We start from the raw sequence: 62,064 nt of genomic DNA, 5'->3' as shown, positions 1-62,064 counted from the left end.
AGAACTTCAAGCATATGCTAACCAAATCGGTGATAAAATGACACAAAACACCCATAACAAGAAAGAATAACGAATAATTACGAGCCGTCAGAAATACACGTCATAGGCCAGACACTCGAGAACGGAATTGAAGTTAGGCTACCGATAATGGAAAAAGCTGAAGAAATGAGGATGTGAAGGTTCATTCGTTTTTCAAACACATGGTCCAAGTTTCACAAAGTAAGGCAAGAAAAAACATGAAAATCTTAGGAATTTACTATTCCGGAGAACGATTTATTCTCATCAGCATATTACCGAAACTTAAATACAAAATAAAACACATTCAGAGACGTGAAGGGTATCTAAGGGCTATACGAACACTTGGGTTTGAACAGTTAGACGCACACGTTCGAAATGGATAGAAGTTGTAGAATGAAATGTGACTAATGTAAAGGAAGAATTGAAAATGCAAGAAACGCAAGCACACGCACATTCATTCTGAGGAAGAAGAACACTAGCTGAAATCCAGCATAACTCGTACGCCAAGCTTTCACATTCCTAAGTAATGGCTGAACAAAGCAACTACCTATAGAAATCGCAAAATTCCAAAACTCCTTACAGTCCCTATGTTGCGTCAACTGTACCAAGACCTAAAGCTGTAAAAGCACTGGATTAATGCTTTGGTCAGGCTATTATCTTACGCGAACTCTTTCACCGTACTAATACTACCAGTGACGAGTTCCCACAAGCTACCTCGCTCACGAAGATCGCAGGAACCAGATCAGTACGGTAGCAAAATTGGGGTCTACACAGGTAGCGGAAGTGACTAGAGAAAACCCTGTTCGTACCATGCCAACTTAAGCACAATAGTCCTTCGAACGACAAGACCAAACGTCTTTGTCTAAGTCTATCGATGAGTCGGATGAACTGCCACAGCTGCAATGGGAAGTACACTAACAACCAAACACTATAAAAATGTAATACAGAGCCACATTAAGGGGACATTGCACGTGAAATTCGTTGAAATTTGACATTTTTTTTTTGTTTTTTACTCCATAATATACTTTGGACGTTCCTGAACATTTTGATATACAATACATTATCATCAGACAATTGTGAGACCTTCAAATAATATTTTGAGTGTTGACGTGTGACTCTCAAATTTCGCATCTATGCATACACTGCCGCAGTTGAGCAGTCACATCTTGGGAAGTACACAGTCTAGAAGGCTGTGAATTGCTTTGTTTTGTGCCTACTGCTACGTCTCAGAAGTTGGCATTACGAATAAACAAATCAGTCATTTGTTTCTCATACTAGTTTTCTTTGAAAGTAGTGTGATTATCGGCTATTTTTATAGTTACCTGACTTCTATTGGTTTTTGAAGTTCTCAGTAAGTACTGCCAAGATTGTACATTGAACCAGAAGAACATATTACTTCATAAGCAGCAGTGTATAAAAAATTGTGATGGCAGAAGTGGAAGAAGGGAGGTAAAAGGAGCAGTTAACATTTTCCAGCGTTTGCAGAAGGAGAGAGGTGTCAAATATGTGAATTACTTAGATGATGGAGACAGCAAGGCTTTCATTGCAATACAAAACAGTAAGCCATATGATGTTCCCATACAAAAATTTGAGTGCGCAGGACATGTCACGAAAAGGCTGGGAACACGTCTGTGTAACCTAAAAACCAAGCTGGGTAACACAAAACTGTCTCATGGCAAGACAATAAAACGTGCTGGAAGACTAACAGACAAAGTAATTGATGAATTACAGGAATTTTATGGGAAGGCAATTAGTGATAACTGAAAATTTAGAGAAGATGAAAATAACTGTGTGGAGAACTTTCTTTTATTGAATTTTAACCAATCAAAAGCCCTGTCATGCTTTGTGTCCACCTCCACCAAACAATTGGGGTAAATATAGGCAAGCTGAATTTTCTGGCACCTTGCATGAATTTACACATAAACATTCTCTTCCTGTGGCAGTAATGGAGGCAATCAAACCTATTTACAGAGATCTGCTAAATCCTGAGCTGCTGAAGAAGTGTTTACATGGGAATATCCAGAATGTGAATGAGTCCTTCAATAATGTTGTGTGATGCTGTGTGCCTAAAAATGTACTTGTTGGCCTTATGACTCTAAAGTTAGCAGTGTCTGGTGCTGTAATAACTTTTAAAGATGGAAACTATGAAAGACTTAAGGTTCTGGAGAAGTTATGGATAAGATGTGGACAGAACGCAGCTACATGACTGCAGGAACTGTATGAGCTTCGTGTGCATGAAACAGAGTTAGCCGCTCAGCAAATGACAAAAGAAGCAAGAAAGAAAAGGAGGAGGCAAGCACAGGGCAGTTGTGACACTGAACAAGACAAGAGTATGGGCTAGGGTCATTCTAGTGCGTAAAAGACGCAGAAATGTAAGTCTGTATAAGAATTTGTAATTAAAAAGTTTTAAAGCTTAATATCCCTGAACTACATTTTTTCCAATAAATGAACTGTTTTCTAAAAAAGTACTGATGGTAGAGACATGAAATTTTCACAGTATGCCAAGTGTGGGATTCAATACGTATGGAATTAGAATTATTAAAATACCGTGAGTTGTTTTGTATTTATGTTCATTTATTTACAAAATTCTGTCAAAAATTAAGTGTTTGAAAAAAGAGATAACATATCCGACAATACAATTTTAGTAATAATTCTAGTTCAGTGTATCTAGAAAGGTCCGTTCAATAATTATGGAAAATTGTAAGTTGGTGTCTTAAAAACGTTCCAAGATAATGGGTGACAAAATTCGATAATTTAAGATTGGCGGCATGGGACATAAAATGTTTCCTGAACTCACTTTGTCGTTCAAAGAGGGCAGGAATGATAAAGAAACACGGGAATACAATATTAAGTCATCATTAAAAAGGTGTGTAAAGTAAGAGGAACACAGATTCTTAATGCTTGTACATATAAAGTAGATACGTTACAGACATGACTGAAAATAAATGTGTGAGACTGCGGCTGATAAGGACATACTCAGCTGCCCGTTACGATTTACCAGATGCACTCGAAAGCTTGAGGTGTTAAACGTACAGAATATGAATTTAACTTGAGTGAAACATTATGAAATGGCTTGTATAGAGACCTTTGAACTGTGCAGCCCAAAAGCACAAATGGTTCACCTGTTTCAGTTGTGTGTTCTTATTCTCGTGGTGGTGTTGAAGTGTTTATTTAGTTTTTCAATCATCAATCAGAATACACTGGTTGACAATAATAGTGAAGCACCCAGAATGGGAGCAGGAGACGAAGTCGAAACTTCACGGTTGGAGAGGCTATGCTGTGTTACTTCAGTGATTACACTATCGGGTCATGTGTACAAAGAACTTGGCAGTATAAGCACATTTGTCAGTATTATGTTGTTCCACCTTTGGCCTTGATGCAACACCGATTCGGTGCGGGAGGGTGTCGTAAGGCCGTCGTATCCAGCTGCTCCACGGCTGCTGTAACTGTTCCATGATGACACGGGTGCTGGTACTGGAGTGGCAGTCGACGTCCGGCCTGGCTCCGTATATGCACTATCCGGGACAGATCTAGGCACCTTATTAGCCACAGGCGTACTTCAACATCGTACAGACGGTACACCGATACACGTGCAAGTTTTAGATGAGCATTCTCCTATTTGAAGGTGGTACCACGACACTTCCACATTAGAGGTAACACGTGAGGTCGCAGAGTATCCGTGACGTGCCACCGCGCCGTCACAGTTGCCTCAGTCACTGCCACCGCCATCCGTGACCTGGAGTCACACCCGACGGGCCCTCACACCGTGACGCCGGGAGCAACACCGCTGTGGCTCTCTGAAACGTTTCAGGAAAGGGACCTCTTCGCAGCTCGCGCTCCGTACTCGTCGTCGATGTGTGTTCTGGGCAGTGCAGAACCGCGATGCGCCGCTGAATACAGTGGGACGTCCTTTATTAGCAGCCACGCTTCCCACACACTCGGTAGCACTCCAAACGCAGCCGATGCCGTTGTGGTGTTACTGGCAGCCTAAGGACGGGTCGGAAATTCCACAGTTCGGCTGTAGCTAGTCTCTGAAGAGTGGTGGAGTTTGATAAAGAATGTCGCAGGGAGTCCACTACTTGTTCTGGGATGGCAGGTGAAGATACGGAGGAGTTTCGATGTGGTTGGCGCACTGTACGGCTGTCCCCTGTTGCAGTGGGGAGACGCTGTGGACGACGAGCACGCCTGGCCCTCACGCCCCCAGCCAGTCCGACATCGCGTCACCACCGTCACACTCGAATGTCCACAAATCTGGATGTTGCGCTACACGACTAGCAGGTCAAATGGTCGCCCACAACGAGCCCCTTTAAGGTGAGTTAGAACGGAAATTTTTTTTCTTATTTTCGGATTTTTATCTCATAATAAAGTTTGCAGTTTTCTGAATAAAATGATATATATATATACCGGTGTAAACTATATTTAAAAGAATAAAATAAAATACTTCCCGTGTGTGTTTATAAGTGATATATATATATATATATATATATATATATATATATATATATATATATATATCACTTTTTTTACCGTCCACATCCCGTGTGTGTTTATAAATTATATATATTATAAACACACACGGGAAGTGGACGGTAAAAAAATAACGTGCGACGGCGCACGCCGTGTCCCGAAGTCCACTATAAAATGTAACTTCCCCAATTATTGAAAGGATAGATAACCATCTCCAGTAGGACCCACCCAGTAACGTACTGTGGTCTTCAAATCTTGTTGTATGTCTCTTCTTTCACTCCAGTAAGCTACACTCAAAGTATAAATAGTATGTTAGTAGACTGTTCTTTCTCTTCCTTAAGATGTTCTTAATTTTTTGGTCACCTTTAAGTATGGGATTTTTTTTCACTTTTAAGATATTAAAACGAAAATAAGATTTCAGATAAATGTCCTTGACGTATCTGAATGAGCAACAGGTTGGCAGAAGTGCTACGCAACCTTTAGACTACAAAGCGTTGTTGTTAACCAAACATGTAATGAATAAATTGCATATATAACAAGTATATGGTAGTTTATTTTGGGGGGCAATGTATGACTGCGTCACGCAGTCAACTCCATACATTTACCATACCTCGCTCCAATTAAGAACAAATATCTGTCTCCGAGATTTAAAGCGTCTATAATAAAGGCAGGCGCTTCGCACTTCGACAGTCATCTGTCTGAAAGTGCTAGGATTCAATTCGCCAGCTTATTAGGCGATGACAAATGTTGGAATCCCACAGCAGTTTTCACAATATGCGTGTTACTTATTACTCATTGCTAGGTCCTGGCTACAGCTGCGTACTTTCTCACAGTGATGTGCTGGAGTCCAATACAGAATACGACGAATTCCCTTCTGCGAATCAGAAAGTTGATACAGAAACATCTTCATCTTGAAAGTATTGGTTCCATAATTTAGTAATAAAAGAACATGTTCTGCACCCATTGCGTTATGAAAAACGGAGCTCCATAATATAGTGTAAATCTTAATATCAAGCCTTGGAGAAGTAATCCTTCGCCGGCCGGAGTGGCCGTGCGGGTCTAGGCGCTACAGTCTGGAGCCGAGCGACCGCTACGGTCGCAGGTTCGAATCCTGCCTCGGGCATGGATGTGTGTGATGTCCTTAGGTTAGTTAGGTTTAATTAGTTCTAAGTTCTAGGCGACTGATGACCTAAGAAGTTAAGTCGCATAGTGCTCAGAGCCATTTGAACCATTTGAGCCAGTAATCCTTCCAGAGCAAACATATTGTAGAACTGATACGAATAGTAAAGGGTTCTTCAAAAGATCCATGCTCAACATATTACAAAAACATTTTATTAAAAAATAGTGTATAACAAATAATTCATCAGTATATCTTTAAATCGTAGAAAAAAAGATGAATGTTCATAGGTTACAAAAGTTCCATTTAGAGGCAAATAGTGTTAATTATCCTCACTTACTGATGACTTTCAGGATGAGTCTGTTGAAATGTGTGTCAACAGCGATTTAACTCATTAGTATGTTCTGCTTTCAACAAAGCACTTAAAGCAAGTACATACATTCAAGAGATCTGAAATCACAATCGATGTATCGGAGATGATGTTCTGCAGTAAACAACCAGCAGAACAGCTGCGCAACAACATCCTCTTTGCCTCTTTGAGGCAGCAATAATGAACTGTTCTCGAAAACGTTTTAGTGAATGTAATTGAACTACTGGACAAGTTTATTTACATCTGAAAAAATTCCAATATAACGTGTTCTTAACTGTCTAAAGTAACATTGTTATTGCCATAAGCAAGGTAACGTTTCAAGCAGTTCTGGGGCCTTACATTACAGGAATTATATGAAGAGACGCAAATGTCACGTTGAAGGCAATGTGAAGAATTAGCAACATACAGTATAATCTGGTGTGAATGATTTACTTGTAGCGATAATTGAATGCAGACTTTATAATTATTGCGTTATTTTAACATGGTAATGAAATACACATGCTGTAAATTTTAATTCATTACCGAAGTTGAAAATAAAGAACCGACTACGTAATGCGACAGTGCACTATTTGCTTCTCCGTAAAAGAGCTTGCAAGTATGCTGCCCAAAGCCAACGTCCTGGTTTCTATTTTAGCCTTGCTGCGATGCCTTGTCCTGTGTTTTGTGTGTGGCATTTGTTTCCACTGTTAAAGTAAGACGCGATAACATAACGAAACAAATCGCTATTTACAGGGCGGGACACAGTGGCGAGGACTGGTTTCCGTAATTAAATGGCGCAGCGTATTTCTCCACGTAGCATGACACAGCAGTGTTTCTTTTTGTCGACCAGAAGCAAGAACTTCATCTTAATACTTTCTTTTGAACCATCACATGTTTTTGTCGCGGTGCCTACGTCAAGCGAGAAGTCTCCTTGACTACATCAGCTTTTGTTTTAGGTCAAAGCGGAAGCGCAGCTTTATAACCAGCGTCTAACACTATACTGTATCCCCTAACGGATCCTCAAGAAGAAAAATGTTAAAACTCCTAGAACACCTACTTGACGTGTATCATAGAAAAAGACGAGAAAGCCATTTCTGCGGCTATTACGCCAAAGATAATGAGCGGTAAAATGTAACTGGCTGCTTACAGTCACGGTTAACATACGGGTAAGCTATTAATCAAATACTTTACAGTATTTCACCTGAACCAACAAAATTGTACACAAGATAACAATCGTCTTAGAGAGAATACCACCATCCTCTTAGCTAATGTACCAAGATGTTGCAGGACATCAAGACTACAGCCTTTAAATTGCTCGATAGTTGTGCGTGAAGGAAAATAAGCTATAGTGACTTCGCTGTTAAATATGCGTAGTTCGGTATTCAGTATCATCCTACGAATCTCGTGCATCCCGTGCCTCTTACTGCTTTCTGTGTCTGCGAAAAACCTATCCATCCTCATGATATCCGTAAGTGCCACCACTAAACAGGTCACAAATTTCAAGCGCCCTCTTCTAAAGAAGTATTTGCTTCATTTCTCGGTGGATTACTGTTGGTAGAGGACGTGTAGAGTGCAGTTAACGTCAGTGGAGCAGCACGAACATTCTACAATTAGACACATCTAAACATTTTCGGAAACACTGTGTGGCGTTATTTAAGGCTGTAATACTCATTAATTCATACTCAAAGTACGAAGGAGCGGAAGCGCTTAATTTCATCTTCGCTGCAGTACATCATGATGCATTTTTGTTATTGACTTCCAGGACAAATTTGTCTTTCAGTTGCACCACAACTTCTCGAAGTTGGCACATCTCTTCTTGGTAGTTCCTCCAGCTCTGTAGAAACAGTTCAGGATCTGCGTCGAACTCCAAGCCAGGAACCGCCCTTGATAGCGAGGAAGATACTGTCAGGTTTGATCTCGAGGGGCACCGGTGTCTTGGAGACCAACTGGAAACTGAAGCGGGAGAGGAAGTACACCAGCAGCACCTTCATCTCCATCATCGCGAACCTCTGGCCTGGAACAACAGAACTTCCATAAGAAATGCCGTCATCAGTTTACTCTTTTCTCTGCAGTTCTTTTTCTCTTTGTCGCATTTGAAGGTCCACCGACAGAAAAAGAATGGTTCCTGAACTAATTTCGAATTTGCTTGACGAAATGATGTAACTGGTAAAGTAAAATGGGCTTGAATGTGAGATGAAAAATCTTCTTAAAGAACCACCGGTGGGAAGTTTTATTTTACTGGAAGACACAAAATTGTATGTTACTGCATCGATGGATTTGCTTTATGGTCCTCATCATCGAAGCTGTTAGCATCCATGTGTGGTTGTAACTGTGAATACTGAACAGCAACACAACAGGGTTGTTTCAACAGCATAGTGATCCCATTCCTTAGGAGAGTGCCGAAATATACATCAAAAGGTTGAAATAGAAATGAAGACGTTAGACAAGTACTAAAAATATTCGGTCTGATTGAGGAGATAATGAAATACTGGAACAAAAAACAGTAACGTCTAACACGATTTTGCGAAAATAAAATTCCAAAGACGCTGTTGAACTACAAGGATAGCTGGGGAGAGATGGTTGAACCAAGACTTTCAAATGCGGAACAAACGGGAAAAGGTTTCTCGATTCATGCTGGTGATGTGCCTATTTCTTATAGGTGCTCTTTTTTCAAGAAGTTCCTGGGTGCAGTACGCGTTGCCTCTCTCGTCACTTGAGGATATCAGCGTACGCCATTCATTGCCGGCCATGATCTTTTCGGTCGTACAAGGGTTGTAGTGTGGGAAAGTACAAAGTTACATGGGCGCTCCGACCTCCAGATCTTTGAAATGTTACACTCACAGGTCAGCGTCATTCACACTGTCCTAATTTCTATTATTTCCGTTGTGAGAGGGGTTCATTTTATGGATGACAGTGTGCGACAACAGCGCATGTGGAGGAGTTCTTGCAATGAGAGGGTATCCAGCGAATGGACTGGTCTGCCTACTCCACCGGCCTGAATCCCATCGAGCACGTGTTTGATGAATTGGCGAGACGTATTTCAGCACGTCCACGTGCACCAGCGACCATCCAGAGCATGCCAACCCCGCTGGTGGAGGAGTTCAGCGCCCCACCACGAGAACTCTCCATCAAGCTTGTGGTCAGCGTGGGAGGGTGTTGTAGAGCATGCACTCCCGCCCGTGGTGGTCACACACCCACGTCCCGCCCTTTGTAATATCCAGAGGCCCATCACGAGTCGCGGTGAGTACGGCGCGATTGCTATGTTAATTGGAACTGACACATCAAGCGGAAGTTACTTTTGTCTTTAAATTATGCGCACCACTGTAGTTGTGAATATAATGAACAACGGAGTTCTTTCTTGTCAAAATAACAGAACAGAAAAGCAACATAACACGAGAAAATGAGGATAAATACTTACCAATGCAGATGCGAGGTCCAGATCCAAATGGGCAGTACGTGAAAGGTTTGATGAGGTGTTTGTTCTCTGGGTTGAAGCGTTCCGGGTCGAAACGCTCCGGTTCCGTATAGTATTTCGGGTCGAAATGGATGGCGCGGATGGGTAGCCATATGACGTCACCAGGTCGGAGGTCGATCCCCGGGCAGGTGTCAGTCGCCGGCAGTCGGTAGGGCCGCACACACTGCCGGTCCAGAGCAGAGAGCGGCGGGTACATGCGCAGGGTCTCTGTGAACAGCGTAGCGGCGAAGGGTGAGTGGTCACACTGGCAGTTAGTCATCTGAAACGAAACAATACTGATAGGACACTAGCTGAGATATTTGTGTTTGTTCACTATGGGTCTCTTACTGTAGCGGCTAGTATTCAGATCTTCGGATATATATGAATGCTTAATACTGTGGCTAGCGCAGGACTTGGATGTAGACACACACTCTGTAGGAGCATAGCGCGGCTGATTTAGCCAGGTACCCTCCAGAAGTCGACTCACAGTACCAACCTGTCACTGACGTCGGTCGTGGAGGACAGACGTCTGGGATTGGGTGTCAGTGAGATAAACATTTTCAAATAGAGACAAATATATACACTTTGTGATCAAAAGTATCCGGACACCTGGATGGAAATGACTTACAAGTTCGTGGCGTCCTTCATCGGTAATGGAATTCAGTATGGTGTAGGCCCACTCTTAACCTTGATGACAGCTTCCACTCTCGCAGGCATACGTTGAGTCAGGTGCTGGAAGGTTTCTCGGGGAATGGCTGCCCATTCTTCACGGAGTGCTGCACTCAGGGGAGGTATCGATGCCGGTCGGTGACACCTGGCACGAAGTCGGCTTTGCAGAACATCCCAAAGGTGTTACAACATTCAGGTGAGAACTCTGTGCAGACCAGCCCATCACAGGCATGTTATTGTCGTGTAAGCACTCCGCCACAGGTCGTGCATTATGAACAGGTGCTCGATCGGCTTGAGAGATGCAATCGCCATCCCCGAATTTCTCTTCAACAGTGGGAAGCTAGAAGGTGCTTAATACACCAATGTAGACCTCTGGTGTGATAGTTCCACGCAAAACAACAAGGGGTGCAAGCCCCCTCCATTAAAAACACGACAACACCGTAAAACCACCGCCTCCGAATTTTACTGTTGGCACAACACACGCTGGCAGATGACGTTCACCTGACATTTGTCATACCCACACCTTGCCATCGGATCGCCACATTGTGTACCGTGATTCGTCACTCCACACAACATTTTTCCACAATTCAGTCGTCCAATGTTTACGCTCCTTACACCAAGCGAGGCGTCGTTTGGCATTTACCGGCGTGATGCGTAGCTTACGAGCAGCCGCTCGACCATGAAATCCTAGTTTTCTCACATTCCCCCTAACTGTCGTAGCACTTGCAGTGGATGCTGATGCAGGTTGGTGTAATGGTCTGGATGGATGTCTGCCTATAAAACATTACGTCCCTCTTCAAATGTCTGCGGTCTTAGTCAGTCAACAGACGAGGTCGGCCTGTACGCTTTTGTGCTGTACGTGTCCCTTCATGTTTCCACTTCCCTGTCACATCGGAAACAGTGTACCTAGGGATGTTTAGGAGTGTGGAAATAACTGGTACAAGGCTATGACACAAGTGACTGCGAATCACCTGACCACGTTCGAAGTCCGTGAGTTCCACGGAGCGCCCCATTCTGCTCTCTCACGATATCTAACGACCACTGAGGTTGCTGATACGGAGTACCTGGCAGTGGGTGGCGGCACAATGCACCTAGTATGAAAAACGTATGTTTATGGTTGTGTCCGGGTACTTTTGATCACAAAGTGTATGTATCTTGTAAACTTTATGAATTTATTCAAATGGTTCTGAGCACTATGGGACTTAACATCTATGGTCATCAGTCCCCTCGAACTTAGAACTACTTAAACCTAACTAACCTAAGGACAGCACACAACACCCAGTCATGACGAGTCAGAGAAAATCCCTGACCCCGCCGGGAATCGAACCCGGGAACCCGGGCGTGGGAAGCGAGAACGCTACCGCACGGCCACGAGCTGCGGACTATGAATTTATTCATGTAAAACAGTATACAAGAGTATGTATAGGGATAATGAGTAGTAAATGTTGTAAGAGTTTTGTAATAGCTATTTCGAAAGAGATTTTCTGTAGGGAAATAATTCCGGTATAATATAACCAAAGAACACGCGAAAGTCAGAGGTTAGCTTGCGTGGTACCCTTGAAGGGGGAGGCAGCTACGAAGTCACGTTGGAATACTGGTTCTGTGGCTGAGATTGCTCCCCGTAATCCACTGCAGAGACTGGCAAGTATCTAAGCTGCACTACTGAAGAATTCAAGTCGCTCATGCTGCCCCTTGATTTATAGTGAGCGTGATGTAATAAAATATGCATTTCCTTCGTTACGAGAGACCTTCTGCCAGGAGAAGTTAACTAATTTTAATTGTAACGGGATTGCAGGATCTCTAGTGAATACGATATGCAAACAGTTAAAGCACGATGACACGTAGATCAAAATTCACGCTATTCACAGACAGGTGGCGAACACAACTTTCCTGTTTTAATGTTTCGTTGATGACTGTGGCGTCAGGAAAGGCATTGGGCCTCAAAGTTGAATACTAAAATCAAATTTACCAAATCGTGGAGAAGCGAACCTCGCACTAGACACGCTCTAGGGAAAAGCAAAAAAATTGCAGACTTACTAGCAATAGTACAAAAAGTATTCATTAAGATGTTTTATAAAAATTTAATTTTGTGCATGGAAATTTCTTCCTGTCGACTTGGCACAATATCTCCATTGCGATCCCACCTGGAATTCCACATCAAACCTTTGCTGTTGTAAGCAAAGACGCAGCACCAAGATCGGTGGTAGGCACAGGGTGAAGGGCGCTTGGCCAGAGGCACAGGGACAACCAGCACGTCGCGAGAGGGCTCGCCGACTCGGTCCAGTCTGGCACCTGGCGTTCACTCGCAGAGCGGCCTTGCTTCTCAACAGGCTGTGACAGTGCATGGCGACCAGATTAGTGGGACATCAAGATTACCGATACTGTCTGCGAGAGGACTGTTACTGATCAGCTTGTAGCACGAACATGGACTCTGTTCGTGTTAACTGTCAACTTGATGTAAATAAAGAAACGTATTAATCCACACATGCATTTGTGTTGTAGAAAGAGGATACCGGCCACCCATAACAACGTCCTCTGTCCTGCTTCCCACGGTACAATACGGTGGCGACGAGGATGGCAAACTACAATGGCGATGAGGACTGTACAGTGGCAACGAGGATTGGCCGAAGAGTTTGCTTGCTTTTCTTGTGGTTTAGCTTGCAGGGGCGATCGTATTCAAGTATTTCTATTGCTCATTTTTTGTTGTGTTCTTACTTGTATTCCAGGAGGGGAGCCGCAGAACTTATCAAATTTATCTTTTCAGAGGCTTTGCTTGCTTTTTTGCTTCAACGTATTTGTGTAAACCATGAATTCCCTACCCCCTGGACCTCCTGCCCCCACTCTCAGCCGCAGACGGCCAATGTGATGGAGCTAACACGAGTTTTTCATTTTTAGAACCAACAAATTACTTCATTACTAACGACAGTACAACAACTATTGGCTGCGTCGGCCACACAACCACAACTGACCAACCAACCAGCCCAACAATGCCTCCGACCAGCATACCAACGTTCTGGCAGTTTAAGGAATCAGAAGAGGAATGGATTGAATACCTGACTCATTTCAAAGCGCATTGTCATGTTCGTGGTGTGTGTTCAAGGTACTGTAAAGTTACAATACTTCATTTCGCTTGTGGGATTCCCAGAATTCAGATTAATACAGAAACTGTTCCCTATCGTGTCTCCCGACGAACTCAGCTATTACCCGCTGCATTAACTCAATACTACGACCAGCAAGTCCAAGTGGCTGCAGCTAGATATCAGTTCTTTCGCTTGCAAAGAAATCCGGAACAGACGTAGCGCCAGTGGTATCAGAGTTAACGTGCATGACTAGGAAGTGTAAATTTAAGTGTAGTTGTGGCAACTTTTACGGCGGTATAATGATCCGTGATGCAATAACATTCAGTGTCCCGGATAGCAGAATACGGGAACAGGTCTTAAAATAGTCTGATCCATCACTTCCCCAAGTATTGCAAATCTTATAGCAATAGGATTCGGGTGCCATTCCGGCCGATAAGTCTGACGAGGCCCCGATTTGTCAGTTCGAGTCGGCCCTCGTTCGCGACCGCCCCAAGCAGCCACGACAACGAGCGCGCACACAGCCGCGAGGACAGCCACGTGGACAGGTAACCGGGCCTGTGAACTTAGTGAAATCTTTCCCTTGTTCGCCATAAAAGACAGGATTGTGCATCACGTAACGCAACATGTTACAAGTGTGGAGAAACAGGCCGTGTCCAAGCAATTTGTTAGCAACCGCACAAAAACGCCAATTTTACGGCTCCCACAAAAAACGGGCTCGTGCACCTTGCAGTAAACGATGTGTTTTCAAAACCTACAACAGGTTCCGACAAAAGTAAGATTAAGGTTGTGCCTCCTCCTCGTCCTATTGCTGTGCAACGACGTTCTAACAAACTGTTTGTCTCATTACGAATTGCTGGCCGTCGTGTGACCTTTCAGCTAGAAACGGTGCTTCAGTAACTTTGCTTAATCGTGCCTCGAACAAACAGTAAGGCTCACCACACCTTTCTAAATCTAGCAAGGACTGCAATGCTTACAACGGACAGAAAATTCCAGTGCTTGGACAGGGTTGTTTGCCTGCCACTTACAAATCTCACAGTAGCATGGTGACTTTTACTGTGTTGAAATCAAGAGACAGTGGGAACACGTTCTGTTTAGATGCCTTTGATTTGTTTGCCCTTGGCATACAAGACACTGTACTTTCAGTGACTGCTTTTACTCCAAAAGACAGAGTAACTAGCTTGCTTAAAGAACTTCCTCAACTATTTTTAGAAGGAATGGGAAACGCTAATGACATTGTAGCGCATCATACATTGAATGACGATGCACAGCCTAAGTCTTTCCAGGCCATCCGCGTTCCAACTGCTTTAAGAGACAAGGAGCCATTGAATTGAAAGAATTGCAAGATTATGGTGTAACTCCTCCCATTCAAGCTAGTCAATGGGCAAGTCCTCTACTTTGGTTGCCTAAGCCTTCTGGTCGCATTCGCATTTGTGTTGACTTCAAGTCTACAGTCTACCTAGAAACAAATTGACACTTATGCACTACCTCGTCCTGAGGTACTCATGGACAGGCTTGGTGAAGGCGTTACTTTTATAAGATAGATTTGCGTGATGACTACTTGCAAATTCCATTTGATGAAGAATCACAGATAGTGTTTGTTGAAAATTCACACTTCGGAGTGTGAAGGTGTTTGCGTTTGCCATTCGGCAGTGCTTTCGCACCCGCCATTTTTCAGTGTTATTTGCAACAGCTGACTGCGAAAGCGCCATTTTGTTCAAACTCTCTCTCTCTCTCTCTCTCTCTCTCTCTCCCTCTCTCTCTCCTTGTGCCCCTGTCCCGCACTTTCTCAAGGTCGGCTTGGTTATCGTCTGATCTGCCAAGGTTAATTTAAGGGGAGGCCGGATGCCCTTCCTGTCGCCATCCCGGTGGGTGAGAGGACGATGACGACAACACAACGCGATGACAAGGACAACACAACACCCAGTACGTGAGCGGAGAAAAATGCCCGACGCAGCCGGGAATCGAACCGGGGCCCCTTGGCGCGGCATTCGGTCGCGCTGACCACTCAGCTATCGGGGCGGACGCCATTTTCTTCAAACTACCTTGACGATATTGTCGTCTCAGGTAGTACACCAGAGGAACACACTGGGAATTTGCGGACCCTTCTTCGAGTGTCGTCTCGAAAAGTATGACATTTTTCACTCTGAACTTCAGTGCTTGGATCATGTGATAAAGCGTGACGGAGTGACCGCGCGGCCTAGGGCGCCATGTCACGGATTGTGCGGCCCCTCCCGCCGGAGGTTCGAGTCCTCCCTCGGGCATCGGTGTGTGTGTGTTGTTCTTAGCATAAGTTAGTTTAAGTAGTGTGTAAGCCTAGGGACCGATGAACTCAGCAGTCTGGTCCCATAGGAATTCACACACGCACACACATGTGATAAACAGTGATAAACAGTCTCACTTGCTTGCAATCCGTGACCCTTCTCTTCCTCGCAGCAATGTGTCTGAACTGCAGTCAGTACTAGGCAAGATGACATACTGCATTCGGTTCATACCGAATGCTGCGCAGATCGCGGACACATTGCATCGCTTTCATCGGGAAAATGTGTCTTCAGTGTGGACCAAAAAGTGCCAAGAAGCATTTCAGAAACTCAAAAATGCCTTGCTTGGTGACTGTTGTTTAGTGCAATTTGACCTGCCAAGCTAGCAGTTTTGCAAGTGGACGCTTCTTCCTACGGAATCAGCGCTGTGCTTTCGCACAGAGTTGGTGCACAAGACAGACCCAATGCTTTTGCCTCAAAGTTGTTAACTCAGTGCAATTATTGTCAAACAGAAAAAGAGGCTCTCGCTATTGTTTATGGTGTGACCAAATTCCATCACTATTTGTGTGGTCACAAGTTACTTTAGTGACAAAAATGGCTCTGAGCACTATGGGACTTAACTTCTGAGGTCATCAGTCCCCTAGAACGTAGAACTATTTAAACCTAAGTAACCTAAAGACGTCACAAACCTCCATGCCCAAGGCACGATTCCAACCTACGACCGTAGCGCTCGCGCGGTTCCAGACTGAGGCACCTAGAACCGCTCGGCCATAACGGCCTGCCTTTTAGTGACAGATCACAACCTTTTTCAGTCATTGTTTCATCGATAAAAGCCGTTTCCTACACGCAGTGCTCAATAAATGCAACGTAGGGCTTTCTTGCTTTCACAGCATCAGTATGAAATTGTGTACAGACCTACGCCAAAGCATTCCAAAGCACACACCCTATCTCGCCTTCCGATTGTCCCACACTCTGATTTCGATGCATCTGCCGCCTCTTGTTGCCAAATCGATGCGCAGGACTCTGAATTGCTGGACTCTTTTTCCCTGGCACTACAGAAGAATTGCACAGGCCGTGGAAGCAGACACAGATCTCAAGATTTTGTTGCATTACATTCGCACGTCTTGGCGTCGTGCATTGAAGATTATCTAGAATTCAATTGTGCGTCGAAATTTTGCGCATGAGCATAACCTTTCAGTTCAACATGGTGTGATTCTAGTTCAAAAGGACAGTGGACCATCGTGTGTACTTATTCCCAATGTGCTACGAAAGGATGTGTTGGGGGATTGTTCCACCCAGGACACGGGGAACTGTTCGCACCAAACAGTTAACGCTACGGCTCCGAACTTGGCAGGGCACGGACGCCCATTCTGAATAGATGACGCCACAGTGTCCCGCATGCGCGGAAGACCAATCCGCTCCGCCACAGACATTTGCAGCTTGGCGTAAGACTCAATCGCCGCGGCAACGAGTGTACAATGACTTTGCAGGACCATTTTGGAACACTCGTTGGCTCATAGTGGTAGACTCTTTTAGCAGTTCCCCATTTGCGGTGCCTATGGTTCCTACCACATCACGTAGCACAATTCAATCGTTGACCTATATATTTTGCATAGAAGGTTTGCCAGAAGTACTTGTGTTGGACAATGGACCACAGTTCACCTCACTTGATTTTGAACAGTGCCGGCCGCTGTGGACTAGCGGTTCTGGGCGCTTCAGTCCGGAACCACGCCGCTGCTACAGTCGCAGGTTGGAATCTTGCCTCGGGCATGGATGTGTGTGATGTCCTTAGGTCAGTTATGTTTAAGTTGTTCTAAGTTTTAGGGAACTGATAACTTCATATGTTAAGTCGCATAGTGCTTACAGCCATTTTGATTTTGAACAGTTTTGTGAACAAGCTCTCCGTTTCGTGCCCACTCAGTGGAGAAGCAGAACGCTTTGTACGCACTTTCAAACAACCGATGGTGGAGCTTCTCACCAGCCACACTCAGGAACAGGCAGGCGCTGGAACTCCCTCACGCCTGCTGTCGGTCGCTCCCACCCACGAGGCGGACCATCACCGGCGGCACCTCTTAGTGGCCGCCGCCATCGGACGCTGCCACCCTTGCTCCACCCACTGCGGCGTCTGGCGCCGCCAATGGTCCGCGAGTATTAGTTTCGCGCCGACCGATCTGGTTCTTTTCAAGGTTTACGGCAACCGTGGGCGCTGGGAGACAGAAGTGATCCAGGAACGCATTGCCTGTCTCATGTACTAGATTGCAGGTCCACATGGTTTGCCGCGCCGCCACCAGAACCACATTCGTGCGCGTCATCTGCCCCGTGGTTCTGCTGCTTTCCTCCTCCCAGACTGACCGCCTCACGGGTCAGCGCGGCCTCTGCAGCAGCCCGCTGGTGCCACCAGGGCAGCCCAGCAGGAGCAGATTCTATAAAGACCCGAACTGCCATGTATGAAACAGGTTCAGAGACTGATTTCCCTGTTAACGGTTTAATGTGTTAAATATTTGGCGTTAATCATCTAACGCCTTTGCGTTTGAAGGCGGAAACCTTAATTATGTTCGTTTTATTAGTTTGGGATTAATTACCCACAGGCTAGAGATGTTTAAAGTTTGTTGAAAGGGGCTAAATTCTCTCATTATCAAACACTGGAAGACTATAGTGTGTGTAATTTGTGTTGCATTACACGAAAACTTAGTTTTTCACGAATGTCAATTTTCATGACGACATATGTCCATGATGGACAATGTCTGAAGTACTCATCATTGGTTTCCCTCCTACATGACGAAAGATGTCCTCTTCAAAGTGGAGAGTGCGGTGCTTTCATGCAGTGCCACAGTAAACCCTTCCAGTTACGAACGTACCTGTTTCTCGTAACCATTGTTGATGTCGGACGAAACTGATAAGTGATGTCATAAGTACAAGGGACACTGACGACAGGGCCCTTTTCTTAGTTTATGGGTACCTTGAAGCGGGCTCCTTATCAAAACTGTACCTCTAGAGCCCTGTACAGGAGTTTTGAAACAGTATGTAGATACGTTGAAGACGATCCATGTCGGCTGTCATCCTATCGGTCCTCCTCCAGAGATCGTACCCTTTCGGACTCGTGACAGGGTCGCGAGGTGGCGCGCACGATCGACCGAGCGAACGTGTGGAGTGAGGGGCATGAGAGCGTGTGGCTGGCAGCGGACACGAGAGGCAACCTTGGCGGCGAATACTGTCGCGATGAAAATGTCCACTCGAGTCGCCGCTGGCTGCATTGAGCGTGTTTTAGGACGGACTGTGTAGCGAAGAAGTTTGGTGGTCGTCAGCTGATACATATTGTTGGGAAGTCTTCGTGAGCTTCCAGCAGGTAGCTGCAGAAAGTCAGCACCGTAGGCACGGTGTCGGACCCGGCGAAGAAGAATATCATCGCTTGGACTGCCGCATCTTCGTCGGTGATCTACGTTTCCAATACTGTTGGACACAGACCTAAACTGACGTTATGAGGTGAAATCATTGTACTTACGTCATTCGTTCGAGACATATTTTCTGCTCTCCGTGTTGCAAGTTGATGAACCTGAGACAGACTACGGTTTGATTCTCAATCACGAAACTCTTTGTACAGTTTCTCTTGTTGTTCGCCGCTACGAAACTTGTCGTGCCACTTTGGCTGTAGTAATACGTATTGGTGTCTGATGGCGCCAATATCCTGGTTTACCGTTGAAACCTTGGAGCTTACTGTATATTATTTCTCAGTCTTAGTGTTTAGCCTATTTCAGAAAGCACTGTGTGTCACACAATCGATGCACCAATGTATGGTCATTCAGTCACATCGTCCTGCGGGGCCTTGAATGTTTGCGTCTATCAAGGACGTATAGCTGTTGTAACTCTAATGTATCATTTTACGCCTTTCCTTGAAGTAATCTTGTACGAGTGTGATTTTAGTGTGATTTTAGTTGCTTGTTTTAAATACCAGGGGTTTGAGTGTGATTCGCTTACTTCTTGGAGGCAGTGACAATTTGTTTAAAGTGTTTTGAAGCTAATATGATGTTGTTGTATCTAATATTATTCCACGTGGACTACTTTGGGTTCGTTAGGGCAGGATTATTTATTTAAGGAGTTTAAATCGTAGCCGACCCACTTCCTTGTCCTGGAAGTAGCGCTTTAACACACCCACCTATCCCTGGGGGTCACTGTCAAACCCTAAAATAGGGACTGATCATATGGGACTCCCTTGCGTAGCTGCTTTAACCGTTATTACAGTTTGGAGAAATATAATCAATGTTTCTTCGATTCAGCAACGTACGCAGAACACCAAACAGCACCAACATAAAAACAGCCAGTGAAAGAGTGTACTCCCGACAATACAGTCGATACCCATTTCAGTGAGGAGGGTTGCAGCTTACCAGAGAGCACCATGTCGAGGTACTGGCAGCCCATGACTTGCTCGTAGCTGGGCTGCCCCCCGCTCTTCTCCATCAGCTCGTCCACCTCCTGCTGCAGCCGCCTCTGGACGTCCTCGTGAGCCGCCAGCAGGTAGCTGCAGAAGGTCAGCACCGTGGACACGGTGTCGAAGCCGGCGAAGAAGAATATCATCGCCTGGGCTGCCACATCTTCGTCGGTGAGGCCTGCCATCATGCAGACAAGGTGAGCACTATTCTAAGGAACACATAAATTGTGAAAAAACAGAAATTTCTGCTCTTCCTGGATCTGGATTACCTAGTTGTACCGAGAGTGACAGCAAAACGCTAATGTAAAAGGGGAAGAAACCGGTAAGTGCGAGTAGAATTCGCGCACCGAGCGTCCCGTACACAATTATGTGTACAGGGTGGTCCACTGATCGTGACCGGGCCAAGTATCTCACGAAATAAGCGTCAAACGAAAAACTACAAAGAACGAAACTCGTCTAGCTTGAAGGGGGAAACCAGATGGCGCTGTGGTTGGCCCGCTAGATGGCGCTGCCATAAGTCAGACGGATATATATTGCGTTTTTTTTAAAAATAGGAACCCCCATTTTTATTACATATTCGTGTAGTATGTAAAGAGATATGAATGTTTTAGTTGGACCACTTTCTTCGCTTTGTGATAGCTGCCGCTGTAATAGTCACAAACGTACGTGATATCACGTAACATTCTGCCTGTGCGGACGGTATTTGCTTCGTGATACATTACCCGTGTTAAAATGGACCGTTTACCAATTGCGGAAAAGGTCGATATCATGGTGATGTATTGCTATTGAGATCAAAATGCCCAACGGGCGTGTGGTATGTATGCTGCTCGGTATCCTGGACGACATCATCCAAGTGTCCGCACCGTTGGCCGGATATTTACGTTATTTAAGGAAACAGGAAGTGTTCAGCCACATGTGAAACATCAGCCACGACATGCAACAAATGATGATGCCCAAGTAGGTGTTTTAGCTGCTGTCGCAGCTAATCTGCACATCAGTAGAAGACAAATTCCGCGAGAATCTGGAATGTCAAAAATGTCGGTGTTCAGAATGCTACATCATCGATTGCACCCGTACCGTATTTCTATGCACCAGGAATTGCATGGCGACGACTTTGAACGTCGTGTACAGTTCCGCCACTGGGCACAAGAGAAATTACGGTACAATAGCAGATTTTTTGCAAGCGTTCTATTTTCGCCAACAGCGGTAACGTAAACCGGCATAATATGCACTATTGGGCAACGGAAAATCCACGATGGTTGCGACAAGTGGAACATCAGCGGCTTTACAGAAGCTCTCCTGCGAATAGGATATTGTAGAGACGTGGCTTAGCCACAGCTTGGGGGATGTTTCCAGAATGAGATTTTCACTCTGCAGCGGAGTAGGTAGGAGACTAGACGAGGCACTGGCAGAAGTAAAGCTGTGAGGACGAGCTGTGAGTCGTGTTTGGGTAGTTGAGATGGTAGAGCACTTGCCCGCGAAAGGCTCGGTTCGGCACGCAGTTTTAATATGCCAGGAATTTTCATATCAGCGCACGCTCCGCTGCAGAGTGAAAATTCATTCATTGCGACGTCTCCTACAGACGACAGTTGAAAATTAGATGGGCTGATAAGGTAAGAAATGAGGAGTCTCTCCGCAGAATCGGTGAGCACTACGTGGAAAACACTGAAGAGAGGCAGGGAGAGGATGATAGGACATCCGAGACACCAGGAAGTAACTTCCATAGTACTAGAGGGAGCTGTAGAGGGTAAAAGCTGTAGAGGAAGCCAGAGAGTGGACTACATGCAGCAAATAATTGAGGGCGTGGATTGCAGAAGCTACTCTGAGATGGAGAGGTTGGAACAGGAGAGGAATCCGTTGCCGGCCCCATCAGACCAGTCGAAAGAACGATGACTCAGAAAAAAACTCATTTTAACTCTCTCCATCGTCAGAAGAAAAATGAACTTAGTAGATGCAACGTCTCGCGTGGGGATAGTACCTCCAAGACGAAAGAACGATGACTCAGAAAAAAACTCATTTTAACTCTCTCCATCGTCAGAAGAAAAATGAACTTAGTAGATGCAACGTCTCGCGTGGGGATAGTACCTCCAAGACGTGAGTTTACAGTTAGTGATGGTCCGGGGGAGTACTATTCCTGACGCGATACACTGTATCTGTTGCTGTAATTTCGATCCTGATACGAAACTTTGCCTAAACCACTTCACCTTCTTACGAGACAGCTAATTATGGTCGTAAAGAACTGCAGCCAATGCACTAGAATACTGCGTTAGTAACTAATGCGGAAAATGAAAAGTCACCAGTGAACAGACTTACGCCTGGCCTTGTGTCCAGCCGTCCCGTCCTTCTCTCCTTCGTCTGCCGCCAGTTCGCCGCGTCGTGCCTGCATCAGCAGGTGGAGCATGTCGGGTCGAACTATTCCCTGCTTCTCTCTCGTCTCAATGGTCTCCCACACGACAGATTTAAAGTACTCTATCGCTTTCGTACTGACGAACGGTATGCCCAGCAACTGTCGCGAACGGGAAAAGTAAAACAATCGTTAAAACAGAGGTTACGATTATTCAGAGAAATTAGAAAAACTCTTTAATTTCGTGTGCTGTACTCACCACCATGAGCGACGGGAACAGCATATAGCCAATAGCAGCAGTCACGCGAATGTTGGTCAGCTCCCGGCCCATGCAGTAGAACAGGTTCTCTGGGTCCGACAGCGAGTCCACTTTGACACCAAATGCTGACGTCGCTATCACGTCGTTGGTAATGCGAGTGAAAAAGTCCTTCGTCTCCACTGTCAGAACGTCATCCTTACTGGAAGAAGCTGAAAGAAAACGATGTAAAAGAAAATGTTTGTACTCAGTTCTCTTCAAATTTCAGGCTTTGGTTTGATTGGAAGAGTACAACAACGGAAACTCTCCAGTGTCCAACAGTAGCATCTGTTTCTAGTTTACGTAACGCATGTTGCTTCAGACTTATGAGCGACTGCAATGGAACCTTTGAGAAAGGCAATATATACCACCATATAGAAGGAGGTATGATTTATGTACTTACTTAAAGCTAAATAAATGATTCAACAACCTGTTGAAATTTCCCCGGAACGTTTCTCTAAGGTAGTGGACAGGTACGTTAAAATGAATGAAGAAGAATATTCTGTAACAGGTTAATTTCTATTTCTCTGTAATGTGCCTTAATCCGTCGATGTGTGTGGGCCCTGGGCAAAGTCGACATCGCCAACTATCCTCGTGGTCTATTTAAATCTTGTTGAGAAATGACAGTGGAAATGAACTGCCCTCTCCTCCCAGAAAATGAAGATCGTTAATACGTTTACGTGCGTTTTTTTTACAATAACTTTAATTGCAAATATTAGTACGTGCCCCTCCATGTGCTATATAATTAAGAAATTCGGTAATTATTCTTTTGTTTCGGGAGATTTCTACAAAACGTCCTTGCAAAAACAGTGTTAGAAACAATATCCGACTGTTTTTGCCCTAAAATTCTTCTGGGTTCTTTACCTAAACATGTTTCGATATGTTCAAGTTCATCTTTACTTCGTATCTGAATACATATTTGAATAACAACAGGAATGCTTTTATCTGAAAACTAAGTCTTACTGTTATTACTATTTCTATTGGAGTTTTAACTAATTTCAAAACTTCAGACATGAAATTAAGATTCACTGATGCTAGCACTGGGATGGTGAAACATGTTTGGAAATAAGGATCAAGAAAGTATTTAGACTTTTGCAAAAGTAGGTGTCCTCCATTCCTGTAACTGAAAACTGAGGATGTTTCACGATGGACGAAGGATGAAATATTGCCAGGGCCATGACCAAGGGAACACTGGAGCGAAAGTCGTGTTGGAAGTTTTTCAGAACTTCTTACTGGTAATGCAGCTGACAATTCATGGGAACGGTTTTAGAGAACAACAAAACGAAATATGCTCAGAAACTTACAAAGAATGGTACATACAGGTGAAAGAATACTTCGTAGCAGAAATAAATGAAGGGCAGCTTCAACTATCGGAAAAAATGAAAAGAAAATTAACAAGTTTTACAAAGGCGGTCTACTTTCTCTTGGAATTTTGGAATAAACATATAAAAAGTGCATTGCACCTTCTAATATCTCGCTTCGAGTAATGTTACGAAACCGCTGTTTCTTTTCGATACATCAACTTCTCGAAAGCTTTGTCTTTACATCCTGATCCATTTTCGATCACGTTAGCAATACTGTGTAGAGAAGAAGTAGAAAGAAATGTTCAAAAATTGTATTCAGCAGTGGTGGCAATCTGATATTTAATTTTAATCTAAATGGAGTAATCAGTCTTAGACTGTCAATATTCGACTAAAATACGTATGATATCTAAAGAATGTTGCCTAAATGTACTGAAGTTCAGAAAGTGAAAGCAGTGTTTTCAAAATACAAGTGGCCATTGCTCACCTTTGTATACAGCAGTTTCTTTCCATAGATAGTCGACCATCTGCTGTCCGATTTCAGTCATCAACACGAACATGTTTTTCATCTTCATTGAAGTGAATGCTGGGCTCAGTGTAGTCCGTACATCATGCCACTCTTTTCCTAAGGAAAGGCGTAAATAAAATTATTTTACTATTATTCTTATTCATAAGGCAGATACATATTATGCGTAGGTAGGGTAGCTGTTTATGTGCTGGTGAAGTCTACATTCTTGCCAGGCAGATTTCCTCCCTTTCCCTCCCCATCCTCACTCCCATATGATGTCATCAATGACATCAAGCATAGTAACAAGATTTTCCCCTTCCCAACATCTCTGACACACATAATTTATCCTATGTGTAAAATGGCCAGAAATTGAAAAGTTGTTGGGACACTCAAAATAGTCACTGAGTTTCCCCACTCCTATGATTTCACTGAGGAAGCATGATGCTTGTCCTAAGTGTAAATTGGTGGTAAATTAGAAAACTCAATATTGGCATATGTCCTACTTGTTTAAAATCTAAGACGCTAGGTGAGCTCATACCGCTGCAGTTCTATGACGACACAATCCAAGTTGGCGGACCTGCGGACACTGGTGCAGCCTGCATGGTTGCCAGACTTCCCAGCTCACCGGCGCCGCCGACATGCCTTCCAGGTCCCTTGTGGTAAGTACACAGTCTACTCCTAAGTTTAAGTGTTGCCAAGACTGTTCTGACTGTGCCGCAGAAGTTTCGTTTGGAAACCCTTACACGTCCTCCATAGTCCTGATCTCTCCTGATGCATTTCCATATTTTTGGAGCCCTGAAGAGAGACATTTGTGGCCATCGATTTGTTTCAGACGAAGAGGAGGGGCATTCCTGGACACAATCATGGTTCTATAGGCAGTCAAAAATACCTTTGCATGAAGTCACTGATCACCTTGTTTCATAGTGGGCTAAATTTATTAACAGTTACGGTGATTACTTTTGAAATAATAAAGTTAACTTTCTTCTATCTGCCTTGTTTTAATTTGGCAGTCCATAAACATATGCAACACAACAGCAAAAAATTTACATCCCACATACAGGAGAAATCAAGATTCCTCGCAAATGCACACTGATGCTTTTACAGTATGTATGTATATGTGATTTTGAAATACTAACTTCTAGTGACACATGTAAAACCACAGGCCACAGCACTTTGCGAAGAAAATTATGTCATTAGTCGAAATATCGCACCTAAGATCGCAGTTTGTAGCCTGACAGAAGTAACTTGCATGTCTTGCACCCAGGAGCTCTGCGGATAATTCTAGACAAATCTAACTACATACAAGACGAATGATCGCAAACGTTGCAGGTTTGGGATCAGAGATAAATGGTAGAGCAGTATACCCATTCGGAAATGTTGCAGAGGATATGTTTTGAGTTAGCTGTCGGGCACAGAGATGGGATGTTTCAACAGGATTTATAAATCTTTCCTACTGAATGCAGATATGCTTCCTTTATCAAGGTGTTTGTATAGGAAGTTTTTAGCTGGTTAAGGTTATGGACGGTCATAATGGAGAAGTCTGCTGTTACCCACACTCTTACACTGCACTCCCCATGTACGCTTACGATCGTCGCCAGATCGAAAGTCCATCCAGAGGTGTCTGGCATCACGTGTTCACACACTACTCCTGTATACTGCGAGTGTACAGGTGACGTCCGATAATATGTTGTGCTACAATCAGATGATCAAAACCCATTTCCAAATGATAAAAGCCAGGTACCTCTATGGAGTAAAATGTGGCAATTAACTCTAAATAGCGAAAAGTGTGAAGTCATTCACATGAGAACTAAAAGGAATCAGCTAAATTTCACATGCACGATAAACCACACAAATCTAAAGGTTGTAAACTCAACTAAATACTTAGGGATAACAATATGAATTACTTAATTTGGAATCGCCGCAAAGATAATGTTGTGGGGAAAGCAAATCAAAGACTGCGACTTATTGAGAGACCACTTGGAATATGTAATAGGTGTACTGAGGAGACTGCTTAGACCACACTTGTCCACCCTCTAGTGGAGTACTGATGGGCGGTATGGGACGCACATCAGATAGGATTGACGGAGGACATCTAAATGGTTCAAAGAAGGGCAGCTCGTTTTGTATTATCGACAAATAAGGGAGAGAGTGCCATGGAGATGGTACACGAATTGGGGTGGCAGTCATTAAAGCAAAGGCAGTTTTTCATTGCCACAGGAGCTTCTCATCAAATTTCAATCACCAACTTCCTCCACACAGTGTGAAAATGTTTTACTGGCTCCCACCTACTTAGGGAGAAACGGTCATAATACACTCCTGGAAATCGAAAAAAGAACACATTGACACCGGTGTGTCAGACCCACCATACTTGCTCCGGACACTGCGAGAGGGCTGTACAAGCAATGATCACACGCACGGAACAGCGGACACACCAGGAACCGCGGTGTTGGCCGTCGAATGGCGCTAGCTGCGCAGCATTTGTGCACCGCCGCCGTCAGTGTCAGCCAGTTTGCCGTGGCATACGGAGCTCCATCGCAGTCTTTAACACTGGTAGCATGCCACGACAGCGTTGACGTGAACCGTATGTGCAGTTGACGGACTTTGAGCGAGGGCGTATAGTGGGCATGCGGGAGGCCGGGTAGACGTACCGCCGAATTGCTCAACACGTGGGGCGTGAGGTCTCCACAGTACATCGATGTTGTCGCCAGTGGTCGGCGGAAGGTGCACGTGCCCGTCGACCTGGGACCGGACCGCAGCGACGCACGGATGCACGCCAAGACCGTAGGATCCTACGCAGTGCCGTAGGGGACCGCACCGCCGCTTCCCAGCAAATTAGGGACACTGTTGCTCCTGGGGTATCGGAGAGGACCATTCGCAACCGTCTCCATGAAGCTGGGCTACGGTCCCGCACACCGTTAGGCCGTCTTCCGCTCACGCCCCAACATCGTGCAGCCAGCCTCCAGTGGTGTCGCGACAGGCGTGAATGGAGGGACGAATGGAGACGTGTCGTCTTCAGCGATGAGAGTCGCTTCTGCCTTGGTACCAATGATGGTCGTATGCGTGTTTGGCGCCGTGCAGGTGAGCGCCACAATCAGGACTGCATACGACCGAGGCACACAGGGCCAACACCCGGCATCATGGTGTGGGGAGCGATCTCCTACACTGGCCGTACACCACTGGTGATCGTCGAGGGGACACTGAATAGTGCACGGTACATCCAAACCGTCATCGAACCCATCGTTCTACCATTCCTAGACCGGCAAGGGAACTTGCTGTTCCAACAGGACAATGCACGTCCGCATGTATCCCGTGCCACCCAACGTGCTCTAGAAGGTGTAAGTCAACTACCCTGGCCAGCAAGATCTCCGGATCTGTCCCCCATTGAGCATGTTTGGGACTGGATGAAGCGTCGTCTCACGCGGTCTGCACGTCCAGCACGAACGCTGGTCCAACTGAGGCGCCAGGTGGAAATGGCATGGCAAGCCGTTCCACAGGACTACATCCAGCATCTCTACGATCGTCTCCATGGGAGAATAGCAGCCTGCATTGCTGCGAAAGGTGGATATACACTGTACTAGTGCCGACATTGTGCATGCTCTGTTGCCAGTGTCTATGCGCCTGTGGTTCTGTCAGTGTGATCATGTGATGTATCTGACCCCAGGAATGTGTCAATAAAGTTTCCCCTTCGTGAGACAATGAATTCACGGTGTTCTTATTTCAATTTCCAGGAGTGTATTTTAGTGTTCGTTTTTCCGGCACACTGTTCAAGAGCGGAAAGATAGAAAAGTAGCTTAAAGGTGGTTCGATGAACCCTCTGCCAGGTATTTAATTGTGAATTGTTGAGTAATCATGTAGATGTTCAGATCATATGAGTTTGATGACCAAGACATCGACATGAATGCTCCTCGAGGCACATGTAAGAGATCACTCAGATATGATCATATTTTGTTCGCGCGGGCCGAGGGTAGGCAAATAATGTAGAGGAGCTGTGCTAGAAATCTCGTAACGGGTGAGTATATTTCCATTGCCGTGGGATGGCCCTCAGTTAAATGTTTTTACCACCCTTGGTAGCTGAATGTCAGCGTGACGGATTGTCATTCCTCTGGGCCCGTGTTCGATTCCTGGCTTGGTTGGGGAATTTTATCCGCCCAGTGACTGGGTGTTGTGCTGCCCTCATCATCATCCTATCATCGTCATCGACTGCAGGTCGCCGAAGTGGCGTCAAATTGAAAGACCTGCACCCGGCGAGGTCTGACCGACGGGGGGCCCTAGCCATACTATTAAATAAATAAATACCAGGACGTGATTACAACATTCATGTCTACCAAGCTAGCCAATGGATTGCACTGCGGGTCAGATCATTATGATAGTGTGTAAATGATATTTCACTTACTGAATCTATATTGAGATTAGACGTGAGTAGATGTGTAGTAGTAACTGCTGTACCACCATACTCATTCCATACACTCAAAAAGTAGATCCCATAGTGAACTCAGTAAGATAGTAGCAGCATACTCATATTATAGACTCAAGTAGGTTCCCAACTAGCTATAGTAATAGTAATAGAAGTAGCAGTAGTAGTAGTAGTAGTAGTAGTAGTAGTAGTAGCTGTTGTTGTTGTTGTTATACTTGGCCTTGCATGGGCATGTGCTCTACCGGCTGAGCCACCTGAACACAGCTCACGACTCGTTCTCAAGGCTTTACTTGTGTCCTACCTTCCAAACTTCACAGGATTTCTCCTGCGAAACTTGCAAGATAAGCACTCCTGGGCGAAATCATAGTACGGAAATATGGCTTAGCCACAGCTCTGGTAATATTTCCAGAATGAATTTTCGCTCTGCGGTGAAGTGTGCACTGATATGAAAATTCTTGAACATTAAACCTCTGTGCCATTCTGGGATACTAACCCGGGACCTTTGCCTATCATGGACAAATGCCCTAGCAACTGAGCTACCAAAGCCCAACTCATCACCCGCTCTCACAGTTCTGCTTTCGTCACTTGCCCCAAAACGCAAAGGTCCCGCATTAGAGTTCCATTGTGGCACACAGTTTTAATCTACCGCAAAGTATCATATTAGTGCACACTCCCCTACAGAGTGAATATTCGCTCAGCAAAGACCCTCCAGGAAGTGGCTTAGTCATATCTCCAAAATATCCTTTCTTCCTTGAGTGCAAGTCAGGCAAATTTCACAGGAAAACTTCTGTGAAGATTGGAAGGTAGGGGATGAGGTACTGTTCGAAGTAAGGCTTTGCACCATGTTCAGGAAGCTCAGATGGCAGAGCACTTGCCAATGAAAGGCACAGGACCAGGCTTTCAATCCTGGTCTGGTACAGAGTTTCAGTGTACCAGGAAATTTCACAGTATTATACATTGATTTCTGCGGTGGGTATGTCTTGGTATAATGGAAATTTGTCTCAAGGCAGAGGAAACGTTAAACTCCAATCATTGTTCCCGCAAGCAGAAAGTGATCTCAACACAGACTAACATAGCGTTTTAAGTGGTTTTTAAGCGATCATTCAATGAAACTGTAAGTATTTTGCGTCATACATAAGACAACTCACATTTCCAGCGGATTTCTAAACAACTGGTGACAGTTCAGGAATCAGAAAGTATGAGGATATGTGAAACGTTTTCACGTCCTTAATCTCTTGATAGGGTAGTGAGATTTCTACTTGTGAGCTTACATGATTCCATAGGACTTTTAAATCATTTTCTGATTAATGCCAGTGTGATTCCTTCAACAACAATACTTTTGCCGTGAATTTTTTTTTTTGTCATGATAGTGAGTGTCAGGAGATGTGATGTGAAATGACTGTGTGTGCAGATTTGAAAAAAATCGAAAAATTCTAAAAGCCTGCTAGGTTACAGGACACTGAATGTAGTGAAATCTTGTCAACAGTTCTCGAACTTAAAAGTTATTCAAGCACATGTGGAGTTTGACTTTATGGAAGCTACTCTGAAATACTTTAGATGAAGTTTGCAGTTTGAATATTTTATATGAGCTGCAATAGGGTGAGAAATCGACCAAATCATGAGTTGATCAGTGGAGACTATATATAACTTCATCATATGCGCACATGGTACAGCGCAACTAAACAAAATATGCTGTGCAACAGCAAAATTGTTGCAAATTATCATGGGTCACAGTGACACATACATTAACCCTTGTTTCATGGATCAGGAATACGACATTTCGTAATGATGTGGAATGTATCACTTTAACATAAGTTTTAATACCACAAAATAATAATTTTTTTTTATTCTTTATTTTTTTCTTCTTCTTCTTATTTCGTATATGCCAACTAAGGACCACGAGATTAAACTACCGCGTTTGGAGTGTCCAGTAGTTACGCATCCTCTGGCTGTGTTGTTCCTTCCTCTCCTGTGTCCAGAAGGCACCAGTCTTCTGTCTTGGTACTCTGTCTTGGAACCTCTTTTGTCTAAGCTTCTTCCTTAGTATTGTCCGATCCTTCATGTTTCCTTCTGTTATCCCCAGTTCCTGGAGATCTTTCTCAACTTCCATCGTCCTCTTTTGCCAGTAACAGAGAAGCTGGTAGATCGATCTGTCACGATACATCCTGTAAACGTGTCCATAAAATGCTATATCTCTTTCCCTAGCCACATCTGTGATCCTTTCACAGTACTCGCAGACCTCCCGGTTGGATCGCCTTTTATAAATGTCGCTTTCCTTGACTGGCCCCAGTATCTTCCTCATTATCTTTCTCTCCTGGATTTCGAGCTTATCATTAAGTCCATACCTATTGAGTAATAAGCATTCTGAAGCATATAAGGCTTCAGGACGGATGACTGGTGGTAGTGCTTCAGTTTAGTGTTACAGGAGAGATTTTTTATTATAAGTATTCTTAGTCAGCTTGTGTGCCAACTCTAGCTTGTTGACTCGAGTTGATAGTGTTGTTCCTTTAGATAGATTAGGTTCCAGTCATTATCCCAAGTACTTGAACCTGATGGTTTTCTTGATCTCTCCCTGGTCTAGATGCAGTTTACTAGGAGATTCACCTATGTTCGTGATGTACTGGGTTTTGTCAAGTGATACATGAAGCCCAACCTTTGCTGCATGCTGTCTGAGAACGCTGAGTTGTTTCACCGACATTTCTATTGAATCTGACAGAAGTGCTAGGTCATCGGCAAATGCCAGGCAATCAACAGTGAGGCTTTTGCACTTATATCCCAGAGAGATATAATTTGTAATCCCCTCTTGAGCTGACTCCTTCCGCCACTCTCTTATTACCTTTTCCTGGGCACAGTTGAAGAGGAGAGGGAACAGACCATCTCCCTGTCTTACTCCCGATTTGATTTCAAAACTTTCTTAGAGGGTTCCTCTGAACTTCATTCGTGACTTGGTGTTTCTTAAAGTCTGTTGGATAAGACTGTCTGTCTTCTCATATAGCCCTAGTTCTTGCAGGATGTTCATGAGAATAGGTCTATCAACTGAGTCGTATGCCTTCTTGAAGTCAACGAAGATGACGACATACTTCTTACTAGCCATGTTTATTTATCGTAGCACTGACTTCAGGTTCAGTATCTATTGAGTATAAGAGCGTCCTTTTCTAAACCCTGCCTGGTAGTCCCCTAGCTGTCGGTCCAGTTGAGGTCCGGCTCTGTTTAGTAAGGCCTTGGAGAAAATGTTGTATGTGACAGGTACCAAAGAGATTCCTTGATAATTATTGATGTCAGTCAAGTGCCCTTTCTTGTGTGAGGGATGAATCAAGGCGTCCAGTCATTAGGTAATGTTTCAGTCAGTCAGTTTTTTAGGATTTCCATCAACTTGCTTACAGTCTTGTCTCCCACCTGCTTACATAGTTCGGCCACTATTGAGTCTTCTGATGCTTTGTTGTTTTTTGTCTTTTTATTTTTTTACAGTTACTGCTTCATATCTAAGAATGCCTCTATTGAATAGGAGTTGTCATTCAGAAATTCTTTTAATTTGCTTTTAAATGTTGGTTGGCTATCTGTCAGACTTTTAATACTATTTGGCAAATGACCATAGATTTTTTGGCAGCATGATTCACCCTTTTCTGTGCCAAAGTGAGATTTAATCTGGAATAGTGAAGATCATCCTTTCTTCTAGTGTTGTAGCTATGCACTTCGCTGATATTAATGACAAATTTCGTAAGTGAATATATGTATTGCGAAAGTACTGTGAATATCCCGAATTCATTAAATAAATGTTTGCAAGGTGATCTTGGCTGGGCTCCACCTATTATTCTGATCACACGCTTTTGTGCAAGGACTACTGTCTCTCTTAATGACGAATTGATCCAAAATATTATGCTATATGAAAGCAGTGAATGAAAACAGGCATAGTAGGCTGATTTACTGACATGTTTATCAACAAAATTTGCAATACCCCTAATAGTAGAAGTAGCTAAACCTAACCATTTCAACAGATCATCAATATGTTTCTTCCAATTCAATTTCTCATCAATGCACACACAGAGAAATTTTGAGTATTCTGCCTTAGCAACAGACTTATGTTCGTAGTCTATATTTATCAATGGTGTCGTGATTTATTGTACAGAGGTGTATAAACTGTGTTTTCTCAAAATTTAGTGAGAGTCTATTTGCAGAGGACCACTTCATAATTTTCTGAAAGGCATTATTTACAATTTCCTCAGCTGATTCTTGCTTGTTGGGTGTGATTACTATACTTGTATCATCAGCAAAAAGAATTAGCTTTGCATCTTCATGAATATATAGTGGAAAGTCATTAATATATATTAAGAAAAATAAGGGACCCAAGACTGAAACCTGTGGGAGACCATTCTTGTCACCTCCCCAGTTAGATGACTCTGCTGGTTTTTGCAGACTATCTGTACTGTTAATTTCAACCTTCTGTATTCTTCCAGTTATGTATGAATTAAACCATTTGTGCACTGTCCCACTTGTACCACAATACTTAAGCTTATCTAGAAGAACTTCATGATTCACACTATCAAAAGCCTTTGAGAGATTACAAAATATCTCAGTGGGAGATGTTCAGTTATTCAATGCATTTAATATTTGATCAGTGAAAGTGTATATACCATTTTATGTTGAAAATCGTTTCTGAAAACGAAACTGAAACTTTTTTAGTACTTCATTTTTACAAGTGTGTGATGCTACTTTTGAATACATTACTTTCTCAAGAATTTTGGATAAAGCTATCAGAAGTTAGATTGGGTGGTAGTTGTTAGCATCAGATCTATCCCCTTTTTTTTGCAATGGTTTAACAAAATAGTTTTCCAGTCTATCTGGAAAAATGCTCTGTTTCAGTGAGTTGCTACATATGTGACTGAGAATACTACTTATTTGTTGAGAACAAGCTTTTAGTACTCTGTTGGAAATGCCATCAACTCCATGTGAGCTTTCATTTTTAAGTGAATTTATTATTTCTCTGGTTTCAGTAGGAGAGGTGGGTTGAATTTCAATTTTATCAAACATAGGTACTGCCTCTTCCATATACTGCCTTGAATTCCTAATGAGGAGCTGGATCCTATTTCCTCCACAACACTTCAAAAGTGATTATTAAAAATGTTTTCTATCTTTGATATCTTGTTAACAAACTTTTCATTGAGTTTGATGAAAATACAGTCTTCATGTGCTCTCAGTTGCCCTTTTTCCCTTTTAACAATATTCTAAATTGCTTTAATTTTATTATCAGATGTGCAAATCTGCACACAATGCACTTACTTCTGGACTTCTTAATAAGTTTTCTTAACACAGTGCTGTAGTTTTTATAATGTTTCACTGTTTCAGGATCATTAGTCCTCCTAGCTATAAGATACATTTCCCTTTTCTGTTTACAAAGTATGTTTAACCCTTTAGTAAACCATGGCTTTTTATATGGTTTCTTAGAATTATATTTCACTGTTTCCTTAGGAAAACTGTTTTCAAGTATACTCCCAGAGCTATCATGAAATAGGTTAAATTTTAAATTAGCATCATGTTCCCTGCAAACCTCATCTGTTGCAAGTCTTCCCTAAAACTTGGAATTGTTAAAACGTGAATTATAACAAACTGCCCTATGGTGCAGAAAAAAGTATAGCAAATCCTGCCCCCCTCCCCCCACCACCACCACATGTTTCACCAAAACTGTAAAAAATTGCACTGCGTTACAGTAATAAGTTTAATGTTGTCACTGCATTAGAAATTAGATGAAAAGAAAACTATCTTTTAAATCAGGAGATTCAGTATATCGAATAAGAGTCACCGCAAAAATTGTAACAAAACATCTGACAATACAGCGATAATTGTAGCATATTTCCTCATAACACCATTATAATATTCACAAAACGCCTGCATTATAGTTTGACACATGTTCTGTGTCTTTCACATGCAAATCATGCTCGTATTGAGACTATTAATCGATGCTAAATCTTAACTTTCTCAATGTCTGGTGCTGCTACAGAAGACCTCTTAGCTCTAACACAGTCGTATCCTACAGGGTAGCTATACTGTAATGTTGAGAAGTGTAAGAGTTTTTGGAACTATTTACAGCTCACAAACATTACTTAATGTGTACAGCCTTCGCAGTTTTCATATTTAGTACGTCCTAATTGGTTTCCACATCACTCTAGATGTAGCTCAGTGCTCAGTATAGAATCCTAGATGTCCACTATATTTAAAATCCAAGATAGAAAACCTATGGAAACATTTACTGTCACTCACATCCAACTTTTATGTTACATCGAATAAAATACCATTGATAGGTGCATTACGCAATGTTAGCAGTTTGATGTGTTGTGTAGGTAGTGCTGATGGTGGAAACTCAAATTCGGGAAACAATTCTGCATGCTGACTTGGTTTTTGGTCCAGTATATTGGAAGCATTCCGTGATGCTACTGGCTCAATGATTGGTGCGGGCATTAGATATATAGAAAGCATGAAGTCTGGTGCTCAGGTATATCAGCTAGTCTGTATGCATGCCGAGTTGATTTCTGCTGCTGCTCAAATGTATCAGGCGATTCCTCGCCATAATAAAGGAGCTGTTCTGCTGAGGGAAACATAACAAGTGAAACATACAAAGAATAATAATAATAACACCAGGAGAAGATTCTATAATTGCTGAGCTTTGGAAGTATGCAAGGGATAAGGCAGTAGCACTGAAAGACCTAAGTCGAAACAAGGTCCTGGGAGTAGACAACATTTCATTAGAACCTTGGGAGAGCCAGCCCTGACAAAATTCTACCAACTGGTGAGCAAGATGTATGAGACAGGCGAAATACCTTCAGACTTCAAGAAGAATATAATAATTCCAATCCCAAAGAAAGCAGGGGTTGACAGATGTGAAAATTACCGAAATATCAGATTAATAAGCCACAGCTGCAAAACACTAACACGAATTCTTTACAGACGAATGGAAAAACTGGTAGAAGCTACCTTGGGGAAGATCAGTTTGGATTCCGTAGAAATGTGGGAACACGTGAAGCAATACTGACCCTACGACTTATCTTAGAAGAAAGATTGAGAAAAGGCAAACCTACGTTTCTAGCATTTGTAGACTTAGAGAAAGCTTTTGACAATGTTGACTGGAATACTCTCTTTCAAATTCTGAAGGTGGCAGGGGTAAAATACAGGGAGCGAAAGGCTATTTACAAATTGTACAGAAACCAGATGGCAATTATAAGAGTCGAGGGGCATGAAAGGGAAGCAGTGGTTGGGAAGTGAGTGAGACAGGGTTGTAGCCTATCCCCGATGTTATTCAATCTGTATATTGAGCAAGCAGTAAAGGAATCAAAAGAAAAACTCGGAGTAGAAATTAAAATCCATGGAGAAGAAATAAAAACTTTGAGGTTTACCAATGACATTGTAATTCTGTAAGGAGCTGGAAGAGCAGTTGAACGTAATGGACAGTGTCTTGAAAGGAGAATATAAGATGAACATCAACAAAAGCAAAACGAGGATAATAGAATGTAGTCGAATTAAGTTGGGTGATGCTGAGGGAATTAGATTAGGAAATGAGACACTTAAAGTAGTAAAGGAGTTTTGCTATTTGGGGAGCAAAATAAGTGATGATGGTCGAAGTAGAGAGGATATAAAATGTAGACTGTCAATGGCAAGGAAAGCGTTTCTGAAGAAGAGGAATTTGCTAACATCGAGTATAGAGTTAAGTGTCAGGAAGCCTTTTCTGAAAGTATTTGTATGGAGTGTAGCCATGTATGGAAGTGAAACGTGGACGATAAGTAGTTTAGACAAAAAGAGAATAGAAGCTTTCGAAATATGGTGCTACAAAAGAATGCTGAAGATTAGATGGGTAGATCACATAACTAATGAGGAGGTATTGAATAGAATTGGGGAGAAGAGGAGTTTGTGGCACAACTTGACTAGAAGAAGGGATCGGTTGGTCGGACATATTCTGAGGTATCAAAGGATCACCAATTTAGTATTGGAGGGCAGCGTGGAGGGTAAAAAACGTAGAGGGAGACCAAGAGATGAATACACTAAACAGAAGGATGTAGGTTGCAGTAGGTACTGGGAGATGAAGAAGCTTGCACAGGATAGAGTAGCATGAAAGCTGCATGAAACCAGTCTCAGGACTGAAGACCACAACAAGAACAACAAGGAAGGAGATAAACTAACAGAAATCATCAGCCAGATTTGGGAAACTGAAAGACTCCTACATGGCTGGAATTATGCTCTAATTCATTCTCTTCATAAGAAAGGCGACAGAACAGATGTAAATAACTATCGTGGTAAGATTCTGTAGAAAGCTCTGAAAACCAGGACAGAAGAACAGCTACACCCACAGCTGGGAGAGTACCAATGAGGATTCAGGAAGGTGTGATTATGTGTCGAACAGATAATGAATCTCAAATCCATCCTTTCGTACCTGAAGCTCAGGAATAAAAATTTTGTTGTCACCTTTGAGGATTTCAAACAGGCATACGACTCGATTGATCGTAAAACCCTGATCAGAGCTCTAGAAGAACGTGGCCTAGACAGGAAGACTAAAGCAATAATCCAGCAAACATTAACCAACACAACTTCAAAAGTGAAATTTAGAGGAGAAACATCAGAAGTTTTGAAATAAAGACTGGAGTGAGGCAAGGAGATGGGCTCTCATATCTGCTCTTCAACTGTGCCCTCCAGAAGTTGATTCGTGAGCGGCGCAAAGAACTGGAAAACCAAGCAATTAAAAATGGTGTCAGGCTGGGTTACAAGAAACAAAATCATGAAATCATTGTCTCGCTTTTGCAGATGATCTTGCAATTTTTTCTGATTACATTGAAACAGCAGAGAGACAGCACAGAAACTGGCCTCCAAATTTCACTTGAGAAAACCGAGTCTATAAAAAACATAAATTCACCAACAAGGGAGCTTATAGTGGATCAAGGAAAAATTAAGCGAGTTGAAAAGTTTAAATACCTCGGAGAATGGATAACAGTCACCTTATGAGAGAAAGAAGTGTTCATATCACACATGAACAAAATGGAAAAGGCATTCCATTTAACCAAAAACATCTACAACGAAAGATCAGTATCGTTCAATGCAAAGTTAAGGCATTACTGCCGTGTTATCCACCCGGAGGTCTTGTTCGCTTCTGAATGCCTAGTAATGAACAAAGAAGGCCTAATCGAAAAACTGGAGGCCAAGGAAAGGAAGATTTTAAGACAGATCTTAGGTCCCATTAAAGAGAGTGGGGAATATAGAAGACGTCATAATCATGAACTGTATTCCCGCATAGAGAAGATAACTGACACAATCGGGAAAGAAGGATTATGTTTTATGGACATTTGACCCGAATGAGCCCTGGAAGACACACCAATCGTATGATCACCTACTTTCAGGGGAAGAAAACAAAATGGGCCCGGTTCACAGAAGCCTTAAAGAGGTGGGGATCGCCCATGATTACATCTTGGAGTGTGTCCCAATGAAGAAGAAAGTAATGGCGTGACAGGGTTTCCAAGAAAAGCCAAAACTAAAAACAGGAAGTGCTTGGACGCAGGAGAGGAAGGAGCAACACCGAGAACGAACGCGGGAGCACTGGGCGAACATCACAAGCAAGACAGCTGAAATAACGTGGTCCGAAGACGGCCTATAAGAAATGAATGAAAGAATAACAACAACAGTAGTAATAGTAAGTAATCGAGTTTGAGTCAGTTTTTGTCTGTCTGGAGGTGGCAGAGCTCTGATGGTGCTTCATAATGACCAGCTCTTCATTCCCTTAGCAGAACTTATAATCGCAAATAACGTTAAGGAGCTGTTTATCACTGCCCCGCAGTTTCTTCTAGCCCTACTGAGTCTGCTCTCCATGAAATACATTTCATAGTGGATCCTTTCTCTGAATCTTCGAGGTTATTGTGAATTCCATTGGAATGACCGAAAAGTACGGAACTGCCCACTAGAATCTGACTGTAATTTCGTAAACACTTAGTGCTATATAACTCAGCAAAACCTACCAAAGACTTGTGATTTGTGATTCAAACAACTAAAGGTCTATATCGTTAACAATAATCGGTTGTGCAATTTTGTAACACGGCCGGCCGCGGTAGCCGTGCGGTTCTAGGTGCTCCAGTCCGGAGCCGCGCTGCTGCTACGGTCGCAGGTTCGAATGCTGCCTCGGGCATGGGTGTGTGTGATGTCCTTAGGGTAGTTAGGTTTAAGTAGTTCTAAATTCTAGGGGACTGATGACCACAGCAGTTGCGTCCCATAGTGCTCAGAGCCATTTTTTTTGTAATACGTGTTACGCCCTTTCTAGAGACAAAATATCAGCATGCCCTCAGTAAACAATGTGTAACTCAGCTCACCCTGTTCGTCTATGAGACGCAGAAGGCAGTAGATAACAGCGTCCAGGTTGGTTAAATGTGCAATACGACGCAGAACTGTCACTATGTGAATAAAATACTGTATATCAAACTAGGTTTATGATTGGATTGAGGAGTTAGTACTGAACATCACGTCAATCTTAACGTACAGGAAAGTTCGGGCTTAAAAGTAGTTTCGGGAATACCTTTAGGCAACATTAATTACAGCTTTAACAGCAATACTGTGTGGCGCAGTGACCGAAATTGTGTCGGCTTTTGTCTCAGTGCTTGGCCTGGAAATCCAATGACATATTGTGTTGCTGCTCAGTTCTAAAACTGCGACGTGATTAGAGTCTTAGAACTGTAGCGCCTGTTAAGTGCGATGCCACGTTGGAATGTTTCGCATGACCCAACACACCTGAGATCGACACTCTGACAGTGCAGTACTGAGTGAATATGGCCAGAAATGAGACCATGGGGCAGAGGCTGCAGCCTTGGGGGTAAACAATCGCTTCAGTTGTGGAGGTCTGGCGTACACTTTATATCGCATGCAGCACAACAGGACGCCGTACAGTCCTAAAATTATAGCATGGCTAAGAGGGAAATCATGCAGCTTGCTGTGGAAATGCCGCACAACCTGTAGTGTTCAATAGATGTCTACGTGCATTTCAAACAGCAGGTACAGATACGACAGAGCAGGCAGGCTCTTGCCTGTCAGCTGAGTGCACAAACGCTGTATGACGTCATACAAAGTACCATGGATTTACCAGTCGATGTTGGCACTGAGTTGAGTATCAGAATTCAGCCTGAACGGATGCATCGTAGGGCAGTGGCAGTGGCTCCAGGAAGCCGTCGGTTCGAAGCAGTGGCTCTCTCAGGCTCGATACTGCATGTTGTAGTGATGGCTTGCAGATGGCTGATATCTTTCTGCAGTATGGTTCACTTTGGCATGGAGGCCACTGTGTTTAAATGCAATGGAGAGTTAAGTGCATATCTCTCCTATTCCTCTCGTACAACGTACAGCATGAGTGTTTGACAACCATACAGGGTTGCATCAATGAGATACACTGTGTGATCAAAAGTATCCAAACATCTGGCTGAAAATGTCTTAGAAGTACGTGGCGCCCTCCATCAGTAATCCTGGAATTCAATATGGCGTTGGCCCACCCTTAACCGTTCTGATAGCCTCCGCTCTCGCAGGCATACGTTCAATCAGGTGCTGGAAGGTTTCTTGGGGAATGGCAGTCCATTCTTCAGAGAGTGCTGCACTGAGGAGAGGTATCGATGTCGGTCGGTGAGGCCTGGCACGACGTCGATGTTCCAAACCATGATTCAGGTCAGGACTCTGTGCAGGCCAGTCCATTACAGGGATGGTATTGTCGTGTAACCACGCCATCATAGGCGGTGCATTATGACCAGGTGCTCGATCGTGTTGAAAGATTCGTCACTCCACACAACGTTTTTCCACTGTTAAATCGTCCAATGTTTACGCTCCTTACACCAAGCGAGGCGTCGTTTGGCATTTACCGGCGTGATGTGTGGCTTATGAGGAGCCTCTCAACCACGAAATCCTACTTTTCTCACCTCCCGTCTAACTGTCATAGTACATGCAGTGGAGCCTGATTGGAATTCCTGTGTGATGGTCTGGATAGATGTCTGCCTATTACACATTACGTCCCTCTTCAAATGTCTGCGGTCTCAGTCAGTCAACAGACGAGATCGGCCTGTACGCTTTTGCGCTGTACGTGTCCCTTCACGTTTCCACTTCACTGTCACATCGGGAACAGTGGACCTAGGGATGTTTAGGAGTGTGGAAATCTCGTGTGCAGACGTATGACACAAGTGACTCCCAATCAGCTGACCACGTTCGAAGTCCGTGAGTTCTGCTCTCTCACGATGTCTAATGACTACTGAGGTCGGTGATGTGGAGTACCTGGCAGTAGGTGGCAGCACAATGCAACTAATATGAAAATCATAGGTTTTTGTGGGTGTCCGAATACTTTTGATCACACAGTGGATATGGTTTTAAAGTTAGGTCGAGTGCTCTAAGTGTGACAACCAATGAGCAATCCATCATATTAAACTTAGAATAGGTGGATTTTTTAAGTTATCGCCATTTTAAACTTAGGACAAGTGAATTTTGAATTTTCGCATTTTAAACTTAGCAGAAATTTTATTGGGTTTCCAACAAGAGGTAAATTGGTAGGGTTAAGTTGTTTAAACTGTAGAATCAGACGGATGGAACAATTGTTTGATTTTATGACAGCTGATTTCGCAATATTTTAAACATGGGCAAGTAAACTGTAGTGGTAGGGAAAAATCAAAGTTTCTTGAAATTCCCACCATTTGAAACCTCGGACTGAATTCTATACTTACAGTCAGCACAAGTAACCAACGAACCATTGAGGCTGCACCAGTTAGATGAGAATTTGAACACCATACAGGCTGCGCCAGTGTCCCAAGTTCTGCCATCTTGCATTCTGACGTTATATGACCGCCCCAGTAGCTGTAGGTCAGCTATCTCGAATACTGACTTCACAGAGCTGTGCCAGCATCCCCTGGTCCACCATCTTAGATTTTCAGCAAATATTATAAGTGACCATCTTGGATTTTTTAATTTCCCACCACTTTATACATAGGGGTTACATCATAGGAGTGCGGAAACTCCAGATTACTTTGAGTTTCCCTATTATTTTGAATTTCCCTCCAGTTTTTTATTTCCTGGCATTTTATACATAGTGCAGTTGCCATACGTCAAAGAAGTGAATGGGGGTAAGAAATCTCAGTGTTATTCAATAAGCGCAAAACATAAAAAATTATCACATTGTTACTATAGAATAGTCATTTATTGTTGAAAAGGGATAAGAAAATACGATAATACCATCACTACTGATGAAAAAGGTATTGGTCTGTCTTCGTAGATTCACTGATAATTTGGTATCCCATTTTTTAAATGTGACGAATCTTGTTATATCATTACCAAGCAGTAGTCAGGCCGTAACACTGATTGGGAGCAGTGACCTGTGCCACAGGGATTTCTTGCATTTAGCATGATACGACATGGAAGTGAGGGGTTTGAAGCTTACAATACAAGAATATTATGAAAGCACGCAGTGAAAATGCATTCCACTACAGTAGCTGAGCAAGTCAATTACAAACAAATCAGCAGTCTTTCCAATACTTTACTGAATATAAAAACCAATCTCAATTTAATTATAATAATTTAGTGCGTTCGTATTACTATTTAAAGCTCTCCCGACGAAATGAATGTTGCTATGCTTTCGATTGCTGCATCTAATGGAGTCGCTGAAACTACGCATCGTTACAACGAAACTATTGATGTTTCTGAGTATTTCTGGAGGCCCCAGCAGAGTGCGTGGGAGGTAAGCAGCGACTGTCAGGTGTTTCAACACTGTCTATTAATACGTGAAGGTGAAGGTGAAGGTGAGCTGCCGAAGCTGAAGGCCCAAAAGCGCCTGAAGTAATCAACAGTACTGAGAATGTCGTGTAATGTTTTTGCTCCTTGTTTGTTGTTTCTTAAGTGTAAGACTGCTTCTTCAATTGCACGTGACTAACGTGTCAGAGAGATGTTAACTACAGAACGCCATACAACCTGCTCGTAACATACTAATGAGGAATATCTACTTCTGTAAACATATTTTGCCAGCAGTTCTGAAAGCAATACAATTTAATAGTCGTTAGTGACTTGTAGGTTCCGTCGCTTTACTGTCTTGATTATCACAGACTAAATAATGACTAATTGGTGTATTAATTGATATCATGTTTTCCAGGTAAACGTCGTTATGACTGGCAAATATCTTACGTTTTTGCCATGTGCTAGAGGTTAGTGATACTTGCTTTTTTTTCTTCAAAAATACATTATTCTCCACAAAGTACAGCAAACTGCTCATTTTCCATTATATGTAATGGTTCGGTAAATACGTTACTCCCAACATGAATCATGAGCCAAGGAGCTAAAATTCGCTGGACTGCGCAACTTTGGGGATTACATTGCAACGAAGCCGATATCAACCGCGGTCCTCAGTCGTCACGAGATGATGTAATATCATTCGTGAAAGATCTGAGCTCTGTTTCACTCTTCAAGCATATGAGCTACGAAAGCGGTGTTTTCTGGTCCTTCATTCATTATACATCAAAAATTTTAATTACGTGATGGTAGATGTTGGTATGTAATGCACAGGGATGATATTTTGGGATCGGAGTTATCTGATCATAGTTGTTTTCTTCCACATGGGACTGACGAAAACAAAAGTTATAATATAATTAAACATCTATTGCCTCTTCAATCAGAAATAAACACGCATTGTATTCTTGCGACATTGATGGAGAGGCTTCAGCAGCAGTCGTATTAAATTGTCCTCAAAAATTTAGGTTCAGCGTACCTACTACTGACAAATTACAACACAGACACAACTGAGTAGCTGTTAGATAAACTGGTGAATAATCTCACCTTTCAATATGATGAGCATCCGCTGTTGGATGGGGTTGACTTTCTCGCTGTTTATAAAGTCAGCATGATCAGTAAAGTGGTCGAAATCCTTGACTGTAACGGCGCGGATGATTTCTGGATCCCTGATCATGACCATCGACACTGCGAACGAGTAGCCCCCACCGTAGGCGTGAGGCTCGAACTTGTTGTAGAGCTCGATGACGACGTCGTGCATTGACCTCCTGGCCAGCACCACGTCCAGCATGTTGCCCACCAGGGGGAGCGGGGGCACGAAGGGCACTCCCTGACGGGCGAACTTGGTGGAGTAGCGGCGCCACCACACGGCCAGCACCAGCAGGGCACCCACCACCAGGCCCGACAGCAGCGTCCGCCAGTCAACAGCCATTCTTTCCCTCTGCGAAAGTAACATTTTGTTTAACGTATTGTTCATTCTCCACCCAGCAAGGAGCACTGATGTAGCATTGTGTTCATTTAGAGACTGCTTCTTTTCAGTCAGATATGACTGCTTGGAAGTACGACAAAGGCATTGCTAATTTGGAATTTTTGAGAGGTTAGATACTATATGAGACTGCCCTCAGTAAAAAAAGTAGAAATACTGTCGATTATTGCTGCATCGGCGACTAGGTTATAGACAAAACAGTAGAAGCTCTGATAAGACTTGAACAGTGAAGGAAATTGGGCACGCCTGGATAAACAGGGGTGGGAGTGGGGGGATTTGAATGCCACTTGTAAGGTGGCGTGGTCTCCTGACCTTCATTTTTTATATATTCCGACCTCACCTTCGTATTCTGCATATCAAGACGTTTCATTCGAGCCCAAAATCGATAGGGTAGAGTCAATTTTACATATTTCCATTTAATTAATATGCAGTTCTAATAAATAAATCGCAAGTGCGCACTGAGATTAAAAAGTCGATCCTGGCGTACACAAACATTCAAGACAGGATGGCCACAGGAGATTTTGCTCGGCAGAGGCAACCACGCCGCTGGAAAGCCCGTAGGAGGGTGGGTTAGCACGCAGCTGCGCCGACCGGCCGACCGCCCAGGGACCAAAGCAGTTTTTGTCAGAGAAAAGGGATAATGGCCTGCATACTCACCTTAAAAGCAAAACCCGCTGTATTGTTTGGGAGAGCCTCAGCGTAAGCATTTTTTTGATGGACCTAGTGTGCAGTTTCAGAGTGCTCATAAGTGGACAGTAAACGCCTAAAGCAGATGCTATATATTTCCGGATTTGTCGGCTTAGCCATTCTCCCATTGGTAAGAGTAACGATGATTGGTGGACTATTTCTGATGCAATGAGCTGGAGGAGTGAGAAAAAAGACAGCGGATGATATACCCCTTCTCTTTTTGTGTGGAGGGAAGTCGTTCCAGTTGTGGCGAAATAAATAAAAAAACATTTGAATTTTATTGTGGTTTTTTAACTTTATAATTTTTGAAAGGCTTTTTTACGGATTGCATTGACCGGCTTGAATGCGGACAAATACAGTGCTGCGTGAAATATGCCTGTAATATAATTTACCATTCCGATTAATTACATTTTGAATTCTACGTCATTGTTGATTTAATCAGAGTTCTCACCTTAGACGTAGAATTAGTCCTTCTGCCACAATATTAATTTATCAGTCGCCATCGAAGTTCTTCTCTTTGTTGACCGTGTGTATCTTCCTAAGTCGGCATCGGTTCACTTCACGAAGACGGTGGAAACCAGGGAATACAATGCTACGTTGCTTTAAATAATTTTCGTAACACTTCGATACTTCTCACTATTTTTTATTCACAAGACAATAAGACTTGCTCTGCTCGTCGCACAAACCATAATTACTAACTACATGGCTGCCTTTCCTCACAGTCCAAAAATCACGTCCATCCTCCACGAGGCAACAATCGAAAAGTGTCCCTTAGCTCCTTGGAGTATGAAACAAAAGAGAATCCAATGTGAACTTTACAAAGATTATAATATACATGCCTCTCAATTTATCTTTGGCGCAGCTTTTAAGATATTGTATGTCTCTGCATAGGAATGTGTCATTACAACTGCCCCCCTACTGTATACTGTCACTAGAAAATTTTATTTGGTTGACAGGATACAGTAGCCAACCTTGCAATTGCTAGGTTTGGGGGTCTTTTATTTACAACCTTCATTTTTATTGTCTCATTTTCATGGCACTGTGAATTCTTTGGTATTACTGAGTGTGTGTCAGTTTTTTGGTATACTTATGCTAATATTTACAAACCTTAATCCTAATATACAAAGTTTTGGTTAACACTGAGAAAACAACATCATGTGGTAAAGTCTTTACAATAAAATATACAATGAACACACCTCATCAGAGGTGAAAATTAAGTTCTTGTATTGCCTTCTGTATTTATTCTGGGGTGACGAGCTTTGTTCGCTAGACCCAGTGTTGAATATGGGCGGGTGATACGCGCGCCTGATTGTTTGGTCGTCCGTTAGCGGGCGACGTTGGTTGAATGCGCGCGCCAGTGCACTGAATATACACCGACGTGAGGGTACCGTCTAGACTTCCGAACCTCAGTATGCGTGTGCTTTTTGTAGTTCCTTCCAGTACTTAGACTGGATACGACGAGGTACATTGGAATATGTGCCCCGAAGAACACACCACACTATGTGCGAGGTGGAGGACGATCCCGTCGATGCCGCTCCAGGTAAGAAGCGTACCATGTCAAACTTGTTTGGCATTGTCCTTTCCTATTGTGACGCCATGGGTCGTTTGACGATACTAGCTTCAATTTTTCGATGTCCCTTGTTTAGGCTCGCTGACACTTGCAACGTAGCACTACTTTGCACAATTTCAATTTCTACACACACCACTTTAACCGTGAGTATTGCGATCGAAACTTTCTTTTCACTACTTTTTTCTTCGCATTAACCCCTTTTACCTATTGTACCGAGATTCATTCCCCTCAATACTTCTGGTCAATGTACATAAATATTCACAAATTTGTAAGTCACGGGACTTGGTATGAAATACAAAGTACATCACATACAATGGAATAACACATACAATACATCGGTTACATTAATTACAGGAAAAAACTATCGACTAAAATTGAAAAAAGTTTTGACCACTCATAGTGGCTTCTTCGTCTTGGATTTTACTGACACACACACACCTTTTTCCATTAATCAGTTAGAAGGAACAAGTCCTTTGTTTTCTTTCTTGAACTCGAGTGTAAGTTAATGTTTACCTTCGTTACGTATTCTTCATACGCAACGACATGCCTCAGCATGCAGAGAATACACCTGTAGCCGCTCCACTGCACCTTGGGAAGGGAATTTTCTACCTTCTACTTAGGGTAATGGCAACGACTACGTGTATGCTACGGTTTTTTACGTATAAAATCTGAAAATGCACGAAATAATAATTTATATGTAGCATAACCCTAATATGTACAGTGTTTTGTGCTTAAGCACGTTCTGGTGTGCTTGAAAATCATTACCTCTAATAAAATTTCCTACATTAACATGGACATATAAACATAAGATTTTGAAGTTCAGGGTGTAACTACTATTAATATGTACAGTGTTTCATAATAGCAGCACGCCCTTGTGTGCGTGTATCATTTTCAATTTAAGTACGCTTATAGGCGTCTTGTGTTATCATGGGAGAAAAAATACAGACATTTTAATGCATCGGTTGTCATGAAAATCTATGTACACGAATAATCAGGCTTGCATAGCTTCAGTGCAGCATGAAATTCTGTATGACGTTCTTTTTTTTTCAGTTTATTTTATAGACGATTCCTTTGCTTACAGGTCGTCGATCACACTACTTACCTGTTTCTCGTACAGCGGCGATATCATTTTCATTCTTTGTGACTGTAAATCGTGATATGTATGAAAGATATAATTTTGACATGATTTATCATTTCATGTTTCAAGTGTGTAAAGTAATTCATACCTTCCTTCTGCATACATGAGTGAAGCATCGCTAATGTTGCACTTTGCATCAGGTTTTTTGTATTTTCTCGTAAACTCGTAGAGTCTTACGGTTTTAATTGTTTCTTGACGTTAGGTATACCTGTTTATACGAGATTGTCTTAGAGTTTAATTTTCCTTATACACTTCTACGTTGTTTAAGTTTCGTACATGTACAGAGCTTCTTTCGCCTTTCACACATTCATACATACGTTTATACACACAAAAAAATATCTACCACTAAATATACACATTGCTGGTGGGGCCCTTTTTCGGTACCCTGCACCCTTCCCTCAATATTCAAAAATAGTTCAGGGTGTGCTGAGCATCGTCCCTTCATACTAATAATACTTACAACTAAATATTTCTTCCTACATACATAACTGCCTTACGGTCCATTAATGCGCAATCATTCCATATTTTCCTCCTTTACACTTTAGCCTTCGTACATATAACCTCGTGTATAGCTTATATATTCTACAAAGTTGTTTGCTGAGTGCTTTAGGTGTTTCCTAACGTTAATGTGTTTCAAATCCTAGGTATGTGTTTTGAGAGCGATTCAGTTCATTACTCACGCTGCATAGATCTGTTTATTATTTTCCTATTTTAACGCTTGTGTCATTCTTTTCCTTAGTCACAAAAATTCACACGTTTACCTTGTTGTTCATTCTGAAAATCGCTAGCTACTGTGTAATGTAAATGTATGCGTTATCTCTTTGCTTTCCTCTTTGCTGCTTTTTCCCAATATGTAATTGTGTGTTGTTCTCGTGTACATAGCCTTTCTTCCGGTTATCTATCTGCATTATTTATTTTTTTTTTTTCTCTTTTCTTTCTCCTTCCGTACAAGCTAAGATTTTTTACTCAGTATAATATAATATTACAATACCGTCCATGACCAGTATGTACTTGTATGTTCACTTTTATTACGTAGTACCAGCTTATAATTAAATTTTCTAAGCTACTATTTACAAGACTTGTGTACCCTTTTCTTTCTTGTTTTTGAATGGCTCTCGTCACTGTGTCTCATAGTAAGCGTGGTCTCAAAACTTTTAAACGTTCCGCGCATGCGCGCTTGTGTACCATGACTGGACTGCAGGCGCGGAGAAAACTCTGCATTGTTGGTGAACATTATTCCTGATAGCCGCCATCGTGTAATAGAGTCACGTGACGCCTGGACTCGACCGCGCATGCGACTTCGCGCTTTGTATACACTCAGCTGATCGGACAGGGAAGGGGGAAGATTTCTCCCCGACTCGCTGCCTACAGCGCGGCCAATGACCTTGTCTTGACATGCAGCTATCGCGTGCACATCAGCTGAGCGTTGAATTGCAACTTCGACGCGTGGCTTGTTGCTCGTCTCAAGCGAACAAACCCTGGCCTTCGCGTTAATTTGTCTTCGTTCCTCTCTCTTAAATAACTGAGTTAGACTACAAAAGTACCGTATGGTTTATTTTATAGCGTTAAGACTCACAGTAACACATGTTTCATTAGGTGTAGTTGACTATGCGTTTTTTAGCTGGCATATGCCCCCAGTTGGTTACTAGTTTCGATGTTTACTTTATGCTGCCGGAAAACTTCCATACCTAAAATACAATTGACGCTTAATTCGTCAACGATTAAGAATGTACAGTTTATCGTGACATCGCTAATGGTAACAGGTATTTGCGTCTGCCACTTAATACTTTTTGACTTGTTACCTACAGCTGTCAAGATTTTACAATTTTCCATTGGCAACACTGGTACTTTTAATGCTTTCGAAACTTCTTTGAATAAACTGTTAGAAATAATATTCGTAGATGCGCCTGTATCTAAAATTACGTTGGTAATTATAGTTCCTATCTTTGCTGTTATTACAGCCTGCACGAGGTCACTTACCTTGTCCGGTGCTTTCTTCTCTTCTTCACATAGATTATCTTCTACGGTCGCATCCTGATCATATCTTAAAAATAATTGTCTAAGATGTAATGTGTGCTTGTTTGTGCCCCCTGTTGTCAAATCGGTCGGCCGGTGGGGGCTCATTACGACCGATTGTTGTTTACCGGGGGAGACAACGGCGTTGCTTCAGTACTGTCCGTTACATCTACAAAGTGTACTGAGTGATTATTCTGTCGCCAATTAGTTTCCGGACCGCTGCGTGCAACATTTTCTTGCGACTGGCCGTCGCTATTCCTCCTTGGTCTGTCATTCCTATTATTGTAACTATTGTAATTTTCATTTGTGTGCCGCCTTTCATCACGCGGGCCTGACCAATCATTCACATGATTTCTATCATTTCCATACCGGCGTGGACCGTAATCAGTACTATACCTTCGGTCTTCACGTCTCTGTGGCGCCGAATTCCTCCGATTCCCGTAATTCCAGGTTCCATTATTTGGCCTTGTCGCATACGGATGCCAACTGTGTGGGTTTTGTCCACTGCCTTTAAAATGATTCCCGTTACCGTTGTTTTGATTGGTTACGGAGTGTTCATTCCGATTACTTGTGCTCGGCTCTTCTTCGTATATTAGATCAATTGAGTCAAGCACGGAAAGAAAGTATTCAAGGTCGTTCTCCGGTATGGTTACCAATTTTTCGCGTAAGTTCGCGGGTAGTCTGTTTTTCAGAATTTTGAGAACGTCTACGTGCGGTATTGGATTATTCCAATAGCGCGTCTTATTCAAGTACTTTTCGAAATACTTTCTCAACCCGCCGTTTTTGAGGTTGAACGGTTGTGGGTTGAATACCTCACGTCGCAGTCTTTCTTGGACCCCAGCAGACCAATATTTCTCCAAGAAAGCCCGTTCAAATTGTTCGTAGGTGACGCACTGTTCAGCCATGTCTGTGGCCCACAAAAGTGCGTCGCCTTGTGTGAAGCCTACTACATATCTAATCTTCTGTGCCTCAGTCCAGTTTCTTGGTAAGACATTTTTAAATGCTCTTACAAATACGACTGGATGAGTTTTTCTGGATTCTGTGGAGAAAACTGGAAACTGTCTATGTTTCAACAGGCTCTCATCGACTAGAATCGTCGAGATGCAAGGCGATACGCCTACTGCCTGTTGCAGCACCGCGTTTGGCGAATAGCCATTGTTTGCCTGTGCCGGTGCGTGCACATACGCCGGACAGGGCGCGTGATGTTCTGCGTTATTGACATCATAATCTGGCACGGGCGAATAAGTGTCGCGCTGCCTGCTGCTTGACGTAGGCAAATCATTTGAAACATTCAGTCTACCAGCAATTTCCTTGCGTATTCTATCCTCGGCTACTTTGATTTCATTACCTAATTTTTCAAAAAGTTTTGTTTCCCGGTCAGTTATTGATTCATTTACATTACCGTTTTCTAAAGTTTCATTTATTTTGATAATGTCCGCCTTGATACGTCGAGTCTCCTGTTTCAGAAAACCGACTTCTTCGTTAACTTTATTAACTTGGTCAGGTATTTCTTCACATGCGGACTGTACTCTTGTTAAATTTAATTGAATAGCCTGTACGTTTTCATGTATTTCTTTTTGTACAGTTTGTGTTTGATTGTGTGTTTCTACTATTTCTGACAGTTCCTGTTCCTGTTTGTTTGTAAGATCTGACAATTTCTTTTCTAAGTCATTTGACAATACATTGTATACACTATTGACGGTTTTGATGACTTTGTCTTCGATCTTTTGATCGATTTCATTGGTGAGTTTATTTAAGCGTTGATCGAAATGTCTGTGCATGTTCGCCAGTTTTGTGTTCGTTGTGTTGTGGCTGACTTCTAGATTCGCCAGTTTTGTGTTCGTTGTGTTGTGGCTGATCTTTAAATCAGATAATTGCTCGCTCACGTTTGACATCAGACTATATAATGCCTCAAGCGTAACTGACGAAGCTTGTGTGTTTGTATTTATGCCATTATTTGTAGCCATTGTTTCTCTACCACGATCCGATTGAATCGAAACCGGGCTAGGTTCACTGATTTCACTCGAAATATTTTCATCTGATCTGGTAATCGATGCTTCATCGACTGTGCACAAGGTTTCATTTGCAAGTGGTTCATTATTGTTAATCCCTGTGGAGTGCAATTGAATCGTATTTACTTCTACATTATGTTGTGCTGAAAAACTAATTGCGTCATCATTTACGTCACTATTGTCAGAATCGGTGACGTGTCCATGAACATTTGTCAAATTAAAGTTCTCCGATTCCATTGTGGAGATATTATTTTTATCTGTACTTTACTGTTAATCTAAATCTTTAAATTCTCTCGCAGTTGAATTAATAGAAATATCTCGCGATTGTTATTTGTTGCGCGTCGGAAATTTACAACATGGCGCACTACGTCTTCTAATTCTGCGATTGTTGAACATAAAAAAGTAATTATCAAAGTGTAATTGTGTGTTGCCACAAACACTACCAGGATTTTAATATGGAAAGGAAAAGGTTCTGCTGTAAGTGGAGCTAAGCCAAGGTGCAGCCACTGCATGCGTTTGCGCTTTCCTACCTTAATTCCGGCTGAGCTGCGTCACTCACGATTACGTTAGTTTTGTAAATCCTTGTCCTTGTTCCTTCTGGTTATTGTGCCATCCGTTTATACAGTTAATATTGTTTCACCTTATTCGTCATTTTCCATGTGCGTCATGTAACAGAGAAACAGTAATTAGTACAAGTACATTTGTAGCACAACAATGAAGTACTTACTCTTTGTTCCACCAGCACTGTCCCTGTCAGCGGTCGCCAGTGTGGCGAAATAAATAAAAAAACATTTGATTTTATTGTGTTTTTTTAACTTTATAATTTTTGAAAGGCTTTTTTACGGATTGCATTGACCGGCTTGAATGCGGACAAATACAGTGCTGCGTGAAATATGCCTGTAATATAATTTACCATTCCGATTAATTACATTTTGAATTCTACGTCATTGTTGATTTAATCAGAGTTCTCACCTTAGACGTAGAATTAGTCCTTCTGCCACAATATTAATTTATCAGTCGCCATCGAAGTTCTTCTCTTTGTTGACCGTGTGTATCTTCCTAAGTCGGCATCGGTTCACTTCACGAAGACGGTGGAAACCAGGGAATACAATGCTACGTTGCTTTAAATAATTTTCGTAACACTTCGATACTTCTCACTATTTTTTATTCACAAGACAATAAGACTTGCTCTGCTCGTCGCACAAACCATAATTACTAACTACATGGCTGCCTTTCCTCACAGTCCAAAAATCACGTCCATCCTCCACGAGGCAACAATCGAAAAGTGTCCCTTAGCTCCTTGGAGTATGAAACAAAAGAGAATCCAATGTGAACTTTACAAAGATTATAATATACATGCCTCTCAATTTATCTTTGGCGCAGCTTTTAAGATATTGTATGTCTCTGCATAGGAATGTGTCATTACACAGTGACACTCTTGTAGCGGGAACACGTAGTGAGAGCAAGTGCGCTCGTGTGTGTACGCAGAGAGTGAGAAACAAAGTCTCTACTCAGTACTGCACTGAGAGCACCTCTGTCGCTAGCATATTTGAGTGACTCTATATTGAGTCGCTCGCGATTAAGCGTTGTTCAGTCTGTTGGTCGCGACACTTAATGTGTGGTGTGAACACAGACAGAGTATTAGTTAGCACCTTTGAGCGGACATTGAGTGTCATCGCGCTGGACTGGTTATCTGACCGGTGTACCACGCCAATAGTTAGACTAGGGGCAGATAGGAGTCCTTGACTTCATCAAGGCGTAGTGAGAGTTCGATTGGCGAAGATCAGTCCAGATAGAAAGAGATAGTTTTGTTATTTTTCAGCAGTGAACGACACAGGCAGAAGTCTCCACAGCTCACGGTTGTGCGCTACAGCGTAGATGAGCCTCATCTTTCCTCCATTAGAAATAACATACTTCATTCACATCACTCCATTACATTTCTCATGCAACAGCCTCGACCGTACTTAGAAAAATTCATCGAATAATTATACAAGTTGAGTAGGTGCGGCTCTCAGCCAGTCTGCCAAGTAAATAACATTCTGAAAGAAAAGGGATAAAAGAGCTTTCCCACACTTTGTATATAAATGCCATTAACAGGATTCCTATCCATAAGAGGTAACCTCCTATTCCAAAAAGAACCCAGAAATTTGTGTATAAGTTTATAAATAAAAGTTTCATTTGATTTTTCTTAAATTTTGCAATAAATAATATTTTCTGTTCGTTTAATGTTTTTCTTACACTAAGTAGCAATACTCCAGTACCCAAGTATACCACTAGTTACGTAAGAAAATAGAATATTTTTGTGTCTTTTCCTTACAGCAGACGACTCCAGAAGATATTTATTGCTGAAAGCTTTTCAGGCATTTCTTTTTGGTATGTTAGGAGCGTCTGTCTGACTTCTGTAGTAGTGTGGGGTGGAAACTGTTTCTTGCAGAAGCCAAAGGGTACTTGTTATATCAATCTGTTGTGCAACTCGTCAACATAACAACCACATACTGACACACTCCCCCTAACTGTCAGTCCAGTGAGCTAAAGACGCTCTAAAATCTGACTGAAAGTAAGAAGCAGAATACAACTAAAACATTTACGTTGTCTCGGAATGGCCCCAGAAACGAAATATATATGTTGATGGTGTCAGGACAGCAACCAGCCACAAATTTACTTTGAGTTCCTTTATTCAAAGGAAACCGTTACCGGTTTCGAATCGTTGCGATTCATCATCAGACGGTTTACATGCTTTCTTTCTGACATTTGGTTGGTTTTTTATAGATTAATTGTCGTGATTGGATGAACGTTATGGAAACAATCACTCGAAACCGACGTTTCACGACAATTAATCTATAAAAAACCAACCAAATGTCAGAAAGAAAGCATGTAAACCGTCTGATGATGAATCGCAACGATTCGAAACCGGTAACGGTTTCCTTTGAATAAAGGAACTCAAAGTAAATTTGTGGCTGGTTGCTGTCCTGACACCATCAACATTTGTCTTCAAAAACAGCCACGGTCTCCAACATGTCATCATATGACAAAATTGAAATATATATGTCTTACACGCTTGCATTTTTCCGCACTTTGCTGTTTATGTTTACCCAGTCCAGTCACATAAATGTCGTCATCGCCTATGTTCGACGTCAATGTGCAATAACCACTCATAGGCGGGAAGTTGTACAAGTAGCAGTGGAGGGTATATAAAGCATGTCAGGGGGACGCGGAAACCAGTGCAGTCGCAATGCGGAAACTGAGCGACCCGAGACACTCAGGGCAGCTGTCTACGGCAATGGAGTCGGCATGACTCCACATCCTTGCCTGGTACCTCCCATAACCTCACTAACACTCTTCCTACACGTGGCCGCTGCAAAAGGTGGTTAGTCAGGCTTTTGACACGTGGTCACATTAATGTGACTGAACCCTGTAACGTATGTGTGTGTGTGTGTGTGTGTGTGTGTGTGTGTGTGTGGATACAAATGCGCGAATGTAAGCATGATAGATAGCAGATCAAATTAATTGTGTGGGCCTCAGGAGGTGAATATTTTTCCAATGAACAATACTCTGAAACAGGAAAACGACGCTAAGACTGGCTCTGAGCACTATGGGACTCAACTGCTGTGGTCATAAGTCCCCTAGAACTTAGAACTACTTAAACCTAACTAACCTAAGGACAGCACACAACACCCAGCCATCACGAGGCAGAGAAAATCCCTGACCCCGCCGGGAATCGAACCCGGGAACCCGGGCGTGGGAAGCGAGAACGCTACCGCACGACCACGAGATGCGGGCTAAACGACGCTAAGATCTGACAAGTATATCCCAGGTCGAAATGGGGTCTGCAACTAATACTTCGACTTGCAGAGTGACCCCCAGATGCTGTAAGATTTGTTTTCCCCGCCCCCCCTTTCCCAACTGTTAAGGCTTGGGTAGACGTTCCGCTGCTTATTTCATCCAACAACCTTCCATTTTGTCACGCAGTGCTATTCACACCCCATCTAAACCTCTTTTCCACAGGAAAATTTGACGTGGTCAGCGGGGATCGACGCTGCAACCCACGAGCCAGTGCTCAGCAATGCAACACATTAGCGCAGAGATATTCGGACGCTCACGTCACGTGCCGTATAGACTACCTGTCCCACTGCACAATCACAAGTGGAACCTTCACTGTATGCATGTTTTACAACTGCTTCTAGCTCAGTGTGACGTAGCGATACTCTTCGTTATGGTGCCTGAACATAAGCTAAATACCACAACGCAACAGTCAACAAAAATGCAAAAATAAAGTATCAATTTTATTTTTGCCTTGTAATCCTAATTTTTGCAGTATTGGTACAAATTTCCTCGTAAAAACTGTTGTCTTGTGGGCTTCAGTCCAGGGACTGACGATGATCTCCACCCTAGGGACTCTCTTCCATCTTCCATCTGTGCAGAACCACTGCAGCCTGCGTCCATTTGAACCTGATTACAGTAGTCAGACCTTGGTGGTCCACTACAGTTTCTACCAACTCATTACCGAAGTATTCAGTGATGCCTCAGGATGTGTCCTGCCAGCTGAACCCTTCCATTGCTCAAGTTGTCGTAGAAATTTCTTTTCGTCCCAGTTCGATTCAGTACCATTTAATTATTCGAAATGCCCACACAACGTTCTTCATTTTACTGTAGCACGGCGTCTCAAAAGCTTCTGCAGGGTGGAGCAGAGGAAACGCTCGTTTCTTAAACCGCAGGTACTCCGCGGGGTACTGAACTTGATCGACCGCTGGGGGACAGTTGAGACAATGGAGCTTCAAGCCCTACGGAGCGTTGGAGAGTAGAGCATCGTGTGTTCGCGGTCGAGCAATTACATAGAAACAATGTGGTCACGGTTCAAGGTCTTTTCTGTCGAAAGCTTTATGTCGGATATCGAGATGCAGTTTCAGATCGAAACACTATACTCTGATGGATTGCAGCCTTTAGAAGTACTGCATCTGCGATGAAAAAGAAACCACGTGGTCTTCCCCATTCAGTTCAAATTCCGGGAAACGTAGACAGACTGAGAACGCCATTTCTTGCTAGTCCGAATCGATCTGCTAGGCGATAGGCCCTATCGCTGAATATTTCACATCGTTCGCTGTATCGCAACTTAAATGGTGATATCAGATGTCATGTACAAATTAGCGACTGTCCAGCAGTTAAGCGAAACGGATTTTGAACAGTGCAAAGGATTTTGTGGCATAATGGACGCGTGGAAGCTACTCTTAGGAATTGCAGATGTCCCAGTATTCGTGACTGATGAAGCCCATTTGCGTCTTGGTGGTTCTATGTCAATGTACAGAACTGTCGGTACTGGGTGTCCGAGAGCTCACACGAACTATACCAAAATCTTGTCCACAGCTCAAAAGCAACAGTTGTGCGTTATCTCCAACACAGGGATTGTTGGACCTTACTTTTTTCAAGAGAAAGGAACCTCAGTTCAAAAAACGGCGCTGAGCACTATGGGACTTAACTGCTGTGGTCATCAGTCCGCTAGAACTTAGAACTACTTAAACCTAACTAACCTAAGGACATCACACACATCCATGCGCGAGGCAGGATTCGAACCTGCGACTGTAGCGGTCACGCGGTTCCAGACTGTAGCGCCTAGAACCGCACGGCTACTCCGTCCGGCCGAACCGCAGTTACTGTGACATAAGCGCCCTACATCGAAATGCTAAGCAACTTCCTTCGACCAGAATTTGAAAGAGGTCTAGTGAACATTAGAGAAATGTTGTTAGAACAGGATGCTGGTACAGCTCTCGTGGCGAGATCATCCATGGAAGTGGTTCGACAAATGTTCCCAGGAAATGCCATTTCACGATAAGGTGATGCTCCTTTGCCCCCAGTCTCATCTGACTCGCATTCTGGAGGACGACGTTTCAAATTCGCATCCCGCCATCCTGATTTAGATTTTCCGTGATTTCCCTAAATCGCTTCAGGAAAACGCCGTGATGGTTCCTTTGAAAGTGCACGGCCGATTTCCTTCCCCCTCCTCCTGATGGGACCAACCAACGAAGCAACCCCCCCGCTCATCAGATCTATCTATCTGTGAATTATTTGAGTGGGGCTACTTGAAACCAAGAACGTACGTGAAGAAGCCCCACACAATGGATGACCCCAAGATCTCTGCTCGTCAGGAAACTGAAGCTGTGCCCAATGAAACGTAGGAGAGTGCCGTGCGGAACTTTCAGAAGAGGATCCAGATTTGTGTCCAGCAAGAAGGACGTTATCTCAGCGACATTATTTTCTGGACGTATTTAAGGTATGTAGATTTAAAGCTGCAATAAAAGTGCTACTACCAATTGCAAGATTTTTTTAATAAAACCAGGTTTCAGTCATTCAGTAGTGAAAAACAAGTGTTTCCTCTGCTCCATCCCGTATTATCTTCTTATCTCTTTACCAACCATGTCTCACTTCCTTATAAAGCTACATCCCAGTACGTTCATTAAAGGCTTCTTAACACGCGACTTTATAGTCGAATGTTAACAGATATAACTTCTTCAGAAAGGCGGACCCTATTCAAAAACATGTGTATTGTTAAAGCGAACATGGACAAAAGAGCTTCAACCTCAAGATGATTATTCTTCAGAAAACTTTTCTTGCTATTGGCACTCTTCGTATTATATCCTCCCTACTTCAGTTATTTTGCTGCACATTCTACAAAACTCATATACTACTTCTAGTGTCTAATTTTCATTTCACGGAAAAACAAACTAGTATAATAGTTTTTACAAAATGTTCAAAATGCGGGTGAATTCCTAAGGGACCAAACTGCTAAGGTCATCGGTCCCTAGACTTACGTCAATGGGATAGTTTTCGCGTTTTTGGTTGACATCTGCGTTTCCTCTCATCTGGTCACATGCTGGAGGTCGCACTTCCGAATTTTTTTCTTCACAATTTTCGTATTGTTTGTCCCTATTAGTCGTCTGTCACTAGTTGCAGACATTTGATTGAAAACTTTGATTTATAGATATATCCACTGCGAGATCAGTATATGTCTCCGGATGAAAAAAATGGTTCGAATGGCTCTGGGCACTATGGGACTTAACATTTGAGGTCGTCAGTCCCCTAGAACTTAGAACTACTTAAACCTAACTAACCTAAGGACATCACACACATCCATGCCCGAGGCACGATTCGAACTTGCGACCGTAGCAGTCGCGCGGTTCCGGACTGAAGCGCCTAGAACCGCTCGGCCACAGCGGCCGGCTGTCTCCGGATGAGGCGGGGCTCAGGATGAGACATACTCGTATAGTGAACTGGCAGCCATAAGGACAAACAACATGAAAATTGTGAAGGAAAAATAAGGAACATGAATATGTGATTAAGTTTCGTAAGTCAAGTTACAGTGTGACCTGCAGCGTGTGACCAGACGAGAGGAAAAGCAGATGGCAGCCAAAAACGCGAAGAACTGTCGGACTGAAGGGCCTTAAAGTAAAAGGCGAAACGCATCTGGGAGAAATAAAATACAATGCAGCTTAAAAAGGCGGTTTTTATTTACAAAACGAATATTTCTGTGCTTGCTGAGGGTGATGACCTCGCGAACTTCTAATTCTCATTATGTTTTTCTGAAACCACTGGAAAAAGGAGGCAAATTCATTAAAAAGTCTTGCTTACTAGACATTTTTACGCGACTGGAAATCTGAAAACTTTATAAAGGTTCAAGTAGCACAATCCTGCAACTCGGGAAAAAAAAGTTCCAAAACAGTTTAGGAAAGAAATATCATGATTAAAATGAAAGGAAGGTAGGCATAACGACTGATGGCACGAGAAACACCCGTAATGTTCGAAAAAAAAATTAATGTAGTGTTACGTGTGTAGTCTGCTTGAAAGACTGAATTATAATCCTTAACAAATGTGTTCTACTTGTTCTCAAGGATGAAGGATGTGAGACATAAACATCTGGAAGAAAAGGAACCACAAGAAATCAGTACGTAGCGCTATTAAAGCAAATTCATTTTAAACTAATGCTTCGCAGCAGTGTATCTTTGAGATTTAAAAATTAAAATTCATGCCGCAAATATACATTGGAGTTTAGCGATTAGATGTTAAATCTTCAAATATGCTCATACACCCTGAAGCCATGATAAAGAAAGTTGGTAGAGCACTTTCCCGCGAAAGGCAAAGGTCCAGAGTTCGAGTCTCGGTCGGGCACAGTTTTAATCTGCCAGGAAGTTTCATATCAGCGCACACTCAGCTGCAGAGTGAAAATCTCATTCTGGAAGATGTAAACGTATCTTGGACTGTTCCTATCCTTGGTTTCAATTGTTGTGTTCTTATTTCTAATAGCCAACTATGGTACAAGAGAATGCAGAGAGTGGCAAGTGTTTACAGTTCTATGTCCTTGACAACGAAGTACACTCACAGCATAGAACTCACACTTTAAACTACGAGTTACTACAACACAAATAATAGCGAATACTAACAGTGCAGTATGGAATAGAAATGAACACTCACCTTCACTATCTCTGCATGAGAGTCGACGTGCGGTTTCCAGCGTCTGTTGATATATCGAGCCTCGCCTACGGCCGGCCGCCTGGTGTGGTGGGGTGGGGTGGGGGCCTCGGAGAGGGGAGGGCGTGACGTCACAGGACGGTTATAATCGCGCGTAGAGCGACGCGCGGCGCAAACTTGCAGCATGGAACACACAGCGTGCAGCGGGCTGTACGTTCATGTGAAGTGCCAAAGGAGCAGCGTGGGCGTCCATATATAAGTCCCGACTTGTTTTCACACCTAGCATAGGGTTGTCGTCCGTCATGTCACGTCGGGACGGTCACCGTTTATCGATCTTCTTGTCCCGACAAGACCCAACTTAAATGAATACATCTCTTCTTTCGAACATGTCGGAAAGAACAGATACCATTGGTGATCTTGTAGCTCTCGAAGAATGAAATTACAATCAAATCCAGACCATTAGCTGCTTACAAGCGTCGATAAATATCAACGGGGACAGTTTAAAATGTGTGCCCCGACCGTGACTCGATCCCGGGATCTCCTGCTTATATGGCAAATGCTCTATCCAACTGAGCCGTCGAGGACATCCCGGGTTCGATTCCCGATCGGGGCATACATCACGAATGGAATGTGTTTGCCGGCCGGAGTGGCCGTGCGGTTCTAGACGATACAGTCTGGAGCCGAGCGACCGCTACGGTCGCAGGTTCGAATCCTGCCTCGGGCATGGATCTGTGTAATGTCCTTAGGTTAGTTAGGTTTAATTAGTTCTAAGTTCTAGGCGACTGATGACCTCAGCAGTTAAGTCGCATAGTGCTCAGAGCCATTTGAACCATTTGGTATGTGTTCTTTCGGACATGCCAGAGATAATCCCCTGCACACACAATAGCCTCTGTGTCCTCGATGGCTCAGTTTAGCCGTCACGGTAGCTCAGGGCGTTCGGTCAGAGGTTTAGCTGCTCTGTGTAAAAAAAAATTGAGTGAACAGATGAACGATGAACCTGAATAGGTGTCATGGGACGTCCACCCCGAACAAATGCAACAAACTATAAAGAACAAAAAGAGATAACAAAAAAAGGCGGATAGAGTGTCTGCAATGTAAGCGGAAGATCCCTGATTCGAGTCCCGGTCGGGGCAACCATTTTCAGCTGTCCCCGTTGATATTTATCGACGCCTGTAAGCAGCAATTGGTCTGGATTTCACTGTAATTTCAGACTCAATTTTGCCCCGTTTTTGCAAAATGCGGCTACAAGCTTAGCTCAGGTACTGGAGTAACACCATCTGTTAGCGTAAAATGTGAATGCAGCCTCAGTTAGTTTTATTTATGCCAACAAAACAAGTTTATGTTGACACGGTCGCCCACAGATGGCTTTACGTGTTACGTATCCTGTATCGACAATGCCAGCACCTTCTAGACCCAGCGCCGTGATTCGAGAAAATAGTTCTCCAGCTGCAACTATTTAAGCAACGCCACGAGGAAGAATCGGGCAGTTCTCATTTCAAAAGCGATCTGATAAGATGATTATATCTAAACGTAATACGAACAACGAGTGCAAGTTAGTAATGTCGGAAGTGTTTACTTCGGGTGCATATGGCGTGAAGTGAATAGTGACGTGTACTTCGATGACTAAAGTGTAATTGACGACTAATTACCGTCTAACAAACTAATCATCGCTTACGAAAAGCCGGTCGCGGTGGTCGAGTGGCTCTGGCATGGATGTGTGTGTCCTCCTTAGGTTAGTTAGGTTTAAGTAGTTCTAAGTTCTAGGGGACTGATGACCTCAGAAGTTAAGTCCCATAGTGCTCAGAGCCATTTGAACCATTTTTGAGCTTACGAAAATGCCTAAGGATGTACAGAGAAAGTGTCACTTTTCGGATGATTTCACAAAAGAGTGGTCTATTTTCAAGAAAGGACGTACGGATCGGAAGAGATGTGTGATATCTGTAGCTTTTTGAGCTCAGTGACTCGTGGAGGTAAGACAGACTCTTCTATCTCACTTAAAAATAAGATGGCTGTCTTAAATACCCGCACTTGAGAGAATCCTTAAGCTTTGGATTCCATTAAAACAAGCCTTTGACGCCGAAGCAGGTCACCTAAAATAATTTCAGATTTTGTACAGTGGTGCTATCAGTGAAATTAACTTATGTTCGTGCAGTCAGACTTAACTGTGTTTGAAAGCATATATGAAAAGCGTGGAGAAGAATGAAGTCTCGATAACTGAAATACGCAACATGTTAGTCGACACT

General features: G+C 43.0%; 1 protein-coding gene across 1 annotated transcript; it reads right to left on the bottom strand.

Moving 5' to 3' along the window:
• Window positions 1-6,063: 6,063 nt before the first annotated feature.
• On the bottom strand, window positions 6,064-59,898 carry LOC126163193 (cytochrome P450 9e2-like). Its single transcript, XM_049920145.1, has 8 exons — window positions 59,825-59,898; window positions 43,503-43,896; window positions 24,266-24,403; window positions 22,442-22,650; window positions 22,152-22,344; window positions 19,795-20,016; window positions 9,370-9,633; window positions 6,064-7,965 (listed from the first exon to the last, which is right to left on the bottom strand). Exons 2-8 carry the CDS (start codon window positions 43,885-43,887, stop codon window positions 7,799-7,801), a joined length of 1,578 nt encoding a protein of 525 aa, XP_049776102.1. The 5' UTR covers window positions 43,888-43,896; window positions 59,825-59,898; the 3' UTR covers window positions 6,064-7,798.
• Between the last annotated feature and the right edge of the window lie 2,166 nt (window positions 59,899-62,064).

The sequence above is a fragment of the Schistocerca cancellata genome, chromosome 2, assembly GCF_023864275.1.
Source record: "Schistocerca cancellata isolate TAMUIC-IGC-003103 chromosome 2, iqSchCanc2.1, whole genome shotgun sequence".
In the NCBI taxonomy this organism is placed as follows: domain Eukaryota; kingdom Metazoa; phylum Arthropoda; class Insecta; order Orthoptera; family Acrididae; genus Schistocerca; species Schistocerca cancellata.
Note: the sequence above shows the minus strand (reverse complement) of the source record. Positions and strands in the feature narration are given on the sequence as shown.

Excerpts from the sequence above, each read along its gene's own strand:
- LOC126163193 (XM_049920145.1), bottom strand. The coding sequence starts at position 43,887 with ATGGCTGTTGACTGGCGGACGCTGCTGTCGGGCCTGGTGGTGGGTGCC. Across the intron at positions 24,404-43,502 it reads GATGCTCATCATATTGAAAG|GAAAAGAGTGGCATGATGTA; the intron begins GTGAGATTATTC and ends GCCTTTCCTTAG. Across the intron at positions 22,345-22,441 it reads TGTTCCCGTCGCTCATGGTG|TTGCTGGGCATACCGTTCGT; the intron begins GTGAGTACAGCA and ends CGTTCGCGACAG.